The sequence below is a fragment of the Pseudonaja textilis genome, chromosome 3 (assembly GCF_049901715.1).
Source record: "Pseudonaja textilis isolate UNSWEBS1 chromosome 3, rPseTex1.2, whole genome shotgun sequence".
Classification (NCBI taxonomy): Eukaryota; Metazoa; Chordata; class Lepidosauria; order Squamata; family Elapidae; genus Pseudonaja; species Pseudonaja textilis.
The window spans coordinates 172,909,213-172,981,301 of record NC_141992.1 but is presented as its reverse complement, the minus strand read 5'-3'; the positions used below and the strand labels follow the sequence as shown (position 1 = coordinate 172,981,301).

Sequence of the window (72,089 nt, the reverse complement as noted above, 5' to 3'; positions counted from 1 at the left end):
TCAGTTTCCCATTTTTAAAGAGCAGAAATGCAAATGATATTATAGGGGTGTTGGGAAGGTGAAAAGAAGTTCAGTTTCAGTTATGTGCTGAATAAATATAATAATATAAAAATATGACCATTTTTAGGTGCAAGGTCAATAACAGTGAATTGTCAATTTCTTGCTCAAAATAGCTGGAAGCCACCAGATTGCCTTCATCATGTAGATCACATGTACAAGTTATAATGTTGAGTTAAAAGACAAAGGGGGTAGACTCAAATTATTTTTAGATATAGTTAATCCATTATTATACTACTTGATAATTTCTAACATGAAATATTGGTTCATATTCCAGGACAGCACATTTAACTCTAGCATATGGAGCTAAATAGTTGGCCTATGTATTTTAGATCTTGGCCATTCTAAATAATAACTTACTAGATTAGCCAATGCCTTTATATTCCAGTTTTCAGTCCTGTTTGGTTTATCACATTTTATCACATTTGAAATCAATAATCAAGATCTAAAAAGGACATTCCCAATGAAAACCAAAATCTAAAATCCACTGTGTACACACTGTTCCTTCTCTGGCAGTTAACAGGAAACTATACCAAAAAAAAAAAGTTTCATATTTAACTGCTTTCATCTTCAATTCAAATCTACTGAGCTAATAAGAATTTAGATATTTTTTCTGATAAAAAAGCAGATCCTAGAATTTATTTGGCTCACTGTTTTTCCAGAAAATGAATAAAACATATTGAAATCTAAAACTGTACTATATAATAAATTATTGCATTGACCAAGTAAAATTTTACTTACAGATGCAGGCTGCTGCAATCAACCTAACTGCTCCATAGGGTGGCTCACAAAATGGAAATATTGGCTGAACAATATAATTAGCAAAAGTAATTGCTATGACTGCCTGAGTGGTAGGTTCAATGATTAACAAGGAAGACCACAGTCTGATAAATGCTATAAATCCTCCAAAAGCTTCAAGGATATAGGCATAGCTTGCTCCTGATTTAAGGATGGATGTCCCCAGTTCAGCATAACACAATGCTCCAAACAAAGAGAAGATCCCACCAATGGCCCAAAGGAAAAGTGCAAGTCCATACGAGCCGCTATACATCAACACACCCTTGGGTGATACAAATATTCCGGATCCAATCATGTTCCCTACAATTAAAGAAATGCCATTAAGCAAGCTGATTTCTTGTTTCATTTGCATTTTTTCCTTCTTGTTCTCTGCCACTGAGTCCAACTCCTGTAATTCATTCTTGGGTTTATGTTTTTTATTGCAACATGTTGTCCAAGGACCCGTCATCTTCAGTTAATCATTACCTGGAAATAAGAAGGAGAGAATGTTTTGTCTGGGGGGAAAAATGCAGAAACAAGGAATAGTTATACTGTAACACTTTAATTCCATGAAGGTTCATTTCTGATGTCTGTAGGCCACGGGCTTTCAAATATGTTCAAGCCATTGAATATGTTAGGTTGGTAATAATAGTCACCACCACCATCATCTGGAACCCTAATCAAAACTCTTGTAATTAAAAAATAGCTGCATTCAAGTGAATTATTTGTTTATGTCCTTAATCTTTCACAGAACCCCATCAAGTTTTCATCCAAGTCTATGGCTACAACCTCTGGTACTCCAGGATTTTTCCTATACATAATTACAACACATACCTGCAATGCATTTGTTTTATAAAATAAGAGTGCTTTGCTTGGACTGAGGACAGGAGAAGGAAGAAAACATTAAGTCTAAAATTCATGATTAGAAGAGCAGAAAAGTCTTCATAATAAAATTATGATTTTATAGTTCATGAAAAGCAGACTTTGAAACACAGATTCCAGACCTATCTTAGGTTAAAAACAAAAGTTTAATGGCTTTGAAATACTAGTAAATACATAGTACATAGTATTACTGTGATTAATTATCACTGGAAGCCTAAGCAGTGATAGGCACCACATAAAGTTTAGCTATCACAGGTAGTCCTTGACTTACAACAACAATTGAGCCCAGAATTTATGTTGCTAAGTGAGAAATTTGTTAAGTGAGTTTTGCCCCATTGTACGACTTTTCTTGCCACATTTGCTAAGGCTGTAGTTAATTAACGCTGTAGTTCTTAATTTAATAACATGATTGTTAAGTGAATCTGGATTCCCCATTGACTTTGCTTGTCAGATGGTTGGAAAAGGTGATCACATGACCCGGGACACTTCAGTCATAAAAACGACCCAGTTGTCAAGCATCCAAATATAAATAATGTGACCATGAGGATGCTGCAACAGTCATAAGTGTGAAAAATTGTCAGAAGTAACTTTTTTCAATGCAGCTGTAACAGTCACTAAATGAACGGTGGTAAGTTGAGGACTACCTGTATTTTGTATAATACACATGGAAATTTAATTTGGAGAACTTTCTATTGAGATCGCTCTGTACACTATACTTCTGCTGGCTGCTGGCTGCCTGCAATTTGGCAGTTCAAATCTCACCAGGCTCAACGTTGACTCAGCCTTCCATCCTTCCGAGGTTGGTAAAATGAAGACCCAGATTGTTGGGGGCAATATGCAGACTCTATAAAACCTCTTAGAGAGGGTTAGGGTTGTAAAGCACTGTAAAGCAGTATATAAGTTTAAGTGCTATTTGTATCCAAGATTTGACTCAATATTTTTTGAAGGCTATTAAACTATTCCTTGAATTTCTACATGCGGAATATTACTGGTGGGATAATTGATTTGTTTTAGTGCTGCTAAAGTGGATCAGGGACAGTCCCTGGAAAATGTTGACCAGTCATTGTCTTTCAGGCAACCCACATGATTGGGATTAGGAGATATGAGCCATAGAAGGCACTTTAAGATCTCAAACAAAAGGTAGAATCTCAGTGCAATTGACAGTCATTTTTGCTTTGGTCACAATGCCAGGCTTGAGTAATAGATCCATCAGTTAGTCAATTCCTGTTGCAACCAATGGATCAACACTTGGTTGATCTGGAAAAATGGCATTCCCTGCACTTGTAGGAAAACACTAAGAAGAAAAAAGTGAGGGATTTTTTTGTTACATCTGAGGAAACTCTATCAGATTCTGGAACATCAAAAATTATCTCCTCATCTGTCTTCCAATTTCCCAGTTTCAATCACTTGAGATAGCCACCTAACGTTATTTTATTCTTGTTATTAATTATTTTTATTATAATGTATATAACTTTTGTGTGTTTATGTCTGTTTGTACACTATCTAGAGTTGTTCTGTGAGGGAGAGGGGTGGTTTCTAAATGAGATAAATAAATGAAATAACTGAACTAATAAGCATGGCCTTGGAGTTAATCTCCACTTCCTCAATTTCTCTTCCTATTACACAACATAAAGTATCTTCTTTCAGCCAATGAAAACACTGAATAACCTCAGCTATCACAGCTTTTTTTTTCATATTGAGCATGAATATTCTGGCCCGTAGACATTTTCTAATTCATGCATTTTGTATTTTATGCATTCCAGTTTTCCTTTTACCCAAGAGATTATAATTGGATTCTTATTATAACCCACAATGTAATTTGGTTCAGCATTTTTGGTGAATAAAGTCACTGAAGCTTTTTGCAGAAATCTTGATTAAAATAAGTGTGACTAACCTGATTTAAAATATAAGCTCAGCTATATTATCTCAAATTGATAGCCAAAATTACTTCTGTGGAGTTAGCCTGCCAAAAGTAACCCGTGGTATGAAACTGTAGTTTCTTGATTTATTTGGACATTAGTGTATTACAACAAACAAGCCCCACAATACAGAGATTAACTCTGAGTTTACCAACTGGCAGCAATAACTCTACTCCTGAATGTTCACATTTGCCTTAATGACAAAAAGGAATAGCTAATAATCAATATAGGCCTTCACAGATTTTCTGTGCTAAAATGAAGAAATCAACATATTAAACATCCTGAGGAATGCAGCTAAAGCTATGTATAGAGAAGTTATTCCAGGTTAACTGTCAGCAGTTAACTGTCAGGGATTGGCGATAAATTTGTTCAGTTCATATTTGAATATGAACGCATCACATTTTTAAACTAATAAAATTCTAATTATTCTCCACATTTCTCCTGACTCCAAATTTTGCAATATATCCATCATTTTTTTAAAAAAAAATGCAATTAGGGTAAATCAATAGTAGGGTATATATGTAGATCAGGGTTGAACTGAAGCTTGCAGACATTTCATTAACCAACTAGGTAACATCATCAATGTGTGTGAGTGTAGGATTTGCTCTCTGTTTAGGGAAAGTATATATTAGAAGGAAGTCTGCACAAAACTATTTTCAATCTTGTTTTTCTTGTTTGTGTGCCATCCTTCATACATTTGATTCAAAGAAAATCCAGATAATTCTTTAAAATCTAGTATAAAAAAATGTGGTGGGATATTTTCTTTCAAGTCAGAATAATTATTTATTATTATTTATCAGAATAATTACCTTGTTATTACAAAAACAGCCAAAGAAAGCCTACTGAAATGCATAAATTGATCTTTTGTAGGGCCCAATATTTTGCTCATTTTTCTTGAAACCCCACCCCCCCTGAAGAATTAAGCAGCAGAGAAAAAATCAGATGTGTAGTATTTGAACCCATTAGATGATACTCTTCAGCCTGGCCTGGGGGCAGCGGGGGGGGACACACGAGCATGTACAGGTAGGAGAAAATTAAGAAAATCAAATTATTTAGTGATAGTGATGATGTACTGTGTTTATTTGATGTGTGGTTTGATGAAATGATGAGAATAAACTGGGGTAGAATGACTTGTCCAAAAGTGTGAAGAGCCTTTGCTAAATGAACGTTAAAAGATTTAGATTAAACTAAAAGCAACTTTTTTTTTCATTCACAAAAAGTTTATAATGTGAACTAGCAATATCATTTGGTGTAATTATATCACAGTTAAACCTCCCTTTAGTATTACTTTGCATTTTGTAATTACTACTTCAGTAAATATACAGAATGATTCTAAATTGCAAAAGAAATTATTTTAAAAAGTAATTGTGGTAGAGGAAAAATAAAAAAGTAAGACCAAAAGAAATGGATTTATGTTGTGGTTGAAGATACATGCTATTAATAATAAATTAATAAATGGGATCCTTTTCTTCATAACAGCATCTATATAGATTTTTGTTGAATGAATAAGTACCCTTTCTTATGAAAGGGACTGTAGTCTACAAAATTATATAATAATTTAGTTCATATTTAGGGTATCACAGGTCTGTGACTCTACCTTGATCTTCCACTTTTCACTATCTTTACTACTTCAGTTGATGTCTGAGCCAGAACTCAGTTTAAATTCTGTCTTCTCTTATCTCTTTGGTTCTTTGCTTCTTTCATTCCCCTGGGCAGAAACTTCTTTCTCTTCTCTGCTCCAATTCCTGGTCTGGTGAAGTTGATATTGCTTACTGTTGGGAAACAGAAAGAGAATATGTAGACTAGAAGTAGATCTCTATTTGTTTTGGAGTTCAACTCCTATAAGCCTTGGACAGTTTGTCCAATGGCAACGAACTGTGAGAATTACATCAGAGGAACATTTGTTTATCTGCTTTTACAGTACTGGATGAGCTCATGGGACAGTTAAATAGATTTACAATACTAAACCGCCTGGCTGTTATGGTTTTCATCAAAACATTACGTAAGAGATAGCATAAATTGCCCCAAGATTTTTCATCTAAAGCAAAGCACTTGTTCGAAATTCACAGCAGTGTATCTATAAATATTTGCTAGCTTGCTCATTGTTATGAATTGGCAATGAAACCAACGCAAAGTTCATTTGAGTTTACCACCTCTTGCCTACTTAAAGCAATATCTTCAGAAATAAATGGAGGTGAATCATCAGTTAGGAGTTTGCTACTTTTGACATTTACTTTAGGTGAGATGCCTATATATACAAATGAAATAAAACACTCTTAAATAATGTATCATTAATGGAAATTCCTTTGCTACCATAGTTGGTGAATAATTAAAGGGTAGAAAAAATAGCTATACTAAACCATGTATGAGATCAAATATAGTACTGGAAAATAAGCTGAAGCAGACCTCAGTACACAATATAGCTATTGAGTTTGATGAAAAATAAGCTGTAAGAGAAGCGTTTGAATGGATGATGCAATTTCATATGCAGCGTCCTCTACCTCCTAATATTTCCTAGTGTCACACACCATGTTTCTGCTTATCTACAATATTGAAAAAGTTCCTCTGTTTCACTTTCTTGGTATTTACTCCATAGGATTACAACACACACTGACAGGGAATGATGGAAGCTGCAAACCAAAGAATCTGGGAAGGGCTAGTTGAGAAAGTATATTTCCCAATGAATTTTTTTTTTTTAAGTAATTTGAACAACAAGGTCCTCCCCTTGCTTTACCCTCTCATCCCTTCCTAACAACTAAAAATATCAAAAGGAAAAGTCTTTCCTACCTGAAATTAGTTGTTAAGGGTAAAAAGGAGTAATATGAAGGCTCACCCATGAACAATATCTTCCGTACTTTAGAGGGAAAGCGGCTGTAACTTCAGAAACGGAATAGTGATCTCACTCTAAGTAAGCAATAGAGCAAGCAGCTGCTTGATGCAGAGTGGAAACTGATATGAATATGAATAGCCTCTTTGCTCTTTCTCTTCCCCCTTCTCTGTGCTGCTATTTGAGCAGGAAATCCACAACGAGCCGCTGCAACAACAACCAATAAAATAAACTCTCTTCCACTAAACTGCTCAAGTGTACTAATGAGCTGTAACTGTTGATGTTACACCATGCTTTAGTGTGTTATATACATTGCAGGAAAACTGTGTCAGTCTGTGGTAGCCAAAAAAAAAAAAAAAAAAAATCTTAGGAATATAGATCACAACAAAAGGAGTCTGGTTTTTGGGGGAGGAGTAGCCCTGTCAGACTACTAAATTTCATTAAAAATAATAAGGCTTGTGAAAAAGAGCTGAAAGGCGGCTACCAGACTCTTGTTGTGTTCAGAATATCTCACAAAGGTACTGTACTTGATAAAAATAAAAGAATTCAACAGGATCTGAGCTCATTTAAGGAAGGCTTTGCTTTATGTAGTCAGGGATCGGTTCCACATTCCTAGGATTATTAGTTGTTCCATTGAGTTCAGTGTAAAATGGGTAATTTTGAATATTTTATACAACAGTGCTTCCTAAACCTTTTCCTTCATACCCCTAAACCATTTCCTTCATTAACTGTTTATCAGAAAGTTGTTTTTAATCACTTATCAGAAAGTCCTTATGGCTGATGGGTTTATGTATCATTACCCAAGACAAATCACTTTTATTCAATTTTGGGTAATCTACCCAGGTTTGAGAATAAATGTTAAGGAAGGTGTAAACATAAACCAACTTTTTTTAAGAGCAAGGAGTAGAACTAAGGCTAGATGGAAGAATGAGCAGAAAGGAATTCAATCATGAGTCACTAATTCAGAGTCAAAACCAGCCAAGCCAGAAGAAAAGATCAACAGTAAACCAACCTTATGACATAATAAGTCAGGGATCACAAGGTAAGATATTATAATGGATGTATAATATTCTGATTCCGAAAAATCATCTGGGATTAGTTCCATGACTAACTGATCATTAGGAAAAACAAATGAAATCAGACTACTTTAGACAAATGTTCTATGTGCTTTTCTGAGACACAGGTGTCTACTCTAGCAAATAGGAATTAAATTTACTAAAAACATTCCTGAACATAACAATTACCTAGACAGGACAAAATAGCCTAAAATGAGTCCCAGACTCATTGCTTAAGCTTAATAGCAGGTACTGGAAACAGTTACAGGAGAATGCAAGACCACAGAAGCAGAAACACACAGAAAATAGGGATAAAATTCAGACAAGTAAGTAATAATGAAACAGATTGAAAGCATGGGTGTTTAAGAGTTTAATTAAGATGAAAATCTTATGCGTTCACTGGTTTCACACAATAGCTAAATTTGTTTCTAGTTACATAGTTTGTAGTTTGACATGTTAATTCATTAATTTATTAATTACATTACATTACAACAAATTACATTTGTTGACTGTACACTCAAAATGACTTTGGAGGGCAACAGATTTAAAAATATAAAAAGTCAAACACATCAAAACCTTAACAAAGAAAATATGGTCAAACAGGTAAACAAGCATAATAATCATAAACCAATTCACAATGAGGCTTAGTTCAACACATGGAAAAATGCCAGATATTTAATGCTTGTCTAAAAGACAGCATCATAATGATAATCTAGCAAAAACTGAACATGATTGGGCCATATAAATTAAAACCATATAATCCTGCATGAATTGCCTCTGTAACCATGTGGGACAGACTGGGAAGAAGCTAATCACCAGACTGCAAGATCATGAGCAAGTGAAGTTATTGGTAGTCTCACACTGTAATGAACAAGGACATGCATTCAAGGTCCAATTTGGGTTAGTCACCAGGTCACCCAGGTTTGAGACCAGAAGACCATTTGATGAAGTGAGCTACCATCCTCATCCCAGTTCTTGCCAAACTAGCAGTTTGAAAGTATACAAATGTGAGTAGATAAATAGGTAACACTTCAGCGGGAAAATAACAGCTCTCCCTGACATCTGGCCACACAACCATGGAAATAATGAAACAGAGATGAGCATCGCCCCCTACAGTTGGCAATGTTTAGCAGAGTAAAATCAGCATGGACTCCTTTACCTTTTAAATTTTTACCTTGTTCATAACAATGTGAGGCTACCAATGAGTTCAGATCTCCTCATCTGACTGTTTGCTTGTATTCAGTTTTGCAGATAGTATAATTGTTGGCCGACAAAAATAGTCAGAGAAATGATTGAAGCCTGGGAAATGGGCCCCTTGTCAATCAATAGGAATACTGATTTACCACCAGCCTATCAGGTATTTAGGAGCCAAGGATGTAGTGGCACAAGGAAAAAACAATTAATGACTTAATAGTGAGATACCAACATCCTAATCAACAACTAAAAGCTACATACAACCAGGAACTATATTCAGTAAACATAACACATCTAATGTGCATATTCTGGAGAGAGAGACATTTCCTGATGATGGGCTGTAGCGTGAGCCAGAAAGCTTGGAATATTATCCTGGTGACTAACTCAGAATGGAGCCTGAACCATATAATGTTTAATATTTTTGGACGCACATAGCAATTATACTTGGTCAATTGAGATTTGGGATCTAGCATGTTATGTGAACTGAATTGTCTGAAAAACATGCAAGAGAATACTTCAACAGTACACCAAGGGCTGGGTTATTTGAGTGACTGCCTCTCCTCAGTGACATCCACCTATCCCATCAAGTCTGGGAGAAGAGTTTTGTTGTGGGTTCCATCCATCTGATGGGATCCAGGACGAAGGCCTTTTTCTGCTGCTGCACTTGTCCTATGGAACCTAATTCCCCCTGAGGTCAGGCTAGCCCTGACCTTGATGGCTTTCTGGAAGGTCTTGAAGTTTTGGCTTTGTTATTTGGCCTGGGGAATCAGTGAGTGTTGTGGAGCCCATAAAATGGTAGTACTGTTCTTGCAGTACAGTGCACTCCTGCTGACTGAACTGCATATTTTTTAATGGCTTTAATGTTTTAAATCAGTGGCCCCCAACCTTTTGGGCACCAGGGACCAGTTTCGTGGAGAGAGGTTTTTCCACAGACTGGAGGGTGTCATGTGCTGCCTACATCCCATGGATGGGGCTTCGCTTGTTTACGTGGCCTGGTTTCTGGCATGTTTGTGAGCCAATACCAGTCCACAGACTGGGGTTGGACACCCATGTTTTAAATTGTTTGTATGATTGCTTCAAGTTTTGATTTTTTGATGTTGTTTTAAATGTCAGCCACCCATAGTTGTGCATTTTAGGTGGGAAGCTTTAGAAATTGAATAAATAAAATAAATAAGATGCATAATAGGAAGATTATACTCTCAGTATAATGCCACAAGCAAAGTGAGTACATCCCAGGGCAGTTGGAATTATCTTTGTTGATTTCAGTGAGAATCCACAAGGATGTAATTTACAGCATTATTAACTTGGAAGAATGGCTATTTTTTGTCAGCTGTATCTCTGTATTTGCATAGATAACCCCATTTAAAATAGAAGTGGAATTGGCAATGAGTAAAGGTTCTATTTGCCTTCTTCATTTCTGTGCTACTTTCAGGGAAACATACCTGTGTAAAACAATCTTCAAATACTTCAAAGAGTCTACTTGAATGCCTAACTTTTTGAATCCCAAGATAAAAATAAAAGTTCATCCTAAGGTGGTTTCAACAGGTTGCTGGCAGCTTTACAGATTGAGGTTGTGGTTGAGACATCTGGTTTGTGATCTCTACATATCATCCCTGTTAAGAAAGCTGTTGAAAACTGTTATATACCCATACTTTATTTTACTGCTCTGTTCAGCTATACGTATTTGTATGATTGATTTTTCATAACAATCTATTAACTCAGTCTTGAACTCTGTTAATAAGACCAAATCTTTTTTGTTTAGATAGTTCAAAAATGATATCATATCCTCCCTCTTTTTTCAGGGTTAAACATCTAATTTCATCATTGCTGCTTGTAAAACTTAGTTTCCAGTTCCTAGATTCATGATGCTCATTGTTTTTCTTTGAACCTTTCTTAAATATATTTACAGAACAAATGTGCAGTTTATTCCAAACAAGCACAGAATATAATGGAATGTTAATTCTTTTTATACCAACAGGTAAAGCTACCTGTTGACAATTAAGGCACTGAAGTGGTGATGTGGTTAATAGCATTTACTTTTTAGGACTGACAATCAACAATAAAACCCAATAGTCAAGAAATATATCATAACTAGCTTTTGATAAAACAGAAATGAAGCCTTCGAAAAGATATCTAGATGCTCCAATTTTAGAATTACGCAGGTAATGTTTTCCATGTATTACTCTATGGAAATGAAAGTTGAATTTTAGAGAAGCAGATAGAAAGGTTTCTGACTAGCATTGATAGTATGGATAATGAAGGTATTTAGATTTATTAGTACTGAATATATGAGAAGGCACAGAGAATTGGTGGGTTAGTGTGATTCTTGGGATGCTATGGCTGCATTCCTTTATACAGTGAGGATCTGAAACAGCATTTTTGTAGAGTTATTAGAGTTTTTCTTCTCATGCTCCTAACTATGGTGCAAAGATACTGCACGATGTCCTTATAATGATTCTATTTCAACTCCAGTTAACAGTGGACACAAGTTAAATTTAACTTTAGCTGATCCATTTTAGCTGATTCCTTCTTTTGTCTATGGATATGACATGGAATGTTTTGTCAATAAGATGGTGGATTATATGGTCAGTGACTGGGATCTGCCCAGCACCATTGGCAAATTTGGATTATTGTGACCATATCCTTTTCCACTTAGTCCTTTGGCACCATTTCCCAGGACTATTTATTTGAGCAGCAGGAGACTAACTGAAAAAGCACTGAAGTGGCTAATCAAAATGACTAACATATGGACCTGTATTCTCATTCACAATGTCACTGAAGCATTTGGTATCAAAGATTATTTGCCAGGTTTTCTTCATTCCATTCCATAATTCTCTCATAACAAGAATGGGTTTGATAACATTGATTATACTTACTGGTTATTTTCCCTCCCCTGCTTGTTAACTTTTGTTTCATTTCTACCATCCAGTTCATGTATCTCAATAGTGCTGAGTCAAAACAAGGGAGAAGGGAAAATTAGGAACACATTAAATTGCTTCAACCTTACTAGGACTTGAAAATTAGAAAGATTCTAACTGTTGTAGTGATGATGGAGCAGTCACTGTTTTATCTTCCCAATGAACATGTCTTATTGGAGAGGAAGCAGCCTGGGGTCTCTGAGTTTTTTGGACTGAAGTACCTCCAGGTACTGTACCCAGTGAAAGGAACTGTGAGAGTTGCAATCCAGAATACCTTGAGCATACCATATTATCCTGCCTTTTGGGGTGAAAAATGCAGTCAGCAATTTTATGTAAGGTTAGGAGGAGTAATGTGCAAGAATAGGGAATGTATGTCCTTTTATATCTGATTATCCATAGCTGATTAACATTAGTCTTGCTGATACCCAGATTGAAGACCTGTCTTCATTTCTTACAGAATTAATTCTTCCTAGCTTCATCCCAATGTCCCCAGGTGTCCAGAGATCACCCTTTAGATGCTATTTGAAGGTGCTTTCAAATTAATTCAAAACAACCCCAACATGTAAGGAAAAGACTTACTGCACATCGACTGACTAGATGTTCCTCGCAGTCATATAGTCCTTTATTTAGAGCGCGCTTGTTGGCATCCAGAAGCCAGAATGAAGCAAAGTACACAACAGCCAAAGAAGCAGAGTAGAAAAACAGTCCCTGTGGAGTGTCTTGTGAGCTGCAGTTTAAGAAGTTAATGAATGCTGGAAAACTGTGAGGCAGTCAAAACAAACCAGCCAGAGTCAAGGAATGCATTTGTATCCCTAAAGTCAAAGAGCAACTGGAAGCAGAATAGCCATGGGGATATGACCTAAGTCAGTGAGGCCCTCCCTTGTTTTTATTCCCAGCATCTGCTAGTTATATTCCTAGCTCTTGCTTTCTCCAGTTCTTCCTCCTCCCTTCCCACTCCTTCCACATACCCTAATTGCTTGGGATTTTTTTAAATAGTAACTAGCCCTAGAAGAATGCATTTGAGGAGTAAATATTTGGATGTAAGGAGCTTTGGTGCTTCTGTTTCCCACCAAGGTTCAAGGTTCAAAAGGCTTTTCAGAGACTGAATTATTAGCCTCTATTCCACAATATGCACAGCTAAATGACAAGAAATGTAAGATTATGTTTATAGATAGGAAAAAACAGCCAAAACACAGATGCACAGGTACATGATAGGAAGTCTGTGATTTAGGACTAATACTGGTGAGAAGGATGTCCTGGTAGATTACAGATTAGGCATAAGGCAACAGTGTGCTGCAGCTACCAAAAGAGCCAATGTGATCTTGAGCAGGATCAGCAGAGATATAATGCCAAGAACATTGTTCCATTGCACTGGTTACACTGCACCTAGAATATAGCACACCCAGTTTGGGTCAGCACAAAAGCAATAGCAACAGCACTTAGACTTATACAGTATGATGCTCCATAGTGCTTTTACAGCACTCTCTGAGCAGTTTGCGATGACAGCATATTGGCCTCAACAATCTGGGTCCCATCAGGATCGAACTGCAGACTGTGGGAAGAGTTAGCCTGCAATACATTCTAATCACTGCATCACCAGGATTCCTATAATTTAAGAAGGATGCTGAAGAAATGGAAAGAGTACAGAGAACAGTGTCAAAGGTAGTGAGCAACTTGAAGCTAAGTCTTATGAAGAAATTATCGCTGGTCCTAAACTTATGATGATTCATTTAGCAACTATTCTGAAGTATGACAGCCCTGAAAAAAAAAAAAGACATGTCTGATCCTTGTATTTACAACTACCACAACATCCCCACAGTGACATGATCACAATCTGTGTGCTTGACAACCAGCTCATATTTATGATGGTTGTAGTATTCTGGATTAGTGTGATTGCCATTTGCAATTTTCCCAGCCAGCTTCCAACAAGCAAAGTCAATACAGAAGCTGGCAAAGAAGATCACAAGTTGAGATCGCTTGATATCTCATTTAACAACCGCATCACTTAACTATGAATTTTTCAGTCGCTATTGTGGTTTTTTAAGTTGAACTGCAAAAGAACCGGGCATGCCTAGCCTGAAGCTGAGAAGGCTAGGAGCAGACAGGATAGCTATCTTCCAATACTGAAACAGCCATCATAGGAAGAGAGTATATCTACAGGTGGACACTTTAAAGAGGTAGATCTAAGCTTGAAATAAGGCGGAATACTTTTTTTTTTTTTAACAATGAGAGCTATATAAGCAGTGGAACATCTACCTCCTGGTAGCACAGAAGGTTTCAAGAAACCACTTTTTGGGATGGCCTGAGGATTCCTGCTCAGGGAAGCGGGTTGGACTAGAAGATCTCCAAGGTCCCTTCCAATCATATAATTCTACAATACACTAATCAGAGTGGTGAATTTTGAACAGCACTGAAACCCAGAATTTCCAAGGTTTATCGAATGCTTTCCATAATTTTGTTCTCTACCGTCTTCAGCTTTTTATACTAAATATTCAGGTCAAATCCTAATTTTGCTTGGCTACAAAAAATTCTGTCAGGAAATTACAAGTCATGACCAAAATATTTACATTCACGAAAAATAAATCTGTGAGTTGGGGTTTTTTGTTTGTTTGTTTTTGTTTTGCCACCAATTGCAAAATTATAATTCGAGAGGGCTTACTACTGCGAAGCTATTTCCAGTTCTGAGAAATTCTATTCCTTCTATAATGGCTGTGCTATTTTAAGACAGCAATAAATAAGAAAGAGGGAATGAAAAGCCAGATGATATTAGGCATTGCTTCTTCTTTTTTTCCTACAGGATAATGATTTCCAAGATTCTTTCCATTCTGTTATTCAATAACACATCCTAGAATTTGCAGAACTTTTCACTCTGAAAGTAGGGAGGCGTCATGCCCACTAATTTAAGAGGACAAAAACCCTGTTCCCGGTGAATGCAGGATTAGGTAGAGCTATGCACAGACACTTTTATATCCACACTCTGGTACTCTTAATTTCCCATGCTGCAGAAATCTTTATGTTCCCCCTCTCCATTTTAGAGCAGAGCAAGAGGAGAAAGAATGACTTTCCCAGAGAAACAAAACATCTACTTTCTGTTTAGGCCACAAAAGTCTGCAGATGTCAGACTGTTAGTCCTCTAAATCTTGCTGTATTACAGTATAGTCACAGTGCATACTACAATGTGCATACATATGTGCACACCGTCCCATGTGCAATGTTTTCAGTAATCAAGAGTACAAAAGTAACCAGGAGTGGAAAACATAGCATAGACATGCTTTCTTTTCTTATACATTTTAATGTGGATAAAAATTAAAATAAGGAAAGAAGTGATATGCTGGATCGAAATACAGGAACCAAAATAACAAAGGCAGTGTTTGGTTTTGGCTAGTTCCTCTGGTGGAGGTGTTCCCTCCCACTTCCCAATTGTTTCAGTCCAGATTAAGACTTTCTCCTTCTGGAACACTTCAGCTATGCAAGTCACGCAAGAAGAGTAACAAGCCAGAGAATATCATAGCTGTGACTGGTGGTTCAAAGTGTAACCTTATTTTTCCTTTGATAAATACCATACAGGGTACAGGTTTCAAAGCTTGATCTTTCTGATCCCATTAAACAGCTGTCATTCTCTGCTTCAAACAATGGTTCAGTCCCAGCTTGTAACTTTCGTCTTTTCCTCTTTACCCAATCAGATGATGACTTTCCCTTATGACATAAAACAGACAATAAAGCTTCCACACCATCAAGACTGTTCCGTTTAGTGCATTACAGGTAATCCTCGATTTATGACCACAATTGACCCCAAAATTTATGTTGCTAAGTGAGACATGGGTTAAGTGAGTTTTGTTTCATTTTATGATTTTTCTTGCAGTTGTTAAGTTAGTGATTCTGGCTTCCCCATTGACTTTGCTTGTTAGGAGGTTGCAAAAGCTGATCACATGATCCTGGGGCACCTCAACCTTCATAAATATAATCTAGTTTGTCAAGTGTCTGAATTTGCATCACATGGATTTAAAGTCTCGGTCAAGTGGAGTCTCCATCAAGTGGAGACTAAAACATATGAAGAACGGTTACAAGAACTGGGCATGGCTAGTCTAGTGAAGAAAAGGACCAGGGGACACATAACAGTCTTCCACAGAGAGGAAGGGGTCAATCTATTTTCTAAAGCACCCGAAGGCCAGACAAGGAATAATGGATGGAAACTGAACAAGGAGAGTTTTAACCTGGAAATAAGGAGAAACTTTCTGACAATGAAAACAATCAACCAATGGAACAGCTTGCCTTCAGAAGTTGTGGGAGCACCATCACTTGAGACTTTCAAGAAGAGATTGGACTGCCATTTGTCAGAAATGGTGTAGGGTCTCCTGCTTGGGTGGGGGGGTTGGATTAGATGACCTACAAGGTCCCTTCCAACTCTTATCTGCTATCTGTGATCATGGGGACACTGTAATAAGTGTCATAAATGGTCATAAATCATTTTTTTCAGTGCCATCATAACTTTGAACAGTCACTAAATAAACTATTGTAAGTCAAGGACTGCCTGCACTTGAACCAGCATCTGCTTCCCAGGACAGGTAGTCCTTGATTTACAACCACAATTGAGCCCAACATTTCTGTTGTTAAGTGACACATTCGTTAAGTGAGTTTTGCCCCATTTTACGACTTTCCTTGCCACATTTGTTTAAGTGAATCATTGTGGTTAATAAGGTAGTAACCCGGTTGTGAAGTAAATCTGGCTTTGCCGTTGACATTGCTTGTCAAAAAATTGCAAAAGGGGATCGCATGTCTCTGGGGCACAGTAAAGGTCATAAATGCAAACCTGTTGCCAAGCCTCTGAATTTTGATCACGTGATCATAGGGAGTTCTACAAAGGTTGTGACTGTGAAAAACGGTCATGAGTCACTTTTGCTCAGTGTCATCGTAACTTTGAACGGTCACTAAATGAACTGCTGTAAGGTAAGGACTACCTGTAGTTGGCTGGTCCTCTGCTTGTAAAGATTATTCTACTCTCCTAAGCCAAGCTAAAAATATACTTCAGAAATAATTGCTGTCTTCTTTCTTCCAAAATAGGCCAATAGCTAGAAGACCCCAGTGGCCATTATTTTTAAAACTGAAAACTTTGACAAGCTACGAATATGTCAAACTGTAAATATATTTGTATCAGACGTCTTCTTGGCATTTAACACGAAGTGTTTGACACTGACATTACATCTATTAACATTACCTTATTTGACTCCTCTCTGCGCTCTGATTCTGTAACAAAATACTAGTAGTGCTAAAGTTCATATCGGAAGACCTGCCCGGTTGGGGTATTTGGGGGTGTTCTTCAGCCTGGTTTGGTACAGCCTTGTTTCAAGGAATTTGATGAAATGTTTATAACAGAACCGAGTAAGAGAGTTGGAAGGGATTTTGGAGGTCTTCTTGTCCACTGCCTACTCAAGCAGGAAACCTTACACGATTTCAGACAAATGGTTGTCCAATCTCTTCTTAAAAACCTCCAGTGTTGGAGAACCCACAACTTATGAAGTCCAGTTGTTCCATTGATTTTTCTCACGGTCATGAAATTTCTCTTTAGGTCTAGGTTGGTTCTTTCCTTGATTCGTTTCCATCCTGTTCAGTGGTAGGATTCAAATTTTTTTATTACTGGTTCTGTGATGTGGCTTGGTGGGCATGACTTGGCTTGGTGGGTGTAGTAGGGGAAGGATACTGCAAAATCTCCATTCCTTCCCCATTCATGGGAGGTTACTGCAAAATCCCCATTCCCTCCCCACCCCACTAACCCGCTTTCCAGCTCCGTTCTCCTGTGCAGGGCAACAAAAGAAGACCCAGCTGATCAGCTGGGACTCGAGAGGCAGAGAATAGATGGGGGCGGGGCCAGTCAGAGGTGGTATTTGCCAGTTCTTCTGAACTACTCAAAATTTCTGCTACCGGTTCTTCAGAACTGGTCAGAACCTGCGGAATACCCCCTCTGATCCTGTTATATGAAACTAGGGAGCTCCATTGGTAGTAATGACTTATTGGATCAGATCTTTTATCTCAAGTGTTTTTCAGAGGGCAGGGGCTTAGATTTCACTGGCAGGCAAACAACATATGCTCTACTCACGTTCGCCAATGTCAGCTGATCTACTTTGTGAATAACAGGGGAAAGTGATTGGCAAAGAAAGTACCAGAAATAAGTGTGCCCCACTTTATCTAGAATGATGACAGTATTCAGGGAGGAGTACCTCAGCAATCCAGCATATGGTTGACATGCAGAAAATACCAGGCTCCATCAAGTAGCATTGCCTTGAGCAGCCATACCCAATCAATTGAAGAGCTTTTCCCAATTCCGGGGGAAATGAATAGATTAGTTAAACCAAGGGTGTAACAAAGTTAGATGACAGTCTTATCTTCATAAGCAGCAAACAGGCATTAGCTGAACATTATTGTGGAATACAAATACAACACATCAAAAGTCAACATTTGTAAGGGTAAAACTTAAGGCTGTAAATGAATATTTGTTTGAAGTTAGGAAAAAACAAATTTATTTTAATACAATTAAATTAAATTAAATACTGGTTATCACTCCATGTAAATTGATTTTGAAGGGATGCTGGGGGCTGCATTTTAGACTTTAGTGGAGTACATGAAACCCCAGAGCCTCAATTGTACATCAACGCATTTATGAAAACATCCCATATGCGTGCTCAAGGATTCTTATAACATTCTTGTCAAGTGGATCAGGATTGTCTCCCATTTTGCAGATAATAAGGAAAGAACTTTGAAGGAACAAGTACCGATTGATTCTTTTGAACTCTGATGTAGGAAAAGACTCCTGGAGAATACAATGGATGGCCAAGGCAGAGTGGTGGTTGGGAGGATCATCAAACAAAACAGAATTTACACTCAAGGCACAAATGACCTGGCTAAAACGATCCTATCTTTACTAAGTAAAGATCTGACACTCTAGAGAAGGCTCCTAAAGTAGGGAAAGGTGGAAGGAAAGAAGAGGACAACCAGCAGTAAGATGGATGGACTCAATTACAGTGGAGATAAGCATACCATTGGAAAGCCTAAAGGACCAGGTTAGAGAAAGTTTGAAAATTTTTTTACCCATATGGTCACCAAAAGTCAGTACTAACTTGATGGTACATAATCAATCAGATGAAATGGAGAGATTTTTGGCTTCCTAACACTGTTTAATAATCTGTAACTTTAGCAATATTTGAACCAAGACCTTCTAAATACATAGAAACAGAATTATGGAGTTGGAATCATTTAATTCATCTTTCAGCCACAATTTGCATTTGTATAAGGAACCGTTGTTTGAATCCTACCAGTCACATGTGAATTAAGATTCTATAAATTAAAAAAAAAACTTGGTTACTAAAGAGCATTATGTAGTCTCTCTTCAGCCATAGCTCTTCTATTACATCAAACTATATTTAGCAGAATCTTTGGTGGCTTAACTGGATAAGAGAGCTTCAAAGGCATTTGTTTACATGATAAATCAGGAATTAATTGTATGATTTTTTTGGGGGGGGGGATTCCTTTGAGTCAAAATGATACCTGGCCACTACCTGGACAGATCCCTGTAGTTTTATTGGCCAGAATTCTGAAGTGAATTGCCACTCTCTTTCCCAGGGTTGTAAAAGTAATTGACTCAAGGTCACCAAGTTGATTCTGTAGCTCCCAAGGCGGAGCTACAACTAGACAGCCACTCTCCCTTTTTCTAGCTCAACATCTAAAGCACTACTCCAGACTGGTTTTATATGTTTCATACATATTTTACATGCTGTAATCTATCCTTGTCCCATTTACCATATAGGTGGACAACTTGGAAGAATCCTTTCCTCTTTTTAGAAGACGCCATTGTTCTCCCCTCTCACTTCTTAACAGAATTAGACTACTAGAGTATGGAATGCAACTTCATTTTATAAAGAGGAGGCTGTCAGGATTCAGGCAGTTATTCCAATTAAATCATGAGCCTCGAGCCACACTCCCAAAACTAAAAAAGATTTATTTGAAGGTACCTGGGCGTAGCCAACTCTGAGTTACGTAATTCACTGTCACCCTTGATCCTACTCCCCCCCCCACCCCTCTGGGTGTATCATCCAACGAAAAATGTCCGTAGCCAAGAGTTATCAATCATGCTCTCCAATTAGATTTTTTCATGGCAGAAGCTTCAATCATCCAATCAGTGTTTGAAGAAAATATGAATGGAATGTACTTTCAATTCCACACTGCTGCCTGCTCTTTGAAACTCCCTCCCTTCTTTCTGTTGTCAACTATAAAGCATGTATACAAAATGTTTTATGAGTTGACTGAGGCATTGTGAGGTAAAATCTCATGTCTGGTTCCCTTCTATTCCTCAGTGTCTTTAAAGTGTTTCTTCTTGAAGCAGAAGTGGCTGTTATAGCCACCTTGTCACACCTACTTTCGAGTTTAGGTATACTGAATTGCTTTCCGTCTTAGCAAAGTATTAATGAATAATTTGAGCTATAATCAATGGGGCCCATATAGATCTTTTCTAAATTCCAGCACAATCCATTTGTACAAGGTTCTACTCTTTGGGGGAATTAATGTTCTTATGCCCTGGGCCAGGCAAATCTGGGCTTGAGATGTTCTTTGAAGATCATGAACAGAGAACATGTCCCTTTCAATAATAACTTACAGACTGCTCTTCCCCACCCCGCCCCCCATTTTACAAAGTTGAAAAACAGTATTGAGTGCATTCCAAAATACATCTGGGGTTTGTTACATTAGGTCTGGTCAATATTCGGCATAGCCAAATAGAGCATGCATATTTTGCTACAAAGCACATGTTCAAAGACAAGCAAATTCATGTGTAAGTGGTTCCTATTCATATAGAATACTTTATAAAGGGTAGTGTTTTAGAACAATCCTATTAATTCACTAACCCAGTAATCCTTCCCTATTTAAAAACAGATTTGATCGACAGAATGCTTCAAAAAAACAGGAAGCCCTACGGAGTTGCCTATTCTTTTGTATTTTATATCCTTTGCATAATTTGTATTTTCTTTTTAATAATTCCACAAAATACAAATTTATTCAGTGAGGAAAGACCAAGTGTGTTGTTATTTTTAAAAATGGTAAGAACATTTGTGTAATACTTTCATTTGCCAGATGCCCTCTCCCTGAGCAAGCAAACTAGGACCTTCAGTTTAGAACCATGCAGCAGAAACATAAAGAGGTACTTCAGAAATAGGAATCCAGATTGCAAGTCCTGACATTTACAGATGCAAAGAAGTGCTCCTGGATGCAGGAGGTATATCTGGATAAGGCTGAAGCCCCATCTGTCGATTATCTTTCAGTTTTTGCACTATGATTCTAGCGACTTCTTCTCCTTGACTGTCAGTAGTATCAAGCAGTTGCCTGACTCTTGAGGTTCTTGTAGGTCTGGTGTTAACGAGTTCATAATCCTCTTTCATGATTAAATCCCTGGAGACAAGGGCATCTAAACACTGGTTAATGCAAGTGTCGGTCATCTGATGGACAATATCCTCTCTTTTAGTTTGGATCCAAGTATGAGCTACAGCAGAATCTTGTGACGGCATAGTCCTGAATATAAAGTCTAATATAGAGAAGAAGCAAAAAAATAAAATAAAAATAAAATCTGACTCAGTCCTAAAATAAAAATAACATCAAACTACACAGAGCAACTTAAGAGAACAGAGCATTTCCTAATTTTTTTAGTATGATACTTCAAAAACAAAACTGTGTCTTTTCACTGTTATTAAAATAAAAGCTGTATTCTCCCATTATTTCCTATATGCCAGCTTTTCCTTCAGCAGATCCTTAATTGTGTTATCTACCTTTTTATCGTATCTGGACACACCAACCATTGCTTTTGTTAGATAAAGATGAGCATTTATGATCACTTGAAGGTGAAAGATGGTAAGGCAGACCACACACATTGTTGCAGTGTGAAAATTCCCAAAGTTTAGACTAACATTTCTATTTTGTTGTTTTACCTAAATATTAGGGTCACCTAAAGCATTTGGAGACTGTTGTTTGGGTATTAAGCACATAGTATGTTTCAAAAATCAGTGTGTCCCACTTTGTGGTTCTCTCCAACGAAAGAGACAATCCTAGTAGAAATATGTCCACATGTTCCAGAAAAAACTGCCTTCTATAATGTACTTCCAAATGTTTTGTATAACATAGCTTACAGAAAGCCTTTTTTTTCTGATTGGTTAAGTTTCTTTTATATGTCCACTTCATTTTTATTATACTCATTTTGTTCTAAATACTATTTTAAGGAACACATTTTAAATGTTATTTAATGTTGTAAATCAAGATGACAAAAGATTAATTATAATCCTCATTCCAAAGTGCGTAGCTGGAGATTTTCAGTCATCCAGATCATGGTTGTCCCAAAGGTGCTTGTTCAAGAGCTGAGGAAGCTTCTTGGATGAGAAGCGAAATGTCTTCAAAGTAAAATCAGAAAGCCCAGTTGCCTCTTGAAAAAGCACCTTTGGTTACAATCCTCATTGTGTAAAACAATCACAAATTCTGCAGTGACATGTAGCTCTCTTCAAAAGTTTCACCTTCTATATACTTTCCATTTTCTTTTACATTCTTAAACTGGGTATAAGCTGAAACCATAAAATGATTAATAGTTACAGTATATCACTATCTGAAGAATTTTATTTCTGATCAATGCTTGTGAGATGGTCAATAATACATTGCCACCAAGAAAAAAAATAGTTTTCTTTTTATAAATGCCCCCCCCCATAACTCTTGCAAATATATAAAAGAGAATAATGCATGCCCATTGGTGAAAATTGTGTTGTTATTTCTAGAGAGCTGATCTAGTTATATAATAAAACAAATTGATCAAGAGTAGGGTTCAAAACTCTCAGCTGCATACCTGGATTAGCTCCTGATATCTGTAGCAAGCCTGGAATGGAATTTGATGAATTAGAACTATCTGTGTTAGATGAGGAACTTTGTTGAGATACGCAAGACTGAGTAATCTGGGAGTGTGGGACATAACTGATCAGCGAGTGTGGTTCATCCTTAACTATCACAAAAGAAAAGTATCTCATTAATTTAAAAAAGTAAAAATAAAAACAAAGCACAAAAAAACCCCAGAACTAGTCCGTCATTTACCTACAATTTACCTACCATCCCAGCCATGCTGCACCACACCAAATGGCTGCACCACAATCAGTAAATTGATTTTTCTTTCTTTCTTTGGGTTCCTCTCATTATCCCAACAAAAAAAGTTATTTTTATAAACCTAAAAGCACTTTTGTTCTCCTGAAATATAATCTGGTATCTTCCAAACGTGTTGCACTGTACAGTACGGCTGTTGGTAGTATAGTTGGCAGTGCTACTCATAGATGAGACCAGCTGCAGCCCAATGGGTTGCAATCAAATTCATAAATCAGAAAGACAGGATAGAAGGAAGGACAAATGGATTGAAAAAGAAAGCAGGGAGATCAAAACCAGAACAAAATGCAAAACCATAATGTGATTGTTATTTATAGCTGCAACCAAATTTGTGATTTCTTGTTGGTATTTTGGTTTTTTTTTGGCTAGAAAACCAAATGTTGCATCTTGACATAGTGAGACTGAACTTCCTTTTAATTCTACAGATCTAAGATAAAACTACCTTTTATTACACAAATTTATTTTTATTTAAAACAATATAGTAGAAATCTATATATCTATCCACAGAATACTTTAGAAAGAACACTGATTATTGTAGAATACAGATAGTCCTCAACATGATCACAATTGAACCCAAAATTTCTGAGGGTAAGTGAGGCATTTGTTAAGTGAATTTCACCCCATTTTACAACCTTGTCACAATTGTTACGTGAATCACTGCAGATGTTCAAATAATAACATTGTTGCTATGTGAATCTAGTTTCCCCATAGACTTTGCTTGTCAGAAGGTCATAAAAAGTGAGCACCTGATCCCAGGACACTGCAACCATCATAAATATGGCTCAGTTGCCAAGTGTCTGAATTTTAATCACATCACCATGTGGATGCTGCAAAGGTTCTAAGTGTGAAAAATGGTCTTAAGTCACTTTTCTCAATGACATTGTAACTTTGAACGGTCACCAAATGAACTATTTAATTCGAGGATCACTTGAACCAGTCTTGTCCACTTGTACAAATCTTATCCTGGATAGTATGCTATTGGCTCAACTCTCTTTTGGTCCAATCTGTTAACAACATTCTGTGAACCAGAGAGACACTATCTAATTATGCTGCACTCATAAGAGTTGAGGGCAGTGGTGGGATGCTGCCGGTTAGTTGAGACAATCAGATGGCCCTGCTCACCCGCCCCATCCTGTCCTATATTTTTCAGCTCAGCTGATTTGTGTGGCACAGTGGATTTCCGCACCTCAGCTTTTTACTTACCGGGGCTGCCCTAGAAGTTAAGCTGTAGAGGTCAAAATTGGTGATTTTTGAATGCTGCCTGTGAAGAAGAAGAAGTCATTAAACCAGTTGCAGCCCACCACTGGCTGAGGGGTCCTTGGTGATCTCTGAGCTTGGTTTTTTTTTCTTTTCTTGCAGATGGTTCATTACCCAAACTAAGTAAAATCATCAGTACTAGTCTGAAGACTCTAGCACTGATAACGTTGCCTACTTTGGGTAATGATACGCCTTTAAGAAAACAACCAAGCTCCGAAAACACAGGGAGCCCTCATTTGAACCCTGAGCTGCAAACATTCTCCTTTATTGTTATCCATAAGAGGATTATGTAATTTGCCTATGATCAAACTGCAATTGTGTGAAGAGGACATACCATCTGAAAGGAGGTTGCATGGTTTTGATATATTTTTGGGAACACTTGATGGATAAGATTGATCATCTTGGGATGAACAGGAATTCTGGAAAGAAAGGAATCACATGGAATAGAGATTTTTGGTTTAATTTTTTCAATTGGTAAAATTTAGCAAACAAGTACAATGAACCCAAAATGAACTGGTGATTATGCTAGATATACAGTATTTAAAGCCTTACTTACACGTCAGTAATTAAAACAAACATACACACACAAAGAAAAACCTACTACGAAATGATAAAAGAAATCGTATTTCCATTTTACAGAGTTATCTGCTCTTCTTCAAAGATCTGTGGTGTTTCTCTGTGATTTCCCCAAAGAGAAAAGCCATTTTTCCTCTTTTAAAAATTTCTAGGAAGGATGCTATTTCTTAAATGTGGTACAAATTCCCATTGTACAATACAATCAAATCAGACAGGTAATGCAGCAGGAGGCAGCCTAACGCCACTTGATACGGTGTGTAAAGTTTCTCCCCACCCTCTTCCCGAAGAAAACTTTAAAAAAGTGTTTTTGGCTATTTGATCTTTAAAGGATGAGCCCTTCCAAAGTTCAGAAATTTTCACACAGGCATTTTCCAAACCCTTTTTGGAGGTTAAACAGCATACAGAGTATCAGCTACTGACTGATTGAAATGACTCTCAGTGTTAGATATTTTTCAATGTCTTCAACAGAGGAATGTATTAGACATGCAAATATTATATAGTTTCTGACTGTAAACGCTAGAAGATTTGTTTATTTCAAGGACAATAGTGGTCTGAAGACACCACTTCATGCCTAGATTTAATCCCAGTTTTACCTTTTGGAATCTATTCTTTTTAAAATTCATACTTGTTGTGTGGCATTCAAACATGAAGCAGGCATCCTCCTGTATCATAGTATGATAAGCAGGGACCATGTTGGGCATTTGCCATTTATCAGAGCTTATCTCCTGCCTTGGTGGTGGTGGTGGGTGTCTATGAATATGCTAATTTATAGGTGTGCCTATGATTAACATAGTATAAAGTTGTTAGCTATCCCCTGAAAGAACCTCAACAAAGGTCTGAAATGCTGAAATCCTTGGCAAAGAGCTCATTGTTTAGCTCATCATAAACCTTTGCATCACTGGATGAAACATGTTTCAACCCAATATAGTTTACAAATGAAATAATCATGTATTTTTTCTGACTCTCTACAAAACTGAGCACTAATCTTTGGCAAAAAAATAGTTTAACCATATTAAGATGTTTATGATAATAATAGAAAAAATGTTTTACCTGTTGTATACTAGTGTTCAGTGGTATATTTAAAGACATTGATTCATCATTGGATATCTTGTTAGGCAAATGAACACAACTCCACTCATAGTGTTCCTGAAGGAGACATTGGCATAAAACAAAACGGTGTTATGAAATCGAAGCATAATTATGAGACAAAATACCCAAGAATCCTGCATCTGAGTAAGGGTATGTGGGAGAACACAATTTGGGATATGTGCTCACTCACGTACAGCCAACTGCTTGCAAAGATTTTTATTGTTTAACACAGCAATACATAGAATTTATTTTATAAATAAACTATAATTTATAATTTTTATATTATATAAATATATTGAAATATAACAAAAATAAACAATACATAAGGAAATGGACAGGATGTCTATGGAGATTCTCAGTCATCTAGGTCATAGTTGTCCCAAAGGTGCTTTTTCAAGAGGCAACCAGACTTTCTGGTTTTTCTTTGAAGATGTTTTGCTTCTCATCCAAGAAGATTCTGAGGTTTCTTGGATGAGAAGCAAAGTGTCTTCAAAGAAAAACAAGAAAGTCACATTGCCTCTTGAAAAAGCACCTTTGGGACAAATGGACAGTATATCTCTTTAGCTAAACATGCTTACAGTTCTATCTGTAATCAGGTACCCCACCAGGGTAGTTTTCTGATTATAAATATCTCCATGGTCTTATGATCCCATAAGCTCCCATATATCTTAGTATATAATTCAGACTGGGCAAGCGAACGTCTGCATATGGTTAATAGTATGAGAATTCCAACTTCAGATACATGGATAGCCACTTTCTTTTGGGGAATAATTTCTATTCATAATAGATTATAATATGAGCACTTACTTTGGCCCTCTTTAAATCTATTACTGCTTCAAGCATAGGTATCTCTTCAAAGGTCCTCATCACAGATTCAAGATCTATTAAGCACCCTAAACAAAGATACTCACTATTAGGTCTCTTAACAGAAAGTTTAAATTATGGAAATTACATTCCTGAAAAATATTTTAAAGCATACTCTCTAAGGCCAATTTGAAGGATGTCAAAACCAACTATTCCTGGATAAAACTAGATAGTAATACATCTTATATATCCAACAGATAGGGAACAATTAATGTCTATTAGTTGTTTGACATTTTAACACAATTACCCTAAGAGATTTGGACTCCAGAAAGCCTTAATGTTCTCCCAGGCCTTAGGGTAGGATGAATTGAATTCCTTGTAGATATGTTATATATTATTGTGTTAAACAGTCACACAGATTTGCCGTTTTGCTTATTTTTCTTATGGAGTGCTTTATTTATTTATCATTTATCTTATTATTTTGCTTATCTTACTGTGTTTGTTTGTTTTTAATATTGTGAGTTGACATGTTACATAAGTAAACAGTGTGTATATTTCGCTTGAAACATTGCTTTCAGGTTCACCAAACTTTACTTAAACTTTGGTATTAACAGAATTACAATCCCAGCCATGTTGTGTCTCCTATCTCTCCCTCCCCACTCCCTTCCCCAGTCCAATTGAACAGGATGAACCTATAACCTGCCAGACCCCACCTGTGTGAACTGTATCATCATCTCGAAGATTTTCACAAATAAGGTAAAATGAATCTCCATCATACAAGCAGTCCTAGAGGCAACATGAAGGCATTCCAAAGATAGCGCACTGGATGATCACAGTGGCAACTATAGCTTGTTTTCTCTTCCTTCATCCTCCATTTCTTCAAGCTTACTCTGTTTAGATATTCTTGTGAGAATAGGAATATTGCATTGCATGTCTTGGAACTGTAGTGTTAACATTATTTCACATAATTACTATTTTAGTGAGTGCTTAATGCTGGTTAAAATTAAGTATGTTCCGATAAACTTATATTACAATGTGATAATGCATTATTTCAGATACTACATGAACTAAACTGAAATTATTGCATGGACCTTGCTTATAACTGATTCAGACTAAAGTGACTTAACATAGAAGTTAAGAAATCAAATGTTTTTGATTTCAAAACTTTCCAGAAAAATGTCCTGTCATATCATATTCTGAAACCTGCTTACTCAAACAAAGAAAATGTTGGCAAGAGATTTAAATCTCTTAAATCTTAAGAAATTCACCAAATTATTATTATTATTTAGTTTCACCAAAACTGAACAAAAAACAAGGTTAAGGCTTCTGATGTTATAATTTAAAAGATGACTTTTAGAGTTTTCCCTCTTAATAAAAAAAAAAAAGAAAAAATACTGAATGAACACACCAAATCACAATCTACAATCTTGGTATGATTTTAAGAGCCTTTCAGTACTGAATAACTGCCATGGACAGTTTGCTGAGCACATAGCCAGAACAGAAACCAGGAAATATCAGGGTTAAGAATTTGCATGCAACAAACATATAACATGCTTTAGGTATGCTGCAGAGTATGGGTAGAATCATATTGACACGTTCACTCTTTTCAGTCACTCCAGTGAAATTGGATAATCAGGCTACAATACAGAAGCAACCCTCCCATTCAAACACATATTTTCACATTTAAGAACAGATTTTTACGCTTTAGGTGCCTAAAACCAAGGGCCCAGATCATACAGACAGCTCTATTTCTATTCATACAATTGCAGAAAGCCTCTCAATCAGCTAAATGCATGAAAATTGGGAAGAGAAGAAAACCAAGGTTCCATTTTTCATCAATTTGGAATGCCTATACATATGCAAGTAAATGCCTGGAGGGTGTGAGAACCTCCCTAATACACTGGAAACATGTATTATCTGCTGCTTTTTTTTAATTGTCAAGAAAAGTCCATCTTTCAATCTATTCTTTGCTATTCTATAAATAGAAATACTGAGCAAAACTGAGTATTCATATAAAAATTGTTCTAGCCGTTTCTAAGTCTAGAATACTGACACTAGAACTTTTCTGACTTGTATGCCAATATAAAATACATGAATATAAGTAGTCCTTAATTTACAATCAGCTGCTTAGCAACTGTTGAATTAATGACCGACCCGAAAAAAGGGACTTATGACTTGGATGTGAAATAAAAGTTAGTCACACGATTGAACTTCGAGCACTCAACAACACGGTTGCATTTATGGCCGTTACTGGAGCGTCATTTGCAGTTGTATTTTACAATGGTTTTGCTGAAAACTGGAACTTGCTTCCAGATTTTGGCAAAACTGCACCCATAGTGAACCTTTGTTTCCTTAATGACTGCTGCAAAAAAGTCAAATGAATGACTCTTTTTATGACCACTGCGATATATCACTGTCATCAGCAGACTCCATTATGGTTGTATGTTAAGGACTACCTTTACCCAAGGAAGCAACCAGATTGCTTTCTATGTATTCACCCTATTTAAATTTAAATATTAAAAAATTATATAAATTGACTATGATAATATAGTATTAGTTGTGACATCAATGGCTTTCTGAATCCATACCAGATATCTGATTAGTACAAATGTATCCATTATTATTGGATGGTTGTGTTACTGTTTGGGTTGTTCTAAAGCACTAACTAAACAATTTTACAAACGAACCATCATAAAATTAGCCACAGACTTTCTATCTCAGTTCTGCACAGCAGGGCTGTGCAGAGACAGCAGCCACATGGGACTAAGATCTGATTGCTTTAAAGGTTCAAGAAGAGGTCCTTCACTCATGCTCACATGCTTGGAGAGTTACCGTTTTTATTCCTCCATGTCTAGCAACTGTCTCAGTTTTGCAATTCAGCTGTAAAATGGGAAAAAGAGTAACCATAACCCCACTGATGGTTTAAAAAGGCACAAGGAAGACTTGCTTGACTGAGCAACTTTCAATGAATTGATAATCTCAAAACTTCCTTCTGCAATTGAATCACAAAATAAATACAGGGCTACCTATTAGGTGGACATTTCCCCTTAGTCAACAAGCCTGTACAGGATTACAATGTTTAAGGGGAAAAGGTGCTTCAGGATTTTATTGGTCATGGACCGAGCATTGGCCCACAACATGTATTTTTGTCTGTTTGGAATGGAAAGTGTGGCCATGTGACTCCAGGAAAAAGCACAGCTGTTTTAACAAGGTGTTGGCTAATGTTCCACCAAAGCTTCTTTGTCCATTGAATCCAGCCATTGAATCCCATCCAGGTGATGGAAAAGACCTACCTACCTATTTTTATAATGGTAAAATAAAGCTTAAAGGCCAATGCAAGTTATACTTAATAACTTTAATAGACAAATAAAAGCAATCCCAAGTAATACCTGAGATGCTTCCAGCCGTTGAACAGTCTTGAACATGGTGTTCTAGTGTGGCTTTTCCTCCATAGAGTTGATAGGGGAGCAAGAGAAGCACTTCAGCAAGTGCAACAAATATACAACAGCAGAGTGTAGCCAGAGCTTCTGAATTAGCTGTCATATAGAGAAACTCACTTGAAAAAGATGGTCTTTCCTCTGGATTGGGTGCCCAAGCAGATTCCATTAAAGACACCACCAATTCTCGGTAAGGAATATCAAGGGGCAAAGTCTCTTCCCCAACATCTGGACGCTTCCCTTGTGACATGCTAAACATAATTTGCAAGTAATGTATAACGTCTGCAAAAGTCAATACATGCATGTCTTAGAAATATATATGTGTATTTCTTCCAATTTTAGAAATTGAAACATAAGTAATAAATTCATATTTTAAATAATATTGTGATCTAACCTAATTTAGAAATTTTAAATGCAAAATAATTATCCTGCCCTTCGTACTAATATTCTGCAATATGTGGTATTTTTATTACAATACAATAGTATAATACAATATAAGCTTAAGACAAAGGGGAAACAATGGTCTTTAAAAATACTATTCTACATTAATCTAAATTTTAACAGGTTATTTTAACTCAGCTATTCTTTAACAGAATTAGATAAAGACAAAAATCTGACCTTCAAATGGTTTTTTTCTTGACATCACTTCCCACATAATAATGGCATAGCTGTTACAAACAAAAATGCATCTTAGTATGTATTTTTATATTTGCTATTTTTCCCCAAGGCAAAATAATCTCAGTAAAATGAAAATATCCCAGTTACTCTTGTTTTGTGGGAAATCTACGTCCCAACCCAACAACAAAGCAAGGATATTAGTGTTCGAAATATTCTCAGTGACTAGTTGGGACAAATACCTTTGGTATCTTAAAAACACAGTAATTTCTTTTTATATTCAACATTTGTGTAAATACATACATACATACATACATACATACACACACACACACATACACATATATATACATACATAAAATAGACCTATTACACCTAATACAAATACAAGGATACTTTTTCAAATGTTATTTAAATATTAATTATATCAATTGCATTCTTGTATCAGTATATCCCTCACCTACTAGAAATTAAATAGAGTACATTTTAGATTTCCATGCTAATTCTATTCTTATGTAGCCATAAAAGAATCTTTGGAAGTTTTCACATCTATATTTTATTGAATACATCCCCTTTTTGTATACATTTAGCAAAAAGTCCTTCCATACAAGATACGGCATCTTAAAATCAGAAGCTGACTTTTTTCAAGAACATGTGATTAAGATGAACATACATCCAAATGCCTAGGATTAAACTTTTCTTTATTTAAAATGAAAGCAATGTTTTTGAAAATATGCAGGAAACTGTGTTGAAAGAGAAGATAAAGCAGTTCTTTCAGCAAATCAGAGGTTATTGTGAGAGCTGGATGTAGTCTTTGGATAGGTATCATTGTTGCTAATATAATAGTAATAGATGCATAATAGAATTCTTTATTGGCCAAGTGTGATTGGACACACAAGGAATTTGTCTTGGTGCAAATGCTCTCAGTGTACGTAAAAAATACATTTGTCAAGAATCATAAGGCACAACAACACTTAATAATAACCATAGGGTACAATATGCATGCACAAAACACTGGAAGTCAAAGTCCTTAATGAAATATGTAAACTCTATACCTTGACTTACACATTGTTAGTTAATACTCCTGCAAAAATTCTCTGAAGGGTAGCTTTTCACTAAATTAAAAATGCTTGAGTTGCTTTAAGTAACCTAAAAAGGGTTAAAATGTTCCTTTCAAGAGGCTAGTAATAATAAGTTTGGATTAACATTTTTGTGACCCTATTTCACAATAAGATGCAGGTGTGTGTGTGTGCTATTTGAAACTTAGGGATGAATTTTCCAAGCATGTGTACAATACAAAGCCTGAGAGAAGGCATGCATGAAAAAAGCTTGCATATTGCAAGACATAACAGGATGGCAAAGTCATAATTGTATACAGGAACCCATTCTTAAATTGTCTCTAGAGGCACTTTAAAAATTTAATGAAACTGACTGGCAAATACCAGATACAAAAGTGCATTGGTTTTGCTGACTGCTATTGAACAAGAAAAGAAAAGAAATATATACCAAATAATACATAGCTGATCAGAAACACCACTAAGAAAACAATCTTCCTAATGAAAAAAATGCTGTCCTAAACCTCCAAAAAGAAGTATGAAGTATTTCTATGCAGACTGAGACACCAAAGTATACAACATTTTGGGCCTTTAAATCTCACTGCATTTTACATATGTTATTTGTAATGCCCAATATGGCTAATTTTTTAAATTTTAAAAAATAAGCACACGCTGTTCTGAAAAACCATAATAGAATAATATACCTGTATATATCATGCTTTACACTTGAACATATTTTGCTGGTATCATAACATTCAGGTGGTATGTAAATGATGGTCCCTCCCTCAGACATTGATTTATCTCCTTTTGAAAGTGACATGGACACCATGCGCCACTTTGATAAACCAAAATCTGCAATCTGAAAGACGGAAAAGAAGCTCAGGTCACCATGTGCAGCTCAGAGACACAAAGGCTTAGGCCCATTAAAAATATCTACTTTGGTCAAAGAAAGGCTCCTTTTATGAGAAGCAGCTTATTTTTTTAACAAAACCTTTAAATTGCAACAATTATTTCAAAAAGGTGAGGAAGAAATGGCAGGCAGATCAGAAAACAAAAGGGACTGACTGATTAAAGAATGAAACCATAAAATACTTTTTGTGAGAATTTGTTAAGCTAGGTAATATGGAAATTGCCAGCATCACATGTGTGTGTGTGTGTGTGTGTACACAAACACACACACACACACACAAAATATGCCACTTGCTTTACTAGACATACTTTTAAGTCATTAGACTAACCTTGAGCAGAGTTCAAATTTACCAACAGCAATGTTTTATGTTATAAAACTAGAATCATGGTCACCACAAGCCTTCTTAAAGTTCTCATTCAGTAAGTGGTGATTTTTACTTCCCTTTTAAGACATAAATCTGAGCAATGCAATTGTCTTCTAAGACACAATATTGTTTTTCTGTATATCAATCACACAAATGAATTAGAAAATTGAAAGGAAATTTAATAAATTTGCAAACTTCTAAAAATATGATATGTAGAAAAGAAGATGGAAACTGATCTCTGTTGAAATTCAAGGGGAGGACTAGGATTAACAGGTTAAAATTAAAAGAAAGGAGATCAACATTATTAGGAGGAGTTTTCTGATAAGAGCTGTTAAACAGTGGAATAGGCTAGAACAGGGGTGTCCAACCTTGACAACTTTAAGACTTGTGGATTCAACTCCCAGAATTCCTCAGCCAGCAAAGCTGGCTGAGGAATTCTGGGAGTTGAAGTCCACAAGTTTTAAAGTTGCCAAGGTTGGACACCCCAGGGCTAGAACAATGGGGGATTCCCCTCAATGGAGGTTTTCAAACAGTGGCTGAAGTTGCTTGTTAGGGTAGTTAGTAGATTTCACTCATGCATAGTGAATATATAAAAAAGAGACAAGGGTTCAAAGACATGATATTGTGCTTGCCATCTGCTGCAGATGCCTCTGTACCACACTGAGCAGGGAACTGAGCTAGATGACTATAAGGTTTCACTCAAACAATAAAACTAGGAAAACTGGATTAAAAAATAAACTACTTGAATATATAGTCAATTAAGCGGATTGTTTTTAAATTGGCAAAATTCTTTAAATTGGCAAAGAATTTGGGAATATTCAGTACAAATCTAACTGAAATAAAATTGTAATTATAGCTTTCTCCTTTTCATTTTCAAAGGATTTAGCAGTGGAACAGCTTCAAAGGACTTCTGGTAAAACTTGGCATAATTTTAGGAAGTAGGACTCGGGATACTTCAAGTGTAAAATGCTCGTGTCTTATCTCTTTCTCTCTGATTTTTTGTGCTGTCCATCTCTTCTCAACATTGATCTGTCTTATCTCACTTATGTGCAAGATTTTTCTCTGTACTGTAAAGTTTCTACCCCTAATTTTTCCACTTCTTCTCTGTAGAAGAGCCCAGCCTTACCTTAACATGGAACTCACTGTCAAGTAAAATATTCTGGGTCTTCAAATCATGGTGCATGAGTGGAGGACTCAGGTTGTGAAGATAATTTACTCCCAAAGCAATTTCATACAAAATGCGATACCTGAGTGACCAAGCAATGTCGGGATAGATGTTTTTCTATTTAGAAGAGAGGAAGAACACAACACATGGCGATACAGAGAGACAGACTGGAACGGTTGAAAGAGCATCTTGAAACTAGCTGATCTACCGGCTTATGTATTTATTTATTAAATTTTAAAACCACCCATCTCCCTCACAGACAGACTCTGAGTGCTGTACAAGGATGATTAAAATGTTAAAAGTTAATTAAAAGGTGGGGAGATCTTTTCAGGGCACTAACCAGCCCCACAGCTATGTGTGTCTCTGTGAGCTCCAAGCAAAGCAGTAGAGCCATGTTTTCCAACCTTTGCAAAAGGCCAGGAGAATTGGGGTCTACCTCACGTGGGGCGGGGAGAATGTTCCAAGGCCAACACAGAGAAGGCTCTTTTTTGGACTCTAGCAGTCAGAATTCTTTAGCTGACAAGGCCTTCATCATAATTTCTCCCTGATTGACAGGATGGGATGGGCTATGTAATGGGATACTATGGATAAAATGTAGCACTCTCTGGTCAGCAAATTTTGCCCACAGTCAGGAGTTCGAACCTAAATAGCTGAAGGTTGACTCAGCCTTCTATCTTTCTGAGATCAGTAAAATGAGGACTCAACTTGTTCGGAGAAATATGTTGACATTGTAAACTGACCAGAGAGTGCTATAAAACACTGTGGAGCGGAATATAACTCTAAGTGCTATTACCATTGCTATTGTCAAGATAACCTGAAGACGTCTTCCTTAAATCACCAAGAACTGACCTCAACTAGGTTAACACCTTTATCCTTTACCAATTGCCCAGTTTATTTACGTACACAATAATTAAAACTTCCAATTAAAAATTAATAAAATTAATTGCACAACAAAAACTATTTCACATTCATTCTCAATCTATAACAATGTTTTGAACATAATAAAGAAAAAAAATGATATGTTCTGGAGAATGGCTATATTCAGTAGCTTTTTAGAGATTCCCTAAAAGCACTTTTCATTCCATATCAATGCATGAAGATGGGGAACTTGTTCTCAAATTTCTGGACTAAGACACAACACTGGTTAGAACATGTGCTCTTCTTCTTTCTGATGCATTAAGTTAACTCAGTGTTTCTCAGCTTCAGAAGAAAATATGTGCACTTCAATTCCCAGAATTCCCCAGCAAATATAAGTTAGGGTTTCCATATTTTAAAATTAATAAAGTATCTCTATATGCTTGCTACAATTGTGCATACTTACCTCATATAAAAGTTGGTTCAGTGATCCATTAGGCATATATTCTGTCACAATACCCAGAAACTGAGGTTCATTGCAAATTCCCAAAATTGGCAGAATGTAACTGAACCTTGCCTGATGTAAAATTTCAGCTTCTTTTAAGAGACTGTCTCTCTCACTATAAGAATAAATGGCAAAACAATAGTCAGATTTACTTATCTTCCAGGTAATAGTACTTAAAATGTACATTGTGGAAAGACAAGGTTAAAGGAAAATAATGAAAGGCTTGTTTACATATTAATTTATTTAAATGTGTCCTTTGTCTTTGCATCTAAGTCAAAATATACAGTTGTTTTCAATTCTTTTCCAAGGATTTTCATTTTGAAGATAGTCTTACTTTTGTTCGTCATTCTTTGGAGTATAGCAAACTATATTTCCTACAGATTTATACATTTTTACCTTAAAATCAGTCCTAGCAAGTTTGTTCAGACATCAAGGGAATTTAGAATTTTAAACTGGGACCAAATCATAACATGAATTTCTGCTTCCATTTTAGGTGTGAATAAAAGTGCTGTTTGAAAATGTTAGCTTCTTTTTTGTATTTCCAACTATTGTCTGTTTTATTGAAACAAGCCGGCTGCAAACTAAATATTAATGATCATTAAAAAAAAGTTAGGGATAACTAGTTTTATTTGACATAATGCCGAAGGGTACATACAAGATATCTGCATCTTGTTTCTGTGATGAAAACTTAGTGCCTCTTCTTTGTGAGAACTAGAATTTTGGTTCTAATAAAGGCATCCAAATTATAATTATCTTCCGATAGTCATTTCATGTCTCCAATTCATCTGATATGATGACCATATTTGGGCTGCAGAATCAAGATGACGAACAGATACAGCAAAGAGAATCATCTTTGCTGCCTTCTACTGGTAGTTTGCATTTTTCCCAGTCTAGGCACAATAATTGAATTATTAATTGCTACAAAGCTGGTGTGGTTGTGCCATTGTGTAATAGGGGAGCTGAGTACAATCCTCAAAACTAGAGCTTTGTAATTTAGAAAACAGTAACATATAAGACTCAAGACAAAGTAGTAATGCATTTAGAACAGGTGTGTCAAACGTGCAGCATCACGGCATTGTCACATGATGTATCACGACTTCCCCCTTTGCTAAACCAGGTATGGGTGTGGCCAGTGTGTGCACGGGCTGCGAGTTTCACAGTCCTGGTTTAGAACTATATGCATTAGATTGAAGGATCAGAGATGATAAGGCTGTGCTGGTGGATACATTTGGAACTGTGCCAGGAATGTTAGTAGGCTACGAAAGTTACTATGATAAAGAACTGGGAAAAAACAAAAAAGGAATCTTACACTGAAATTAAGGAGATATTAAAATGGCACTTCTTAATTAAGATATCATGTCTATTAAAAATGGTAAAGGTACCGTATATCTTTTACAAAAACATTTCCACCAAAGGGAAATCAATAAGTAGAGACTAGACCAGTGACGGTGAACTTTTTCGGCACCGAATGCCAAAATGGGAGCAAGTATGAGTGTGTGTGCTGGAAACTGGAAGAGTAGCCAGTTTCTGGTGTGCATACATGCATGAAGACCAGCTGGCGGGGCACATGTGTGCACGTGAAGACCAGCTGGCTGGCATGCTGGAATCTGCAAGAACAACGGGGGCTGGCTCGTGTGCCTAGAGATAGCTCTGCATGCTGCTTTGCCATCACAGGACTAGACTATGAAGGGTGATGCTTCAGAAATGCTTTTTTGATTCTTTTCAACTGAAGCTTGAAATATAGCCTGCACAAGAAATCAGGAAATCCAGGCAGTTCAAATGAATTTAAAGTTTTATTGAAAGCTTAAGCTCACTACAAGAATCTGAACTATTAACAGTCAAAGCAAATTGGCAGTAGATAAGAGTCAATGGAATTTAAGGTGGCTGGACTTAGATCTCCTGTAGGCACAAATGGACTGGAAACTGATGACATTTGACCTCTCCCTCAGCCTGGTCCTTTATATACAGGACCACAGCTCCTTTATATTACCTATGTTTGTTTGGAGATATTTTTGGGAGAAACTTAAACTACAGTATGAGCAGATGTTTTGATTACATTCAAATAAATTACACTTATTTTCTCCCCTCCCCGTCTCTCTGTATGTGTGTGTGTATGTGTAATATGTGAGAAAAAAAAATCTGGGCAATGTCTTAGATTTTATCATCAAATTGTCCTAGTTCCCCAACATCTATCAAGGACCTTCTTATCAGTTGATGTCTGAGCTGGACTGACACTTTTTCTTCACATCACACTTTTGAGATAGGTAGGTGAAGCGTTAGGGAGCTTTTGCCCAAGGATCCCCATTGGTAAGATAGGTATCAGCCAGGAGTTGAATCCAAGAATCCCACATCAAAAGTGGCATTATAACGTATGCTATATTATCCAGCCACTCATCAGAAGACAGCGGTGGTGATAGAGCAGTGCCCAATTACAGCAACATCAAGAAGAAGTATGAGAAGAAGGAAAAGTACCAAGGAGGAACTAGAAAGCAAAGGAAAGTGGAAAGTAAAGGCCAAAGTGGTCCCAGTGATGGTAGGAACACTTGAGACTATGACTCCAAACTAGGACAGTTGCTCCAACAGATTCCATGAAAAACAATAGAGTTCTCTGTCCAAAAGAGTGCAGTGCTAGGGACAGCTAAGATCCTGAGCAGAACCTTCAAACTCCTAGACCTTTGATAGAGGACACAAGATTGAGGAAGATGCATATCATCCATAGGAGGTGAAAATGGAATTTATAGACAGAGAGTAAGAAACAATCAGCCAATGAGTTGGATTGGAAGTGGGCTTTGTTATTCATTAGAAAGTGACAAGCAATACCATGATAAACTTGGCACACTAATCCATATAGGAAATTGCCCTCAGTTTTCTACGTTTCTGATTCTATTCACATTTCAAGAGGGAAGCAATATTTTTCCTTTAGGGAAATCTGCATCATCTGCTCCTCCCAAAAATCATATCTCACTGTCTGGAAAATGTGTATGGAGTTCCCCTTTTGTACATTTTACAACAGGCTTGAGAGAAAAGCATGCGTGAGTCACACACATGGTTATCCTGTCATTTCTTCACAAAGGCTTCTCAGAATACAGCTTTGCTGTTAATAATTTATCACAAGGCAAATAATCTTCCTAAAACTGCAAAACCAGTAGACCCAACTCTTCGGTGCAGCCATGTAAACCATCTCTGAAGGTTATTGCTAAAGTGCAATTTTGAAAATCAAAAAAGTAAATAGGAATAATCATACATACTGTATTCTGATTAAATCTAGTTATTATTTATTTTTGGTTCTAGTCTGCTGGTTATTGCTTCCAAAATGTTCCCACTTAAAGGTCAGAAAGTTACATGTGCCTTTTTCATAACTGGCTAGGAATTTGAAAGCCAGAGTGACCTAGCACTTATTTTAAGGGGTGTTTAAATTTGCAGAAAGGCAGTTTCTCTTAAGACAAGCTCAGAATCTGATGACTACATCAGGTCCCCCCCATGGTTTTCTTAATAATAATACAAAAGTGACTTGCCATTACTGAATATCTTGATAGTCTTGATGTATCTCTGCAACTTTCTTCTCAAAAAACAAAACTATGCCTGTTTTCAGCCTTCAGAGTCTCCCCCCCACCAAACACTTATTCCAGTAGGTTACATTTTGGGGAAGGTATAGGATTGGGACACAGTGGCTAAGACGCTGAAGTTGTCAATCAGAAAGTCGGCAGTTCAGCGGTTCGAATCCCTAGTGCTGTGTAATGGAGTGAGCTCCCGTTACTTGTCCCAGCTTCTGCCAATCTAGCAGTTCTAAAGCACGTAAAAAAATGCAAGTAGAAAAATAGGGACCACTTTGGTGCGAAGGTGACAACGATCCATGCACCTTCGGCATTTAGTCATGCCGGCCACATGACCAAGGAGACGTCTTCGGACAGTGCTGGTTCTTCGGCTTAGAAACGGAGATGAGAACTCTAGCCGGAAACGACTAGCATGCATGTGCAGGGGAACCTTTACCTTACCTACAGGAATGGGACAGTGAAAGAGCAAAATGGGTGCTTTAGCTATGATATAGGTTTAAGGTGCTTGTTTTAATACTTAAATATTCTCACTTGATAAAAAAAGTCCTGCCTCTGCTTATTTTTGCACATGCTGCATTAAGAGAAGTTGCATGCCTTCATAATTACTTTAGGTAATGCTTAATATTAGGGATCTGCAATACCGTATTAAAGACTGTTTAAACCTGCCCAGTACCTAAATTGGACAGGATTTGCTCAAGTGACCTTTTCTGCTTTATTTATTTATAAAATGTATATGGTTGCTCATTTTAAGTACATTTGCAAAAAAAAAAAAGTCTGCATAAAAGAAAATTAGCCCAAAATTAAAATAATAACGTAACTTGTGAATGGGAAAGCATAACATCCCGAGTCTAAAACATAAGGAAAAAGCCAGATCTTACCAGCTTTCTGATGGCTGAGAGAGTTAGAGCCAAGTAAATAATGATCTTTTCAAAACACAAATTGTGCTTGCTTGATTTTAAATGAATTTTATTCTTTTCTTACTCGATTTATTCTTTTTTATTATTCAATTCTTATTCTATCACTTTTGTTTTATTGGGGAAAATGTCACTTTAAAGTAAAGAGTTGGATACCTACCAAAATAAAGAAGCATAAACTGTATGAATTGGTGATTTTCTTTTGTTACCAAGTTATTTCATAACACATATAGCAATAGCAATAACACTTAGACTTATATACCACGTTATAGTGCTTTACAGCCTTCTCAAAGCAGTTTACAAAGTCAGCATATTGCCCCCAACAATCTGGGTCCTCATTTTACCCACCTCGGAAGGATGGAAGGCTGAGTCAACCTCGAGCCTGATGAGATTCCATCTGCCAAATTGCAAATTGTAGAAGTAGCTTGCAGTACTGCACTCTAACCACTGCACCACCAAGGCTCCTATATATCTTGTGTCTTGCCCCAGACATTTATCAGCCTGACATTTGTTTCCTTATGGTGCTTAGTAACCAGGTACACATACACTGATTATATCTTGGCTCTATTCCCATCTCTTTAAATCAAATATTTTGCTATTAGCATGAGCAAAACCTAGGCCACCACAAGTGCTTTGATTCATCTTGTAGAGGCAGAATTGAGTTCATGTTTCTTATTAACAGAATCATGACTGTGTCTTAAATGATAATGCAAAAGGTGGCTTCTCCTCTGGAAATAAGAGCAGCTACCCCAAGAGGAAGTGTTCAGTAAACTATCTGTGGTATATTCATGAACTATAGATAGAACTATAAGGAACTAAGAGGGAAAGTAAGGAGTCTGTGTGTCTTTGAATCAGTTTCTGACTCCTACCCACTACCAGGACAAGGTCCTGCAGTTTTCTGGGCAAGATTTCATAAGTAGTTTGTCACTGCTCTCTTTCTAGGGCTGGGACAGTGTAATAAGCACAAGGTTACCCAGATGATTTCATTCCTAAGGTGGGACTAGTATTCGTGGACTACTACTTTCTAGCCCAGGGGTTCCCAACCTGGGGTGCTCATACCCCCTGGGGGTGCGAGACGATATTCCAGGAGGTGCGAGAAAAGTCCAGGTAATTTTTATTTATTTTTATTTATTTATTATGCAATGGATTAACTTTGTTTTCATTTGAGAGTTAAGTATCGTTATTTAGTGGCTGTCACATACATAGCTGAAAAGATTCAATCCTACCATATATTTAACGCGTTCAGTAGTTCCTAAAGTCTAAATTTCAGGGGGTGCGAGGTTCGAGTGAAATTTCTTTAGGGGTGCGGGGCGAAAAAAAGGTTGGGAACCACTGTTCTAGCCTAACGTCTTAACCACTAACCAAATTGGCTCTCCTGTTAATTATTAACTGATTTAAGGGGAAATACTGAAAATAAAAGTGGTGATACTTCTATTTATTAAACAAATAAAGACCAGCTGATGACAGAAATAAAATTAACACTTGTGTAGTTAAAATACACACATACACACACAAAACTTAATCTGAGCTTCGGAAAGTGGAACTGGACATTCAGGTGAATTGTATATTATTAGTTACCATTTTGCATTGAGCAAGAATGATCCCTTCCAATTTTATTATTATTCTACCTAGTTCATAACTAAGCAAAACATTAGTACTATACAGGGCTGGGTACTCAATTTATAGGATTGCTTTTTTATTGTCTACTACTCTTTTTACATTGCATAACTGTTCAGCCTTGCCCCTTTTCTTCTTCATCAAGATGCATCAGCTAGTTAACTATAGATAACTGTTGGTTGTTATAGTGTACTAGCCTTTGAATACATCTCCTTGCTAGCTTAGAAATAAGCCAAGGAATCACAAAATTTTTGTTAAGGAATTTATAGCAAAAATAAGTCAAATAAAAGTTTATGTTCATTTTGAACAGGAAATATCCTTGATTATGCTGATTCAGCATGAATAAATATGGAATACAATGAGATTTTTAACATATATCATAATACAGAATGAATCTTGTCAAGATTCCAGTCCTTAACCTTATATTGTTTTACATAATGCTTTATTCAACTTTTCTGCTAATGTCAGCCCACTGATTCTGCCTTGGTTTGCTTAAGCTCCTCTCTCTTTTTTGGCCTACGATTTTTACATGTATGTATAATTTTATATTTCTGCAAGTCTGTGTAGTAATTGAACAATATAATCGGGAGTAATACTGATTTTGCCTTTTTGTATTTGCTTGTACTAATGAGAAGTAGTTTTACAAATATTAGATTACTTCTCAAAACTGTAGTTCTATTCTGACAATATTTGTAGAAGTCTTCTATAACTCAATTTTGAAATGTAGACAATGTGGTAACATATTAGCATTTTACCAGATGTCTTGAAAAGGGGTAATTTCTAGTTAATATGCCTTATGTGGTAGTATTTTAGAAAGTGTTCTGGTCAGGTATGTTACAATTTGGATAGTTAAGTTCTGCCATATAGGAAAACCAAAAAACACCAGGAGTGCCTGACTTTATATTAACCAAGAAAGAAATTGTAATTGAGAAAGTGAAAGTAGCAAAAACACATGGAGAAATGCTGGCATTCTTGATTTCAAGGAAAACTAAACCTGAATGAAATGGAATCAACATCTCTAACTTCAAAAGCAGAGATTTTGAGAATAACTGAGAATAACCATGTGTAGAATTCTATGACAAATAGGAAAAGTTACCCACGATAGGTGAGAAATAAAGTAAGGCTACGCAAAGCATTCAAAAGGACCTTTCACAAGCTACATCTTGCTGAACTTTTAGATGTATAGTCAAATATATACATGTACATTAGGCTCGTATAGTTGCTTGGAAGAATGCAACTGTACAAGCTTAACACTCAAAATAAAATTGGAAAGAAATGGAGGATAACATATTTAGTAAAATATGCAAAAACATTTATAGAGATTTTAAAGCAAAAGAGGATACATTTAAGAGATTTTAAGAGAGCCATCTTCTCAAGAAAGAGTGCTTACAGCAAGCCTGGAAGTGTCGATGTGGTGTGAGGAAATCTCTAGCTCAGAAGGAGTTAAGACTGGCAGAGAATGCTATGAACAAAAGAAAGACTTCCAAATTATGATCAAAATAAGAAGAAGGAGGAAAAAAAAGCAATATATTCGCTCAGGGATCCACAAGAGGTGGAAAGATTGGGGACCACTGTACTAATTACTTAAAGAAGAACATTACATACGTAACATACAGTAGGTAATACAGGTACTCCTTATTTTTAGTTAGTTTAAAGATTTAGATTAAATCTTTAAAGTCAAATGAATTGCATCCTAGAATACTGAGGGTCAGGGGAATGGTCCGACCAAACATTTATGCATTATTTTTATGAATTGCTAGAGAACGCCAGTGGGAGTAGGAAATGTGCCGTTTCCTTGGCAGCCCCTGTCCTATGGAACATCTTTTCCGCTGAGGTTTGGCAGGCCCCCACCCTTCTGCTTTTCCATACAGCCTTAAAGACCTGATTTCTGGCCCTAGGCATTGGAAGATTAGATAATGATATGTTTGCATGGATTGGTGTCAGTTTTGGTTTTTACTTCTTAAAATATCTTTTGTTTTAATTGAGTTTATTTTAAAAATGATTTTATTGAGGGCCATACAGAGTTATATAGGTGACTATATAAACGTTTTAAACAAACCAACACATTTGGTAATAATGTAAGTCATACAACTGAAGAAAACTGGTTTCCCTATTTTTACATATGGCAAAAATAAGGATCCAGGAGCCAAGATTACTTGATCTGGCAATAATACATGAAAAAATACTAGAGCAAATTACAAAGATTATATATATTACAAATGTATAACCATTTTGAAAACAATGGTTGTATTACCACAAGCCAGCAAAGATTTTGACAAGAATAGCCAGACTTGTTGTTGGACAGTTCCTCTGTATATTGTGGGAATGCTGTAGGTTTAAGTATATCTTGATTTCAGCAAAATATCTGACAATGTACCCCAGGATACCTATAAAGGTAAAGGTTTCCCCTGCCCAGTCATGTCTGACCTTAGGGCACGGTACTCATCTTTCTTTCCTAGATGAGGGAGCCAACAATCTTGGAAGATGCTTCCATGATCATGCGGGTGGTATGACTGTATGCTGAGGTGCATGGAATGCTGTAAGGGATACCTATTTATCTATTTGCATGTTTGTGAATTGCTAGGTTGGCAGGAGCTGGGGAAGAGTATGGGGTCTTGAACTGCCAATTTTCTAGTTGACGACCCAGAGTTTTAACCGCTAGGCCACCACAACCTAAAATACGCTATATGGCATGACAATTAGCTAGATACACAGCTGGCTAAAAAAAATCATACTGAAAGAGCGCTTATGTCAGGCATGGGAAGTCAAGAGCATATGTAAACTTCAAAGCAATTTCTTTATTGCATGTTCAGGTACAGACAAAACTTGCTAGACCAAAACATGTTCTGCATAACTATAAACCATCAATGCTGAAAAGAAATTAGGGAGGGTCCCTCCTGGGCCACTTCCTGAACAGCAACAATTCAAGGCTGCTTTATGTTTTTCTCTATGTCCATCTCGCATAGCTCAATGCCAGATTCCACCATGTTTCAATGGTGATTCCTCATACATAATAACTGACTTAAATACCACAGTCTTACCCAAGTAAAGAAAAACTTATTAATATTGAGACTGAAACAGAACTGCTGGGATAACTAATACATATAGAAAATTCAAAACAATGTTGATAGGGTAAATTAATGGTCTGAGAAGAGAATGAAAGTCAGGGAGACAAATGCAATTTTCTTAGTTAGGCAATCAAAATTGAATGTAAATGGGACAGAGGTATATCTGGCTTGACAACAGAAATTCTGAAAAAAAAAATCCTGGAACAAGCATTAAAACTGAATGTATCAGATATGATAAGATTGTAAAAATGCCAAAGGTAATTTTAGACTGCAAAAAAAAAAAAGAAACATCATTCCAAATAATGAGCTGCAATTGTTTCAGTTTGTTCTGCAGGAATGCTATGTTCAGTTTTGGTAATGCATTGCATAAAGAATTTAAGAAATCTAGAATAGGTTTCGAGAAAAGCAACAAGGATGATCTGAAAAATAAAAACTAGATCTTATAAAGACAAGATGAAGAAAAACTTATCATTCCAGATTGGATAGCTGCAAACTGAAAACAAAGATGTCCCAAAATGGCCTAGGAACTTGAAATGATTAATTTCAACATTGAAACAATGAGTTATTTCAAATATCTGTTATAGAATTCTGATACAACACTTAAAATCCATCTCTTTAAAATATGGCAGGATCTTCTAACAGTTCCTGTACTAGTTTTATTCTCAAAGGACCAGCTAATATTAGATTTATTGAAAAAATAAACTGAATTTGATCCCATCCCCTTATCATTCCAAAATAATAGGTAACACAAATGCTATGTTGTTCAATTAGATTTGATACCTGCCAACTAAAATTCTAGAGATTCCATCCCACACAAAATATGTCCCTGTGACATACCTGTAAAGATGTGTAGAGGTATTATTTACCTGCTGGAAACCATAAACCAAACCAGAATAAATTTGGAATGCAAATATATATTTATATTAACTCAATTAAAATATGAATTAAAACTGTTTGCCTGTGATGTAATATACTTCATTTACAAGAGTATTTATTTCACTGCATGCACTATCCTTTCTTTCCCACAGAAATGTATGCATACATAAAAATACATTCCTTCCTCTCTCTTGCAAAATAAGACAAATAAAAAAATCCAGAATAGCAATTATGGGGCAAGAAGTATTATAAGAATCCCACCGAAAACTATATTGCAGAATCATATTGCTTTCCTCTGCAGGCACGCTAATATCCTCTCAAACTCTGCAGAGTTTCCTCTTTTTTTTCTAAACAGAAAGTGAAAGAAACTTCCAGAATTTACCAGTCTGAGGAGACTTTGGTGCTCTCTTGAGCTTGCTGTTTTCTTGCAGACATTTCATTAGCCAAACTAGATAATATCATGCACACAGATCATGCTACCTAGTTAGGGTAATGAAATGTCTGCAAGAAAACAAGCAAGTTCACAGAGCACCAAGGATCCCTCATGTCAACCCTAAGCTACAAATATTCTCTTTTATTTACCAGCCTGATTCCTTATGAGTTACTTTACTAATCCACACAGTAGCATCTACCACCAGAATGCTAATAAACTTTTGCTTAAGGTGCAAATTAAATTTCCTGTAGTAGATCAGACTGCTTTGCGCTTAAGCACTCATTATTTTTAGCCCACGTGGCCAATGTCAAGAACTTGGGGTGGTGGGGTGGTGTCAGGGCTAAGTACAGGGAGTCCTCAACTTACGGCCACAATCTAGACCAAAATTTATAATGTTAAGTGAGAAAATTGTTAAGTGAGCCTTGCCCCTTTCCACGACTTCTAGCCACATTTGTTAAGTGAATCGCTGCAGTTGTTAAAAATTAGTAACACAGTTAAGTGAACCTGCATGTCAGAAGGCTGCAGGTGATCACATGACGCCAGGAACTGCAACCATCATACATGTGAGTCAGTTGTCAAGCATCCAAATGTCAATCACGTGACCATGGGGATGCTGCAACAATCATAAATGTGAAAATGATCATAGCTAACTATTTTTCAATGCCACTGTAACTTCAAACAGCCACTAAAGGAACTGTTCTTAGTAGAGGTCTGCCTGTATATAATGCCACATATGAACCACATATAAAAACACCCGAATATAAGCTTTCCCCAAGGAGAAATCAGAAAGATCGGAAAAGCAATTTCTTGCAGGAAAAGGAGGGTGGCTTAGAGGGGCAGCAGTAGCATTTTAGCAACGACCAGCAGGCATTCGCACGTAGCCCTAAACGTTACCTTTCTAACAGGCTGCCCTGCAAGGATTTGACAGCCACCGGGATCCTCCAGTCCGCGTGACGCGCGGAGGACACGGTCCCGTAGGCCCCGCGGCTGACGAAGCGCTGGTCCGGGAGCTTGTTGGAAGAGATGATGGGCAGGGTGTAGCTGATGTTGCAAGGCGAGCAACTGGCACCGTTCCCGCCCTCGGGGCCTCCGCTGTTCGTCCTCATGCTGCAGTCAGAGGCCATCAAACTAAGGCCAGTTCTCCGAAACGCGCCCCTCCTTCGCGAGGGAGTTCAGGCAAGGGGTCCCAGGCGACGCCCGGCGTGGCGCACCTATCCTTTCCAGCGACCCCCGACAATCTCAGCCAAGAGATCTTCCGCGATTCGCTTCCAAACCTTTTTTCTTCGCATCACATCCTACTCTCCTAACTGGCTCTTCACCGGCGGTTCCTCCGAAACGTCCCGAACTTCAATCGACTTAAGTCTACCAGCCGCTCATAATATCATTCCCCAATCGTTCTTTCTCGGCCGCCATCTCTTCCTCTCCGGAGTCCGGCGAACTTTTTAAGAATCTATTCTCCGCGAACTTTTTTTAGGAGCCGCTCAGCTTTCCTTTCCCAAAACTTTCCTCCCGCCCACCTCTCGACGCGCCTTCTCACACTTCCTCGCCCGGAACAGGTGACCGAACTTTGCGCCAGGTACGGGATTGCGCTTTTGGTCTTGTGATTCGCAGGACGGCGTGGCCTTCGAAGGGGCGGAAAAGAACCTTGGGGCACCGCGGGCCTCGGGAGAGATCCAAGGTTTCGAAGGTTCGGAAGCCGAATCGGGCCACTTGCGACTGTTCTGTTTCGGGCAGAAGTAGTAAAACACGGAGGACGAGGGACGCCGAAGATGCCCGCGTCAATGGCGCCCTAAACTCTCCAGGGTCCCGTTTTCTCGCGGGGAACTGGATACTCCTCCCCACTCGGAGAGTTGGGCAGCTCTGAGGAGAGGAAGGCGGTGTCTCGGCTGCGTTCTCAAAACTTCCGACTCCCTACAGTATCCCGGAAGACCACAAACTCACAGACTTGAAAGTCTGGCTAATGCCCGCCCCCTTATTGTCGCTGCGGGTTGGCGGTTCTCCTCCCTTTAGTTGCTTAAGGCGGAAGCATTCACGTAGTAGATCCTTTGGCTGGAAAGCCATCAGCTGACTTTGGAGAGGACTGCGGTCCCCTAATACAAGCTACTCGATTTACGGCCACCAATTTATGTCACTAAGCGAGACATTTGTTAAGTGAATTTTGCCTCATTTTACAGCCTTTCTTGCCACAGTGCTAAGTGAATCACTAGTTGTTAAGTTAGTAACACAGCTGTTAAGTGAATCTGGTTTCCCCATTGATGTTGCTTGTCAGAAGGTCACAAAAGTAGATCCCAGCATCCTGGTACACTGCAACTGTCATAAGTATGAACTAGTTGCCAAGCGGCTGAATTTTGATCATGTAACCATGGGGATGGTCGTTAAGTGTGACAAACAGTCACCAGTCACTTTTGTCAGGGCTCTTGTAACTTTGAGCGGTCGCTAATTGGAACTGTTGTAGGTTGAGGATTGCTGTAGTTGCAGGCAAGCAAGAAGAAACATATCTGAACTCACAAACTCTTACTTATTTTAATTTATTTTGTCAATGCATTTGATGATATATATATAAATATAAACATGTTTATTAATACATGAAATAGATACAAATAAAAGGGAACATTGGGACAGGGACGGTAGGCACATTGGTGTACTTATGCACACCCCTTACAGATCTCTTAAGAATGGGGTGAGGTCAACAGTAGACAGTCTGAGGTTAAAGTGTTAGGGATTAGTGGAAGAAACCACAGAGTCAGGTAGAGTATTCCAGGCACACCACTCTGACCACCCTTGCTGAAGTCATATTTCCTGCAATCGAGTTTTGTGCGGTTTTAATTTATTTATTTATTTGTTTGTTTTATTTATCATTTATTCATTTAGTTTTATTTGGGCTAAAGTTGATAGGCAAGGTTTTATGGTGCAGTCCTGTGCCAGTCTTTCTATTTTTACAATATATAAGTATTGAGATTATCTAAGAAGCATCACTATCTTTTCACGGGGTTGTGTTTCATGTTAGCTAACCACATAATCTTTAATCTGTGTTTATATAACATTAAGACAATTCTCAATAAGCAAATAAATTTTGTCTTATTCAAAAATTCAAGCCTATCCTACCTCAGTGTATAAACCTCAATGAGGGGAAGTGGTCATGAAGTTTAATTAATGCAGAAGGCATAAAATATTGGTTTTTTGACAGTTTCCACAGGATCTAGTCTGGTTCCTTTCTGAGGAAAAGAGGAACTACTTCATATTTACTGAGATCAAAGAATCTAACCTAGTTTCCAAATAAACAGAGGCAGAAGTTTTTGGTCCTGCCCTGTGGTTTGTTTTAATCATGTGGAAGCCAGTGGAGAAGGGTGATTTCTGGAAAGCATGCCGAGTTAGGGTGCTTTTTCAAAGAAAGCGGAAGTTTTGTAAAAAAAAAAAAAAGCTATACTTTATAATTTGGTACCAAAATAGAAGAAACCAATATTAACAACAAATTAGTTTCAAATATGAGAAGTAATTCTCTTTCAATTGTTCCATAATTCCATCAGTCTTGAGAGAGTGTGGAGTCTCATAAAAATACTGATAAAGTTACCTAGTTTGGTAATAAAACGTCTCCCTCCTTCCCTTCCCTTCTTCTCTTCCCTCCCTCTCTCCTGCCCTTCCTCCCTGTGATTCTATAACATTGTACCTGCAGTTGCCTAGTACCAGTGTGCCTACTGTCCCCATTTATCTGTATGTACTTCCTTTGCTTATGTTTATGTTCATACCTATATGTGTTATCTTGTACATGTTTGACAAACAAAATAAAAAATAAATAAAAAAATACTCCTTGCCCTTTCTTTTGGCTTCAGTTCTCCCAATGTCTGCTGATTCTCCCTGGTTGGTTTTGATGGCCTCATGAGAAGATCTGCATGGAGAACTTTGTTCTGTATTAATATTCATTTTTAAAATTAATTAATTATAGTAAATCAATGTACTATAATTTATGAAAATAGGACATTGTGACATTCTTCCCCTAGAAACAAATTGTTGAATATTCCCAATTGGAATTCCCAAGCAAAGAGCAACTGGTCAGCATTCTTCACATATGGAAATTGGAAACTATTTGCTTTCCTGTATTTGGGAAATTCCTGTCAGCGGTCTTTATCAAATTTGGCATTTTCCTAGGTATTTACAACAGCCTTGGGTCTTATAAGCAGTCTCATCTATGATGTTTTGTAAAATGATGTACTATTTTCTATTTTTATGTATCTATTAGATTTAGATGCCACCCTTCTCATTTTGAAAAGTGGCTGCGCTAGTTTTTAAGTCCATAAAGTACAGAATTAGAAACCGAGTTCTATTTCCATTTGGATGATATAATTGATAAAATAAGGAGATCATATTTTATTACATATTTTATTAATTTAATATAGGATATTGTATCACGTGACATTAATTAACTGCAAATATTTCCAAATTCTGTAATTCTTCTCTTCTCATTGCTCTTTGCAGTCTTCAATATTTCAACTTTCATGATACCCAGCCAGTTTACATAGCTGCTCCATCTTTGCTTCTCTTTTATAGTTAAAAAAAAGAAGTGGAGAAACACCAGAATATATTTTAAAGTGTTGTCACCAGGGATTGGTGTGATGCACTGATGGTGGTGGTGGGGAGGTATTGGACAGAACTAGAAAGATTAGAAAGAAGAAGAAAAACTAGAAAGAAATATAAAGTACCCCGAGCCTTGAAAAAAAATAGGGTCATTCTCTTTCAGCTGTATTGACCCTCTAAAATAAGTTAAGTGGAAGGAATGTTCTGCACAATCTTTCAACGAAAAGATAGAATAAATAAGTAATAAAGAAAGAAATTTGACCCCTTTATGAAATTCTGTGTTTGAGAAAGGCTATTGTGCAATTAAAGCTTAATCTGGAAATGCCCTGGAGGAGGGCACCAAGCAGTGCCTATGAAAAAAGGAAAGTCCTTTGTTGAGGTAATACCCACAGCTTTGGCTCAGCTTCCAAGCAGAAAAACAGACTTGTCTCAGATCGTTCATAGAAGTCAGGCCAGGCAGAAATGCTGGGAAATTCCCTTACTCCCCCACCCCTCTTTCTGGCTAAGTTAGTTGTCAACAGGAAGGAGGAAATAGTTCAGCAACTCTACAGAAGAGCTGTAACAGCAACCAGAGATTCTACAGCTATATTGCTTTGGGGAGGAGGGTGGAAGGAGACCTCTATCATTACTATTTTAATATAGCAGCCTTTTATGCACGTTGCTTTGCACGTGGTCAGTTGGAGCCACTTGGAACATTGAATGGAAATTCCCATTGTAGGGATCCTGAATGTAGTGAAAATGAAACCAGCAGTTGGGGAAGTTGGGGGGAAGAAGGGTGGATTGAACTGGATTTCATCTTGTAGTGTTTTATTACCATTTTTATGCTAAAACTACTACGACACTATTTGTCATAACATTTGGCGATTGAACGGTTTGACAAATAAACCTTTGATTTAATTGATTACTTGTCAACCTCCCTGAAACAATTGAAGTTTGGGGAGTGCTTGAATTGAAATAAAATGTAGACTTTTTTAAAAAAAAAAGGTCCAATGAGTATCGATTGGAACTCTTCACTGATTCCTTTTCCTTTTCCTGCTTGCTCTCTACTGCCTGCTGTCATTCCAGGCTTCCTGATCACACCTTATCCTCCTGGGGCTGTTGGACCGGTTTCTTTCTGTCGTATCGGCCGATACGATCACAAAAGACGCGAGGCAGTGACTGGGTTTAGCTCTTTTTATTCAGGTTTTAAAATCTGCCGCTGGCTGGGTATGCGGCAGCTTATATTGAACTGGTGCTGGGCGCCGCGGCCAATGACAGCCGTTCGAATCGCCCACGATCGGCTCGGCCAATCGCGGTCGATTCAGAACGGCCAATCAGTGCCGCACGCTCGACCAATCCGGTTGCTGTGCGCTTGTCCAATCAGGATTGCAGGATTCCAAGAATGCTAATGTCCATACAGAACACTTTCCACTCTCTTCTCCCCTCCCTTCCCCCCAATCTTTCCCCCCTCCCCCACAGCCTTTTCTTCTGTGTTTCTGCAAATCTCTGGGTTTCGCCTCTGTCTTTCAGTACCTCCCTCTTGTTTGCAGTTACTGCTTATTTTTGACAGTCCATGCACCAACCTTCCTTCCCAAAGACAGAAAGTGGAATGTAAATTATTACATGTGCTGTTGGTTTTGAAACCTGTTACTCATTCGGGAAAAATAACTTTCTCACTTTACCTTTCTCCCTACAGCCAATTAATTTACAAGTAAAATTTGGCTCAGTGGCATAGTCTTGCATTTCACTTGATTTGCTTTAAGATGTCAGAAATCAGCTTGGGTAACTTTGGAGAGAAGAGGCTGCAAATGAGCTGCCTGACCTGGAGAGATAAGGGTGGCCATCTAGTGACATAATGACATCACTAAAAGGGGCAGAGCCATTTTTCCCCCCTGAGCCTATATTAGTAGAGTGGGTTGGATACCGATGGATGGGTGGGTGGGAGCAATTCATTGGAGGTAATTCATTCTCAACCCCACCCTTATTACATTGACAAATAAAGACTGATATCACAAAATTTGAGCTGACTTGGGCTATTTGGGAAGTTTTTAAGGGTAAGGTGAGAATCGTTTGATTGCCCTTGCCTCTTGTTCCCATATACCAGAAAGCAAAATGATTGGCAAAATTGGATCAAGAAACAAGATTTGATGCCCATGGATTTAAGGGATAAGGAGAATCAGTGGTGGAATTGGGAGCATTTGGCTCTATGTTGCTACCGTGTTTCTCACAAAATAAGGCCGGGCCTTATTTTTTTTTTGAGCCCTGAAAAAATGGCTAGGACATCTTTTCGGGGGTGAATTATTTCCCCCCACCCTCTGCGCACCAGCACTGTCTCCAACAACAGCGTCTGAGTCGCTCCTGCTTTTCCCCCATCCCCATAACAACAGGAAAAAAAAGATTTTGAGGTACCTGGGAGCACCCGGTGCTGTGTTTTGGTTTAATCCCAAATGCGCACCCTGTTTCTGCATTCCAAGTGCCCAGGCCGAGCTGCAGCTGTCCCTCTCTCACCAGCGCCGTCTCCAATAACAGCGGCAGCAGCGGCAGGAACCATAGAAGCATTTCAGCCACTTGTTGGGTGGGGAAGCCGGCTCCGTAACTTCCATGGTTCCTACTGCTGCTGCTGCTGTTGTTGGAGATGGTGCTGGCAAGAGAGAGACAGCTGCAGCTCAGCCTGGGTGCTTGGAATACAGGAATGGGTTGCGCACCGGGACTTTTGCAAACTTGCAGAGCCCGAGGCTGGAGCACCAAGGGTAGCAGCAGCAGAGACGCTCACTCGGCTCTTCTCACGCCCACCTAGCTGCTCGGGATTAAACCAAAATGCAGCATGTGGTGCTCCCAGGTACCTCAAAATGTTTTTTTTTTCCTGTTGTTACGGGGACGGGGGGAAAAGTGGGAGCAACTCAGGCACTGTTGTTGGAGATGGCGCTGGCGAGAGAGGCACCAGCACCGGTGGGAACCGTGGAAGCTACGGAGGCCCGAGAAGTGGTTGAAACACTGCCGGACATCTACGCCGATGCCGCCCGCCTGCTGACCCGGGTAAGGGAGGGGTAAGGGAGCCCTCCGTGCTCCACCATGGTGTTAGGAGCGGCTGATGGTGAGGCGTAGCTGCCCACAGGGCACTCCTAATGGCAAGTTCCCCCCCGCCCTCCCTCCCAATTTCGCATGTTTTAAACTAGGCCTAAATTTGTGGGGAGAGGCTTAAATTCATTTTATGCCTAGAAAACACACTGGGTTTTCCTAGTGGGTATGTGTGTATTGTTGGAGAAACACGGTATTCATTTTGAACATTAAAAATGGGATGCAGGCAATAGGTTACCCACTCAAACAGTAGCAGATAGCCTGATTATTCAGAAGGTTTTCAAAGTTCTGTGGCTATATTGTTGACTTTTGGATTATGTCTTTGTTCATGATGGTCCTCTAGAGGTTCTTAAGCACAATAAAAATGTTGATTATGACCTATAAAGAAGATACATTGTTCTCAAATATTAGATGAGAGACCTTTATCAGCCCTGCTACCATGGGAAACATGTTTGATAGAAAAACAAGAGAGATTTCCTGTATGACTGCTCCTAATTTTCATTTCATTTTAATTTTAATTTCCCAGCAAGAAATGCTTTGATTCTAGCAGACCTAAGGGGAGGGAGGTGGTTGATTGGTTATCAATATTGTCTTCATGATACCTGAATGGTGTTTATAATTTCAAAACAAGGCTTTTCAATTGCCACAAGCAGCAATGGTTGGAAAGCTGAGGTATAACTAAGTAAAGAAAACGAACTGCCCAGGGAGGCATGGAAAAAACTCCTTGAAACATGAATATGAGTAAAATACAAAACAGAAAATCAATACAGTAAAAATATACATCCAACAACAACAACAACAACAAAGAAAAACAATGTGTAGATAAAAAGAAAAATGATCCAAACATCCAACATTAAACTTATAACAAAATCCACCCTAGCTGGATGCTGAAAATAAAAATAAAAAACCCTAATAAATTCTCCCCCCCCCTCACATAATGGTCCATAAAAAGTTATAAATTTTCTCACCCTTATTTAACAATAAAATATATATAAACAAATATTTCAAATAAGGAGGTCTCTATCTAATAAATGAATCAACCCTACATCTAATATATATATAAATAAAATAAAAAATAGTCAACAAATTAGCCCAAATGTTATACTAACCTTCAAATTCCTGTTAATCATCTGTTATTGTATTTAACATATAGAAAGTCCACAACGGCTTCTAGTCTATTACACAGCTGTCTATTAAGGTCACCTCTGCTAATTCTTTCTGTTTTAAATAAAACCCATTCTTCAACCGTTGATATCTCCTTTCCTTTCCAGATATTAACTTTTATGGGATAATGTTTAATAGGATAAACTTGAGATAATAACATTAACATATGGTATGATTCCAAAGTGAATTTTCCAGCCTTCATGCTATTTCTGAATATCTTTATATTTGCAGATATGGAATCTGCATTGCTGTCTGTTGGACAAATGTAAATCAGTCAGGATTCACCTGTGTTTTATTTTGTTGCAGAGGTGTGGCAAACTACAATAACTCAGTGCTGCAATTTAATTAATGAAGGAAAATATTTCTGCCTTGAAGATTCAGGCAAAGTTGATCCACCCTGACAAAACACTTTGCTTGATGTCAGAGGTTCTGGCATGTGAGCAGCAAATATCCATCAAAGTTCTAATTCTTTGCTCTAATTCAGCAAAGAAAAGTATTTCTAAAAGATCTGCACATCTAATCTAACCTTACTTTCTTATTAGATATTCAAACCTTTAATTTCTTACTCAGTCCCTGAGGAACTAATGTATAGAAATCTTGGTTAATAAACTCATTTGAGTTGAGTTTGCTATATGGAGTAAAATAGGTGTGGTGGTTAAGTTGTTGACTATGACTGAGAATAGAATGGGAACAATTGGCTGCAACTGCCTGGCTACGCCCACTCCACTGACTGTGAGATGTACATACCTCTTGATTGCAGCAGGGTAGAAGTTTGATAGACAAATAACTAAATAAATAATATATATGTTTTCATGTATAATTTACCAATACCAAGATTATATCAGCCTAATAGGAGGTGCAATGGCACAGTGGTTTAGAGCAGTGTCGCCAACTGGTGGGTTGGGGACCACTGGTGGTCCACAAGAAAATTTTGGTGGTCCACAGAGAAATGTCACCCCCAGGTCTTTGGCCTGTGGGAACCTCCCCGCCCATTCACTCCTTACCTGGCAAACTTGCCTGCTAAGTTGCTATTTTTCCTTTTTTTCCCTTGACCACCAGCTGGTCTGCTGTGCTGAGAGATTTAGATTAGCTAGAAAGCAAGAAATCGCAGATCTGAGCCTGAAGCTTCTATTATTCAGTGCAGACTCAGGTAGCCGATTGCAGAAACACAGATCTCTAAGTGAATCTGTGATTCTGTGAGCAACTCAATCTGCCTACCTGCTCTGCCTGATTTTGGGTAAAAGTTGCTCTTTTTTAAATAAAAAATTCAATATTTACATACATGGTGTGTTGTGAGTTAATTTTGTGAGTTTGCTTGCTAGCAAATTTTATGGATTTGCTTGCAAGCAAATTTTATGTGACAGACTCAGGTAGCTAATGGCAGAAGGTGATTCTGAGTGAATCTGTGAATCTGTGAGCAACTCAATCTGCCTGTCTGGTTTGCCTGATTTGGGGTAAAAGTTGCTGTAATGACCCAGGGTGGGATACAAAACAAACACACTCACAAAAAACAGGTGAAGCCCCTTTTATTCCTTCCGTTTGCTTCCAAGCTCTGAATATCTTTGATGGAAGACCAAAAAAAACAAACAAAACTCCCACACAGTAACACGAAGAAGGAAAAAAGCAACACAAAAAAGAGGAACTATAAGCTAGAGATATTTATACTATTTGTTTCCAGCATTTGCCACTACGCAGGTCCAAACTCTTATTCAGTTGTCACACCTGCAGCCCATGAAGAGGATCAAGGCCCTCTCCTCCCGAGGAGACCACATCTCTCCCTTATCCTCTCCTCCCTGCGTGCCCTAGGATGGATAGGGGATGGGTCTGGGTCCTCCTCTGACTGCTCAGCTGGTCTCTGCCCTTCCCCAGTTTCTTCTACAACTTCTGGAGCCACACTTCCACCCTCTGTCGGCTGTTCCTCCTCTCCCTCAGAAGCAGTCTCCACTAAGGGCATGACACTTGCTCTTTTTTAAATAAAAAATTCAAAATATTTATAATATTTACATACAAACTATGCCCAGACAGTCACATAACCATCAAGCCACACCCACAAATTAGGTCATGCCCACAGAACCAGTTGTTAAGAAATTTGAATCCCACCCCTGCCTGTATGTGTGTGTGTGTGTGTGTGTGTGAGAGAGAGAGAGAGAGAGAGAGAGCTTAGATCAGATCTCTCTCTCTCTCTCCCTCTCCCTCTCTCTCCCTCCCTTCCTCCCCCCCCCCTCTTTTTTTTTCTCTCCCACCAACGTCAGCAAGCCACCATCACTCAAAATTCATATTAGTGATCCCTGGGATTTAAAATTATGAGTTTGGTGGTCCCTGAGATCCAAAAGGTTGGCGACCCCTGGTTTAGAGTGCAGTACTGCAGGTTACTTCTGCTGACTGCCAGCTGCCTGCAATTTGGCAGATCGAATCTCACCAGGTTCAAGGTTGACTCGGCCTTCCATCCTTCCAAGGTGGGTAAAATGAGGAGCCAAAATAGTTGGGGGCAATATGCTGACTCTGTAAACTGCTTAGAGAGGGCTGTAAAGCACTGTAAAGTGGTATATAAGTCTAAGTGCTATTGCTATTAGAAGTAAATCATGATCCCCCAGATTTATTTCAAATACCACTATTGAATGGATTGCTTCATACAGCCACAGGACCAGCCTTTCCCAATGCAGTGCCCTGTTGGATTAGCTTCCATTATCCTTCACCAGCGAATAGCATAAAAGAGAAAAGTGTCATTGAGAAAGGCTTCATTGACAAGGATAAGTGGAGATGAATAGATATCGAGAATAATAGTTATAATTATTGTATGTATAAGCTTTATTATTGGTATATAATTAAGAATGTAGTAGAGATTGCACCCAGATGGCATACTGTTACTGTGAAAAATGAATTCCTATATATAACCAAGAAAATTGTACATTTGAAAGTATTAATATGTGATGTATAACAAAGGAAAAGTACAATAAAAATATTTGAAAAAAAAAAAAGAAAGGCATCATTGACTACTAGGATCATAATCTGTGTGAGGTCCTAGCATGTATTCAGGCAGAAGTTTTGCAATAGCCATCTCATCAATCCAATTCACAGTGATTACAGGACTGTGAGACATGCTTTCACTGGCTCCCATGCTCTGCTTCTAGTAATAACATCAAAATAGTTGGGTATTTGGAAAAAGTCATGAAAAAAAAAGTCATTTTCCCCTATGTTACTAAATTGTATCCATTCATTGAACACCGAAACCTATAGGACCATGATGGCAAACCTATGGCATGCATGCCGGAAGTGGCACGCAGAGCCATTTCTGCCGGCACACAAGAGGTTGCCCAAAAGAGCCCCACTGTGCATGAATGTGTGCCCCCACACTAACCAGCTGATTTTCAGGTACTTGCTGTGCATGCACGGGGGGGAGATGCATGTGCCGAAGATGCACATGCATGCACAGGGGGTGCATTGGGGGGGTCGTACACACATACGCAGAGGCATGTGGCACGGGGGGTCATATACACATGCGCAGAGGCGTGCAGTGTACACGCAGGGGGCAGGCGTGCATGTGCAGGGGGCGGGGGGAGGTTGCACATGCATTGCATCATGTGTGCAGGCACGCGAGAGGGCGAGCGCGCACTTTCAGCATGCAACGTGGAAAAGGCTAGTCATCACATTTCAATGTCCACCCTTTGAAACGAAATATGCATGAAGAAAAGTTATTGTAATTATTTAGAGTATAGAATCAGAGCCATGATAATCTAAGACTAAAATCTTTTCTTGAGTATAAAGCTTCCTGAGTGACCTTTGGCCAGTTATTATCCATAGTTTCACTGAGAAATTGTGAGGATTGCTGGAGAAATGGTTGTTGAAGATGACAGAACTAGTGGAAATGGCAAAATTAACTTGTTTGGTTAATGAACGATTAACAGGTATGTTTATTTGTGACTGTAAATCTCTTATGGACTTTCCACAAATGAGAAAAATTAACTTGTGATTTGTGGGTTTGAAAGGAAGCTTACAGAAAGTAGGAAATTATGATTTAACCTGAAGAGAGAGTATGTAAAATTGCTTCCTGCAAGCATAGAGAGCACAGGATGTAACAACCTCTTTCCTCAACTATGACCACAAATAGTCTTTTCAAAAACTTCAAAACCAGCGGTGGGATTCAAATTTTTTTACTACTGGTTCTGTGGGCGTGGCTTGGTGGGCATGGCAGGGAAAGGATACTGTAAAATCTCCAGTCAGAGGTGTATTTGCCAGTTCTCCAAACTACTGAAAATTTCCGCTACCGGTTCTCCAGAACTGATCAGAACCTGCTGAATACTACCTCTGTTCAACCCCCCCAAAAAAGTACACAATTGCACCCACAGGAAAATGAGTGAATGGAGAAAACACTGGACTTAGAGAGACAAGAAGACTTTGCAATGAACAATGAATTACTCTGGGGTGTTCAGCTGAGTAGTGTTGTTGTCAGCACTCTGTTGGGAAGAGAAGATCCCTCCTCCAATATTTCACCTAATGAGTCCTTGCTCTGAGTCCAGAATTTGCACTCGAAATATCCATTCTAGTGGTGGATAGTTTTTATAGCTTGCTGCTCATGCAGGAGATGAGGAGTAAGACAAAAGCTACTTAAATAAATGAAAAGACAAAATAAAATTTGACCTTGAGTTTATGAACAAAAGTTTACAAATCTTCCCAGCCTATTTATATTCTATCAGAAAAATACTGTATATCTGTTTGTGGATCTTTCACTACAGGAAAAAGATTAGTAGTAAACTTTGTCTGCCTTGGCTTCCCAAAATCTGGGGCTTTGTAGATATGTTGAACTTCATTTTCATTTTCTGTAATCTGCCAGTCAGCATTCCATTGGTTATACCAATTCCATTGGTTATGGAATTATGGAATATCTTCATAGACCTATGATGGCGAACCTATGGCATGCAGAGCAATTTGTGCTGGCACGTGAGCTGCAGGCAAACTTACCTCACTGCTCATGCGCACACCTCCCAGCTGATTTTTTTTTCGGTTGATTTGAGGCTTTTTGGGGCCTCCCAGAGGCTTGGAAAAAGCCCCTGCAAGGCTTTGCAGGATGAATTATAGACCTGTTTCATCACTTCCTGTAATACCGGAAGTGATGAAATGGGCCTATAATTTGTCCTGAAAAGCCTTGCAGAGGCTTTTTCCAAGCCTCTGGGAGGTTGAAAAAAGCCTCAAACCAGCTGAAAAATCAGCTATGAAGCATAGTGCAGGTAAGGGGGTGGGGTGATTGCAAGCACAGGGGCATGGGGAGGGGGGCGTGCATTGCATTCTGGTTGCCGGCATGCAAGTGTGTGCATGCTGGCGCATGCGCAAGTTTTGGCACAGGAACCCAAAAAGGTTAGTCACCACTGTCATAGACCCTGGAGATGACCAGACTGGAGAAACTTTATAGCAATGTATTTTACATATCTTGACTGCCATCTTGTGGTAGTATAGCAGTATAATTTGTTTTCATGATGATAATCCTCTCTACACGTATCTAAATTAATACAGTATAAAATGCTGTATTTGTTAAAAGACAGGAAACTCATTTATTAATGAGGAGATTATAGCTTGCTTAATTGTCCCAAGGAACTGTTTAGATAAAGCTGAAGTTATTGGAGAGGAGATAAGCTAACAAATGTGTTTAATGCTCACTCTTTCTTTCCCTGATAATACCAGGAACAACATTTTAAAAGGAATATTACTAATAGACTCAAATATGCTCAATAGAAATTAGTCTACGCTGCATCATAGAACCTCTTCTTGACATTGCTCAACAACCAAGTCAGTTTTCTATGAACATAAATTTTCTCAGATGCAAGTTACAATTAGTATGATCCATTCTGAATTCCATTCATATTACAGAATAATTGGATATCCAATTCTCCACTTGTATGTAATGCAATCTCTTTCCTACTTCTACTCTCTTGTCTGTGTTTGTCTCACTTTTGTTCTATAGTTATTTCAATTTTTAAAAAATGACTGAAGCCATCACCTCTTGTCCTAGGTGATGTTTTCTTTCTCGCCATTTCGCCAGTTCAGGCACAGACTCCAGAGAGTAATTAGGAAGGCAGAAAAAAAAATTACTACCCACCTGCCTTCAATTGAGGACCTGTATACTGCATGAGTCAAAAAGTGGGCTGTGAAAATATTTATAGACCCCTCACATCCTGGACATAAACTGTTTCAATTCCTACCCTTAAAACAACGCTATAGAGCACTGCACACCAAAACAATTAGACACAGGGACAGTTTTTCCCCGAATGCCATCACTCTGCTAAACAAATAATTCCCTCAACACTGTCCAACTATTTACGAAGTCTGCACTACTATTACTATTAATCTTCTCATCACTCCTTATCACCCATCCCCTCCCACTTATGACTGTACGACTGTAACTTTGTCGCTTGTATCCTTACGATTTATATTGACTGTTTCCTAGTACGATTTGATTGCTTAGTGTACCCTATGACTATTATTATGTGTTGCACTTGATGATTATTGACTCTTGATGAATGTGTATTTTCTTTTATGTACACTGAGAGCATTTGCACCAAGACAAATTCTTTGTGTGTCCAATCACACTTGACCAATAAAGAATTCCATTCTATTCCATTCCATTCCATTCCATTCTACTCTATCCTATCCTATCCTATTCTATTATTGTTAAGCGAATCTGGCTTCCCCATAGACTTTGCTGGTCAGAAGGTTGCAAAAGGTGATCACATGACCCTGGGACACTGCAACCATCATAAATATGAATCATAAGTATGAGTCAGTTGTCAAGCATCTGAATTTTGATCACATGACTATGGGGATAATGCAACAGTCGTAAGTGTAAATCACAGTCAGAAGTCACTTTTTCCACCGCCGTTGTAACTTGGAACGGTTATTAAACAATTTGCTGTAAGTCGAGGACAACCTGTACTTTGGAAGTAGCCAGTTATGCATCTCCCAAACACACCAAATTACAATAGGAAAATGGCATTTTAAAAAAATATTAAGTCTGCCTCTTTATTTGGTGGTGTAAGCCATGTCCTAAAATAGATGCATTAAACCTTTAAGACATTTAATGCATTTATTTTTTTTTCCTCCAAGTAGCCAAATTTAAAACAAAAGTATATTTTTTTAAATTAAAGCTAAATATTATTCTATTACAGTTAAAATGAAATGGTGTGTGTATTTATATAGATAGACAGTTGAGACAAACTTTTGGAGAATTTTCAGGGAAATGCAACTCTGCTTCGCCACTTGATGTCACTGTTGCGACAAGTTCTCTGATCTTCTAAAAATAAACAGGAAAGAATTATCTCTCATTTATAATGACACTTGTATTAATAAGAACTTGAATGAAACATTCTCAGTTTTATCTCTATTCGTAACCATTTTAAGAATAAATTGGCCCTGTTTAAAGCAATTCTCATCCCATCTTGGCTTTTTAAAACGATTCAAGTGCTTGTGAAACCTAGCACTTCTTAGGTTCCATTTTATTAGATGTTTTGGAAATGCCAGATTTTGTTGGAAAAATGTTCACGAAGCTGCTTGCCAGAAGTTTATTTTTGGGGGGCCTGCAAAATCCTTGTATAGATCCAATTGAATACCACTTCAGATATGTGACATCTGGTCAGTTTTGATTCCCAATTGTTGTAGTCTATCAGAATAGTTATAATTCAATGATTAGAATTTACTTTTTCATAATAATTCTATTAAAATACCACTTTCTTAATAGTTCTGCAGAGTTAATCCAGTTGCTCCAACAATAACGAAGAAGATCAGTTCTACCTTCCCCTCCACTGATAAACATTTTACCCAATATGCTTTGCAGTGCAGATCAGAGGTGGTTTTCAGCTGGTTCTGACCAGTTGTGGAGAAACGATAGCGGACATTTTGAGAGAACCAGCAAATACCACCTCTGACTGGCCCCGCCCCCATCTATTCTCTGCCTCCGGAGTCCCAGCTGATCGGCTGGGTCTTCTTTTGTTGCCCTGCACAGGAGAATGGAGCTGGAAAGCAGGTTATTGAGGTGGGGAGGGAATGGGATTTTGCAGTAACCTTCCCTCAGGAGTGAGGAGGGAATGGAGATTTTGCAGTATCCTTCCCCTGCCATGCCCATCAAACCACTCCCACAGAACTGGTAGTAAAAATTTTTGAATCCCGGACACTTCCGGCTTGTGGTGCTTCGGTGCAGGCAGGAATCCGTGACTGTGCATGGTCTCTGCCTGTATTCACTGCCTGAGTGCCCTGAGCCATTTGGCTTCGGGGCTAAGCCACCTTTGTAGAAGGTGGTGAAGACTGGGGGCTTCTGGCAGGGACGAGAGACATCGCATCTCTCTCCCCTAGCCGGCTAAATCTCCCTCTCCGATGGCAGCTGAGCGGTGGTCTCTAATGGCCACCACATAGAAGAGCTCAGCCGGAAAAAGAAAGTGCTGGAGGAGTTTGTGAAGAAATGAAAGTAATTTTGCTGAACGGGACAAAGGAACAGTGAAAGTATCCTGGTATTTAACACCTACTAAAGACACATTGTTCCCAGACTGAGTAAGCAGCGAATGGATATCAAAGGGAAAACTTTTTTTCTTTTCACTCTCCTTCCAAACGGAACAGCTTTGAGAGAAATTGGAAACCCGCATTGAAGGTATGCTAAATGCTAAAGACTATGCTAATGCAAAAGGGATATGGATTTCTAAATATTTAAAGAAAATTTTTTCTTTTGCTGTGAGTGGGAAGGGAGAGGAAAAAAATTGAAGTAGAAGTTGAAAATAAGGAGCAGACTGCCTAGAATTTTAAAGAGCCATTTGAACATTAATAAGACTTCAAAAAGACATATTTTAATTGGAATTTGTGATTTAATAGCAACCCCAGAAAAAGAAATGGAAGAAGGGGAAAAGTGCTAAATGAAATAGTCTATCTGGATTGTTTGGTGACTTTGCATCTTTTGGGAAACTTTTTTTCTCTGTTTAAAAACACTCGGGTGGTTGTTTTGGGAAATTTTTTTCCTCTTTGTAATGGCATCACCCTTGGATGAATCTAAAACTGAATACCTAAAATATAAAAAGGAAGAACAAGACTGAAAAGATACTTTGGATATTCTTTTTCAATCTCTAGAAATGGCGGTGCATTCCTATGGAGAATTGATTGCGCAGCAGGATAATTGGGACAAAGAAGAAACCATCTTTGATGAACATGTGATTCTATTGGGGGGAGAAGAAGGAAGAGGAAAAAGAAAAAGGGATTTTAAAACCTAAAAAAACAACCAAAAAAGATAAAAATGAGTTGAAGGGTGGATATAAGGTTAGAAAACAACAGGAAAGGGGAAAGCACAAGAAGAAAAGGGAGGTGGAGAGACAAAGGGGTAAAAAGGGTAAGGAAAAGAATAAGCAAGGGAGAAAGGAAGGGGTGAGAAGTCTCAACGATGGGAAGCAAGATTTAAAGAAACAAAATTTATTTAGAGACAATGGGTAAATTTAATTGAAAAAGGGATTCTGTAAGGTACATAAGATTGTGTTATTATAGGCATTTATAGAATAAAATGTTTAAGATATAAATAAGTATTAATAGGTATGATTAAAATGGTTTTGACAGGGGTACTAGCTATATTATATATTTATAAATTTGTCTCTTTGTTATTGCTGTTCTTTCTTTTTTCTTTTTCTCTTTATATAATATATTGTGTGACTTTAGGATGTGCTAAACAGAATCCCAATACAAGTTATGTGTGATATTAAGTATTATTAGGTTAGAGGAAAGAGTTAAAGGTGTCATACTCCAATTAGTGTACAGGAGAGGTTTTGTTTAAAGAGAAAAAATGAATGGATAGTTGAGAACAGACAAAGAATGATAAGTATTATAACTTGAACTGAGATAAGTAGAATAAAACGAAGAGAGTTAAAAAAAGGAAGAAGCTATATAGAAAATGGAAAACGGTAATAAGATATGGAATGATATATAAAAGGAACATGATTTTTGAAGGGGCGTCTGTACGATGAGTTTTAACCCAGGATCAAGCAACTTTCAGAAAAGATGTTTTAGGTTTTTATGTTTTATGTCTTGTTTGTTTTTGTATTGCAAGAGAATAATGAAAATGTATAAGACAGATGGATATAAAAAATGTATACAATCTAAAGTTAAAGAGATATAATTTGAATAAATAGAAGGAAAGGAAGTAATAAAGAGAAGTTTCGGGATAAGATATGAAGATGAACAGATAAGGTAAATATATATATTAAATTGTGTTTGTTTCGAAATGTGATAACTTGGAATAATTCTGTCTTTAAATAAGATGTTGTATTGGTTTTTTTAGAAAAAAAATTCTTATGTCATTATATTTTATGTTTTGTTTGTCTGTGTATTGTTTTGGAAAATCAATAAAATTTGTTTAAAAAAAAAAATTGAATCCCACGACTGGTGCAGATCTTTCACCAATTTTGGAAAGTCCAAGTGCATTTAATTTGTGAAAATGTTCCCTGTTCAAAACTATGCAGAACAGTCTCAATTGCAAAAAGTTATCTCAAACTTGTAGATGAGAACTGGGGAAAGGGAGGGAGGGGCATGCAAGTATTCACATCTCTGTTTCTACCCATTACATCACTAATTTGAATGCCACCATTTGCTTATACCAATTCAAGATTCAGTTTAAAATAAAATTTTATCTCAAAATGGATAACAGTATATCTCAATCAAGGATGATAAGTGCACAGACTGTGATTTGTATGTCTATCCCACCTGACACTTCTGAATCATTAATATTTGGCTGAGAATTATAGCCCAATTATATTTGGAAGGAGAAAGTTATGAAAGGTCCCTTTGGATTACAATAGAAGGTGAGGAATAGTTGGAAATAGAATACAGATAGTCCTCGACTTACAACATTTCATTTAGTGACTGTTCAAAATTACAACAGCACTGAAAAAAGTGACTTATGACCATTTTTCACATGACTTTTGTAGCAGTCCTATGATCATGTGATAAAAATGTAGACACTTGGCAGTTGGTTCATACTTATGACTGTTCCTGTGTCCCAAGGTCACATGATTACCATTTTGACAAGCAAAATCAATGTGGAATTTCACTTCACAACTGTGATTTACCCAGATGTCTGACTTTTGTTTTGGGCTCAATTGTAACTGTAAGTCGAGGACTACCTATATTAGATACAGATATGTTAACTATGGTGAAGTTCCTTCCTTCACTGGAAAATTCTTGTGGGTTAATATTTTTTCCTAAATTCAGACATGTCCTAATGGCATATGTAATTCATTATTTTAACCATATTTGTGCTTTGAGTAAAAAGTATTTGACAGTGATGCTAATGATGAGATGCTGGATTTACTCTTGTTTTTAGAAATTCCAATTTTTTTAAAAAAATAAACTCTTATCTGCCACCAATCAGATTCTTTTCTTCTTTGATTACGATATAGCACTAGCACTTAGACTTATCTCCATAGTGCTTTACATCACTCTCTGAGCAGTTTATAGTAACAGCATATTGCCCCCAACAATCTGGGTCCTCTTTATATAGATACACCTATAAAGTCTATTAATTAATCCTACTCTTTCTGTAATTGACATTTTCAGAAATGTTCAAATATGTTATCCATCTTGTTGTCCATAATAGGAAATTCACTCTATAATGCAATCTGAGATTGCGAAATGTTGCTCCATCTCTTTCTTTTGAGTCTCCCTCAATCTAAATCTGTTTATTGCTCTTTGTCAGTCCTGCATATTTTTGTCTGAAATTCAAATTGATGCTGTTTGGAATAACCGGGTAGTATATTCATTTTTATTATTCTAACCAAGGAAGTTTTATTTTTTTTCCACATTTCAAGCTTTTGTTTTATTTCTTTCTATTATTTATTGTAATTATTTTGAAGTGTATACTCATTGCTTCTTTATCAAGTGGAGTCCGAGATATTTCACTGAATCTTTTGCTATTTCACAGCCATTTTGTTTTTCACAATCTTGAATGCTTAAATGCTTTGCTGTTATCTTAGTTTTCTTTTCATTGATGTTAAGAAAAGCAGCCGAAGTCTTTGATTACACGAATGAACTGTCATATAGAGCATTATGGTTGTTAAATTGTTAATACTATCTCATAGTATTTTATCTAGTATTCCTCTCATTGAATTTTAATCCTGATTGTTTGTGTATCTTTTGGGGTCTTGTTTGCTAGAAATCCTTTATAAACTTTGCTATTGACATATACTTTTCACCCCTTCTTCTCTAGGATTTATTTTGTCTAGAATAGGGGTGTCAAACTGGCAGCCCAAGGGCCAGATGTATCAAGCGGAGGCCACACCCAACCCAGCTCCACGAAGGTGGAAAAATATCACAAAATGTCACATGATGGCAATGTGACACTGTGACTTTGACACTCGTGGTCTTCAAATAGAAATATTCATTCCAAAAGGCCTTTTCCACACCTAAAATATCACCACTACTTTCTGTCATGTTCCAGAAACCAAGAAAAAGGTGCAGAGTTACTTTTAAGTAGTTTCCTTTATTGTTCTTACCTATAGGCAGAAATCTTGCAAACTAAAACTACTATCTACATCATTCTGTAAAATTTTAGGGAGGCACAATCTTGACCCGCTTTCTCCCAGCTAAACTATCTGGACTTCATTGTGTCTTGATCCTCTGAAATACAGCCACTCTCTCTGGATCTCTAGACTATCTTCCACCACAGTTCTTTTCTTAAAGTTGATATTTGCAGTACATTTATGATGAACTCATTGTTGTCTATGATGTATTTTCCTCTTTGGAATATAACCTTTTGGTGTAGTAGATTCTAATTTGAAAATATTCTCTCTTGTACACTTAACATATTTAATGATAAATTGTCAGGGTAATGATGATTTAGTTGTTGTAATGCTGTAATAATGCTGCAACGGTTAGACTGAGTCTGCAGGGTTATTTGACAGTTATCACTTTAAGAATCTGTATTATAAGAGAGGCCCTATTGGAGCGTATCTCTCTCTCTCCATGTGTTCTTCCCTGCTGTAGCTGCTGGTCGATTGTTTGACTTTTGCCTACTATGTGTATGTATATTATTTTGTAGAGATAAACCATTATTTATTATTACAAACTTCCTTTTGATGTTATTGCTCCTGGGTTGTGCGCACTCTGGCATACATATCTTATATAATCAATGTTCAATAAATAAATTTGTCTCTATGACTGAGATTGTGTTGGCCCATTATTCATTAAGGTTATATATGCTGCTTCCCATATCTTTGTTACTGTTATTTTAATTTCATTCATTGTCTTCATTAGTGTTTCCACCGTTTCTTTGTTTCTTGAATTGTTATAGAATTATTTATAGAACACTGAAGTATTCGTCAGTGAATACTTTATGTTCTGTATCTCAAATATATGTTTTCTGATTTTCTCTGTCAGCCTTATGTTTTGTACAAAACTTTGAAGATGTAATCATACTGGATGAATTGGAAAACTAAAGGAAAAAAATCAATAAAATTTACTTCAAGTTATCATTTACTGTAAGGGCAAATTGCTGTTTTACAGATGCTATATAATTCTGTCAATGATTGCCAAGATCGACAAAGTATCTAACAACAAATATGGATGGATCTTTGTTGGAAATGCTGAAGAAACTTTCTACTATATGAGTGGTTATGTACCCCGCCCCCCAAATACTGGAAAGTAATGCATCATAGTATTTTTAAAAATCCTAAAAATACAGTTCAGACTGAAAGCACAGATGCTTTCATTAACTATAATCCCTGAAAACAGAAATGAAAAGTATCACAATTTACTAAGATATATGTGAATAGTTGCAAGAACAAACCATGTTCAACACTGGAAAAAAGGAGATCATGCCAACAATATTAGAATAAAATATTTTCTGTAATGGCAGCCTTATTCCAAAACAGGCAACAACAAATTAGCAGGTTTTTAGCAAGGAGTAAAAATAATTTTATGTCCATTATAGTCCAGGTTAGTGCCTATGGATTTATTAATGAATAGTGGGATGGATTGTACCATTCAATTCTGTTACCATTACATTTATCTGCTTTTGTAGCTTTTAATTTTGTTGGCTGATGGTTTTAAACAAAATTTTAATTGAAGGTTTGTTACATTTTAGTTTCACTATGTTATTCTTGCAAATTGCTAAGTGAGTCAGCTGCTAAATATTAAAATAGAAATTGAAGGAAATCAGTAGAGATTTTAAAGATGCCGACTTTATTTATTTAGAAATTTTGTTTGCAAGATGATCCAGATCCAGGTCTCAAAATATTTAGTTAAAAGATTAATGGTGGACCAGACAATTGCTGCATATTATTTTTAATGTTGTCTTTACTAATAGTATTCACTGTTAATCACTGGAAAACAGGTGTGATGGTTTTGGGCTCATATATGCTTTATAAATTTCCCATTGGAATGTGTCTCAGGATAGGAAACATCAGAGGTGGTCTTCAGCAGGTTCTGACCAGTTCTGGAGAACCAATAGCAGAAATTTTGATTAGTTCGGAGAATTGGAAATTCCACCTCTGACTGGACATTTTACAATATCCTTCCCCTGCCACGCCCACGAAGCCATGCCCACAGAACTGGTAGTAAAAAAAATTGAATACCACCACTGGGGAATATAATATTGATTTAGAAAGGCCTTTGATCCAATCCAACAGGTGGATCTTATATTATTTGGAACAATAATCAAAAGACTGACAAAGAATCATATCATAAAATCTCTTACTCTCCTTTTTTGTGAATTGTGGTGATGCTTAGAATAGTGCAAAAGATGGATGAATTTCTAATCCTAACTATTTGAGACCAGGACTTCTTAAAAATGTATTTTCTTCTCTGGATTTGCTGATTATTTCACACTTTCTTCATAAAGAAGAGCATTTTTAGTGATGCTTCCAAGATTTTTCACCTATAAATCACACTAAGAGGCACAAATTATTTATGAGAGAGCCCATTGCTGATCATATATTGCAGGGAGGTCTGAAATTTTGATACCTGTGTGTAAGCATTTCTTGACACTCATCTTAATATATGAAAGAAAAGGCAACATATTGCCTTATGGCAGGAGAGAGACTTCTTATAATTCAAATGGGGAGATTCTGGTAGAACAGCTTCCCCCATTATTCTGGAGGCTCATCGCTCCCTTTGAGGTGGACAGCAAAGTTGACTTAATTCAGGAAAAATCATGACTGAACAAAACCAAGGGTGAGATCCTGTCACTGCCTGTGAATCATGTAAGTTGGTTGTTTTTTTTCGCTTTGAGGAAGCATCATTAGGAAAATATAATTTCAAATTATTTGATAAAGTCTGTCTATTTTGTGGCAAATTTGCCATTTGTTTCACATGTCCATGGGTGTCAAACTCAAGGCCCAGGGGCCGGATCCAACCCGCAGGGTGCTTAGATCTGGCTTGCGAGACCACCCTGGAAACAGTGAAGGACCGGCCCGTGGTGCTTCTGCCAGTGAAAACGGGGCTCTGTTTTCACTGGCAGAGGGTTGTAGGAGGCTGTGGCATCTGAAAACAGAGTTCGGGTGCCCATTTTTGCTAACAGAGCACTTGGGTCACCACAGATGCTCCCGACATGAGTGACTCTGAGCTGGCCATGCCCACCCTGGCCATGCCCAGCCCAGCCCCCTGAGGTCAAACACAACCCTGATGTGGCCCTCAATGAAATCAAGTTTGATATCCATGTCAGTCCTTGGGACAGTTCCAAAATTTGTTCTGATGTGTGGCAACAGTGAAGAGGAGAGGCCACAGGTCACACAGAATCATGGTGGAGGATATGTCCTGTTCATGTCCAACTTTTTCTGAGACCTCCTGCTTTTTTGAGAGAGTTGCTTTGGTCTTGTGACTGTTTTGCAGGCCTGGGCAAAGCCTCAATCAAGGCTTCAATAAAATACCTTTTGATTTGGTTCACTGATGCAGAGCAACCTCCTGCTATTCAGCACCGCATTGGAGATTCTGCTCTGCACTGCATCAGTTCTTCATTGACCTTCAAGATGCAAATATTTCCATTTAAGTAAAAGAATTAGGAAGATGGCAACTTCAAAGGTAGGGATACAAAGTGGTAAAGTAGAAGGCCTTTCTTTGATGCTATCTTGAAGTAGATGCCTTCAGCAATTGGAATCAAGGGTGACTCCCAAAAGAAACTGTTTCTTCTCTTCTTCCTGTTGTAGTCATTCATTATTGGTTAAAACAATGCCCCAAATTTAATTTTTCTTTCTCTTCTGTTCTTAACTGTTTTACTCATTCAGAAAACAGAAGAAATCTGGATTCTAATGATGTTTTCCCTTAGTTATTTTGGATGATTATGCAACTGACCATGAGTGACTCCTATAATTCAAAGAATTCAAGTCTACCAAATATGCATTGGCATTGTTACCCACCAACTGTGAATATGGATAACGAAAATGGGTGACACTGTAAAAATTTGACTGTCCTTGGTCTGAACCGATGGCACTTCTATTCTCTGCACCCAATCACATATGCACAATTCTGTGTGGCAGAGGCAAGTGAGCAACAGCTATTGACATACGATTCATCTGAGTGACTTTGTGTAAGTCATCTGTGTGATTTATTACAGCGTTACATTTTTGGTTATGAGGGAAAGAAAAAGAGGGAGAGTATTTTTAGTTTAATTTATATAATAGATTCAGACTCAGAAGTTCAAAAATATCACACATAAAAATGTATTTTATTAAAGATTTGTTGGTTTTTTTTCCTATCTTCAGTAAAGTAGGAAAAACTTCAGTATAATTTTGTATTGAGAATTGCTGATTTATTTCTTTGTATGGAATATATTATACCAGATAGATATGCATGTACATGAAAACAATATTAGTGCTGAACCTCTCACCATTTCTGAAATTACTATGATGTCTGATTATATCACATATGAAATCTTAGAACTTCAATCAAGTCATATTAGACTAATTATGTGGATATGGGTTTTACAGCATGGTAAATCTTAGTATAAATCCACTGAAGAGTGAATTCTGTTCATACAACGTATGAAAGGAGTCAGGGTAGATATTATTTCTCTCTGTCCTTTCTCCCTCAGAAATGTTTTTTATTCAATGAGCATTTGGCTGCATTGCTCTTAACAGATAATTTCATACAAAATTTTTAAAATCATAGCTGTAAGATTACCTCTTACATTTTTAAAAGAATCTGCAAGGTTAAGTATCTTTTTCCATATTAGATTTGGGGAAAATTTTCTTCCTTTATATCCCTTCTCTTCCCCAATGGGGTCAAAAGGAGAATTTCTTAGCAATTGATGATTATTTTCTTTATATTGCTAGTATGGATAGCATCCCAACCTGGTGTTCTATGAAAGCTAACATGTCCTTGGAATATGAGTGTCTTTGAGGAAAGCTGACTTAAAGCATTTAGGGAAGCTTTATTGCTGTATCTTACTTTGTTGAGTAGT

The 72,089-nt window shown here is 37.5% G+C and overlaps 2 protein-coding genes across 9 annotated transcripts in view; both read right to left on the bottom strand.

Moving 5' to 3' along the window:
- LOC113439926 (Y+L amino acid transporter 2-like) overlaps positions 1 to 12,595 on the bottom strand; it is a 23,421-nt gene extending 10,826 nt beyond the window's left edge. The window contains exons 1-3 of one of the 7 annotated variants that reach the window (XM_087931490.1): positions 12,209 to 12,595; positions 5,233 to 5,407; positions 799 to 1,320 (exon numbers count right to left, since the gene is read on the bottom strand). In XM_087931490.1, coding sequence (XP_087787616.1) covers positions 799 to 1,303 — 505 coding nt within the window. In that variant the 5' untranslated portion in view covers positions 1,304 to 1,320; positions 5,233 to 5,407; positions 12,209 to 12,595. Of the gene's footprint in view, positions 1 to 798; positions 1,321 to 5,232; positions 5,408 to 6,422; positions 6,774 to 12,208 lie in introns of those variants that run through there. The other 6 variants (XM_087931488.1, XM_087931489.1, XM_026706003.2 and 3 more) reach the window with 6 other exon arrangements.
- A 7,995-nt stretch (positions 12,596 to 20,590) lies between these two features.
- Positions 20,591 to 49,292, bottom strand: RIPK2 (receptor interacting serine/threonine kinase 2). Of its 2 annotated transcripts, none has more exons than XM_087931487.1 (11): positions 46,787 to 49,292; positions 35,392 to 35,545; positions 34,032 to 34,187; positions 32,336 to 32,490; positions 30,580 to 30,629; positions 30,063 to 30,243; positions 26,528 to 26,615; positions 25,682 to 25,777; positions 24,390 to 24,474; positions 22,494 to 22,646; positions 20,591 to 21,194 (listed from the first exon to the last, which is right to left on the bottom strand). In XM_087931487.1, the coding sequence occupies exons 1-11, from the start codon at positions 47,014 to 47,016 to the stop codon at positions 20,854 to 20,856; spliced, it is 1,689 nt and encodes a 562-aa protein (XP_087787613.1). In that variant the 5' UTR covers positions 47,017 to 49,292; the 3' UTR covers positions 20,591 to 20,853. The 2 variants fall into 2 exon arrangements, with proteins under 2 accessions (XP_087787613.1, XP_026561789.1); XM_026706004.2 differs by having other exon boundaries at positions 26,528 to 26,613; positions 30,082 to 30,243.
- Between the last annotated feature and the right edge of the window lie 22,797 nt (positions 49,293 to 72,089).

Bases quoted from the DNA above. Each gene is read 5' to 3' on its own strand.
- RIPK2 (XM_087931487.1), bottom strand. From the start codon at position 47,016: ATGGCCTCTGACTGCAGCATGAGGACGAACAGCGGAGGCCCCGAGGGC. The intron at 30,244-30,579 runs GTCAGATTTTTG...TGACTTTTGCAG, and splicing joins AAGAAAAAAACCATTTGAAG to ACGTTATACATTACTTGCAA. The intron at 26,616-30,062 runs AGCTAATTCAGA...GTATCTTTGTTT, and splicing joins AGTGAGTTTCTCTATATGAC to AGGGTGCTTAATAGATCTTG.